The sequence below is a fragment of the Astatotilapia calliptera genome, chromosome 16 (assembly GCF_964374335.1).
Source record: "Astatotilapia calliptera chromosome 16, fAstCal68.1, whole genome shotgun sequence".
NCBI lineage: Eukaryota > Metazoa > Chordata > Actinopteri > Cichliformes > Cichlidae > Astatotilapia > Astatotilapia calliptera.
In genome coordinates, this window is record NC_137437.1 from 14460345 (window position 1) to 14532433 (window position 72089).

Genomic DNA, 72089 nt, shown 5'->3' on the forward strand with positions numbered 1-72089 from the left:
TATGAAATCCCGTTCCTTTTCACCTCAACTTTAAGGTTCGACCTCCTCTGCTGTAACTGGTCAAGCCCAGATTCGATCATGACCAACTGGCCAATCCACCACCATTCATTTATATCGTTAAAAAAAAAAAGAAATAAACCCCCATCGGCCCATAAAAACGAAAAATCACGAGCGCCCCACCGGGCAAATGCCCTGGTCTCAGCCCGCTCAGAACACCGGCGCTACAACACCGCCTGGGAACAAACTGCTCTTCACGCTCTTGTTTTGCTCTGGATGCACTTCCGGGTTTCACCGGATGTTCCTAAGGAATATTGCAGCGCCCGTTGGGTACACTATCGGACTGTGGAAAATGTGTGCCTTCTGTGACTGTAAGGTGCAGGTGTACACGTCCGTGGGAAAGTAGGTTTCCAGTTTCCTGATACTGTGCGTTGCACTTGCGAGCGGCTGTGGCCTGGGGTAAGCTTTAGCTTTCCTGCGTGTTTCTAGCATCATGGGTAAGCCATAGCTTTAACGCTGCTAGCTGTAGCCGAGAGCTAATCAGATTTAGTCTTTCTGGTGTGTTCAGGCAGAGAAAATAAACATAAATAAACACGAGGTCTGCACGGTGACCTCCGAGGTTACAATGTGCCGTGTTACAACCATAATAAAGGTTGGCTGTTTGGATTGGGAGCAGCATGTGCGCTAAACATCAGCTTCAATTACAAAAGAAAGCTGGAGTGTTGCTTGCTGAACTGGCAGTGTCGGTCGCTTATGGTTAGCTGCAAGTCGGTACTGTTACAGTCACAACACTGAGTTTTATATATATTTCTGAGTTTGCATTTCATCATTTTGGCTTATGAGAGTCCACAAAGAAACTGATTTATAATTCATTTAACTTCATAAGATCTGTCGATGGTGGTTGATGCAAAATAGGAAATGCATGTGAGTTTAAACATATAGGAAGTACATTTTCTTTTGATCATGTTTGGCAGCAATTCGTGTGGTCTGCCAAGTGCCTTTTTCCCCTTTTACAGCAACATGTGATGTAGTTTCCTTTTGGAGAGGGTTTATTTACTGAATAATACTTTTTCCAGGGTTTGAAGTCAGTTAACTGACTTCAAACCCTGGAAATACCCTGGAAATACTCATACTTTTGTGATACGCTGGCCAGGATAACAACGTGGGCAATGTATCTGCAATATTCTGCAGTCTGACACACTCTGAGAGACATTTATGTCAGATGCATAATGATATATGCCCATTGACCATTTTATTAGGTACACCCGTTCAACTCAAAACAAATACAGCCAATTACATGGCATCAATTTGAGGCATGTAGATATGGCCAAGAGGACCTGTTCAAACTCTGAGCATCAGAATAAGGAACAAAGGTGCAGCAGAAGACTACAGCGGAGTGGCAGTTAAGAACAGGAAACTGAGGCCACATTGTGCACAGGCTCACCAGAATCGTCCAATCTCTATTGTCCGATTATGGTCTGGTTTCTGCTGCAACATTTTGTTAGTAGCATTATAATTTAAGGTAAACAACATGAAAGCATGTGGTGGAAGTGTAATAGTGTGGGGATATTTTCTTGCACACTTAAGGTCCTTTAGTACCAACTGAGCACCGTTTAAACATCACAGCCTACCTGAGAATTGCTCGCCACGTCCATCCCTTTATGACCAGAGTGTAAACATCATCTCAGGTTTGGTTCTAGCAGGAAAGCGCACTATGTCACACAGGCAGGGCTCTAGACTAACTTTTTGCCATGGTTGCACTGGTGCGCCTAAAAATAAAATTTAGGCGCACCAGCACAAAAGTTAGGCGTACCCAAATTTTTTAACTGCATTACTTAACACCGCAGTTTTACATGTTCACGTTTTTTTTTTATTTGTAAATGATTAACTAACAACCTTTCAAAATGATTAACTTGACACCCCCTTTGCTGCCCAAATTAACAGCAGCTCCATCAGCCCCCATAGCAATGATTTTATCCAACCAGTTACTGCACTGGTCCCCAAGAGCAGCAAATGCTTTCTTTGAGGCAGCATAAATTCCTAAACAAATTAAAAAAAAACCCATTTACCTCTCAGATCAAGAGTTTACAATGCAGTCTTTTTCAGTTTGAGTTTCTATATTCATGTATTATTGCTATGTTTAATTTTCAATGATAAGAACATGCTAGATATGGTTAATTCAGTAACACGACGTAATATTATTAATCATATACATAGGCTACGTGACATGACATGGCTTACCTTGGGCATGGGCATGCTGGACCTCAATGTGTCCAATCAGTATATTCGCTGGTCTTCCTTTTTGCAAGATACGAGCGTACACAATGACACATTCTTTTGTAGCGATGTCTGTGTCTCCATCGATCAGGAAGGCCATGTATGTACTGTTCGCAATTTCCACTGACGTCTTTTTTTTCAGTGTGTCAGCGATTACGCCTATAAACTGGGCGCACGCAACATCATTGCTGTATGTGGGGTTTATGTCCAAGCCATTTTTCCTGTGAAGAGTTATTTCTGACTTGAAGTTAGTAAACGGAACTTCTTCTTTTGCAATATTGTAGGCGATGTTAAACTTAATGATCATCTCGGCCTCCTCCGATGACCTGTTTACTCCTGCCTGCCGCTGAAAGGCAGTGAGGAGCGGGGACATTTTGGCAGAGCATTTATCGCGGCATATAATGTGTCTTCTCGATGCTGTATGCTTTTTCAGCGTTTCAATTCGAAACGTATTAGCACCAGTGACAAATGCTGTGTTGCCGGCCATGGTCTTTCCACACTCGCGACAATAAATGCAGTGCATCATATTGTCAGCTTGGCTGTATCTTAGCCAGGGAAACTGGTCAAGCCACTCGATTCGAAATCTATACATTTTCTCACTTTTACTTTCAGTGGACTCCGGCTGGGAGTCGATCGTATGTGGCTCATTTTCTGATGCCGTCTCCGGACCAGTGTTTGACAAAAACGGAGAGGTTGATGGCTCCGTGTCAGAGCGCTGGCTCAGAATTTTGGACTGATCAGGCCTTAACTTAACGAAAAAGTTATCAATTTTTCTTTTCATATTTTCTCAATACCAACTTCATACACTTCTGACCTGGGCTACTCACCCTTCTCTATCTGCCCGCACTTTCAAACGTAAACACAAGTAGGTCTGCAGGAATATCTGGACCACGGCCAATCACAGAGGTCCCCGCCTCTGAGTATCTCTGATTGGTTTAGAACACGACATGGGCATAATGTGTGTCTGTTGTTGAACACACGGAGACTTTCAGGGTTGCTGAAACTTTTTTTTCCGAGAAAATACTTGGTCGCACCGGTGCAACCAAGTATTTTTTATTAGTCGCACCATGGAGAAATTTGGTCGCACTCTAGAGCCCTGCACACAGGTCAAATCTTCTCCAGCTGGTTTCTTGAACTTGACAATGAGTTTATCAGATCTCAGTCGATAGACCACCTGTGGGTTGTGGATGCGAAGTTATTAAATTTGCAGCAACTGTGTGAGGCTTTTATGTCAATGTGGACCAAAATCTCTGAGGAATATTTCCAGCAACTTGTTGAATCTATGCCATGGAGAATTAATACAGTTCTGACGTGGGGGTCCAACCTGATAGTAACAAAGTGTATCTAATAAAGTGTCCGGGGAATGAATGTATTACTCAATTTATTTATTTATTTTTAAAGAAAGCTTATTGTGGTAATGTTCTGGGGTTATTATTCAGTTTTAATAATGTTTGAGTGTTTAGCTGAATGTGTGGTTTGCCATGTTCCCCCTCATTTTTCTTTTCTTTTTTCTTTTTTTTTAAACACAAGCTGATTAACTGCTGTTTATTTAACCATGTGTGCGTGACCACAACAAGTCATGAAGTACTGATGTTTTTGCCTGAGCAAATAAAAAAAAACACAGTGTTATGTCACGTTTCATTAAATCAGGCTCAGTCATTTTTGTTCATAAAATATTCCATAAAAACTGGAAAATGTGTTTTGTTTCAATGTTCAGAAAACATATCCCAAGAGGAAGCAGTTATGTTGTATTCCTGTGTTAATATTTGTCTCACAGCTAACTATAGGTCATAAAACTATATGTCAGCAAGTATTTCCTGTTTTAGGAAGTCATTAGTCTTCCCATTACGCACATTTTTCTCTGTTTTATCACATTTGTCTAAATTTTATTAACATTTGGCAGGAATCTGTTAGCATGTCCATCTTTTGGAAGTTATTTGACTGAGCCACCCAGTTGGAGTTTTTCTTCCAACAAAACTTGTTGTTTGTTAGATTTATACCATTTTCACATTCACATGCAGGCCATTTTACATGCTACTGTTCTTGATGATGATAATAATAATAATAATGATGGCACACTATATGGCTTTTTTCACATTTGTCTTTTTGTTTGCTTCTTGCAGTCTTGTTGCTGTGCCTTACCCGTGGACCATGATGGAGCAAAGGAGAGCCTTAACTATTCCATTTACAGTGGGCAAGGATAACCTGGTATATATATCACCTATGTTTTATGAAATACCCACTTTCCATTTCATCCATTCATTCTTGTGAGCTTGTGTGAGTGTGCCGTTTTAATTGTATTTCCTCTTGGCCCAATCCTGTGGTGCTGATGGCTTCATTGCTGCATTCATATCCTTTGCTGATCACAAGCACGTTGCAAATTGGGATTCTTTTACTTTCTCACATGTTTGCTCTTGTCAGTCTGATAATCAGTGAGCCCACTCTCTTCCTAGTAAGGGCTGGAGACCTGACTGATTGAGGATAGGGAGCTGTACTTAGTGGATTTCCTTGCATAATCAACGCTTAAAAGCTGTTACAAGGATTGCAACTAAGAGTTACTTTGACTCCCACTGAAGCTGCTGATTATGTCTTCGGTGAACTTATTCATTGCTGGTGTTTGTAAAATATCAGAAAACTAGCAAAAATAACACCTCTTAAGATACCACAATGCTAAGTTCTCCTAACAGAAGTCTAGATTTAGTTTACAATGACAAAACGAGAAGCAACAGATGCTTCTTGAGAAACAGCTGAAAGTGGACAATGCAGGTCTTTTTGCCCGAGAGTCAACATTTTTAAATAGGTGTCAGCTGACTCGTCCAACAATTCATGGGTTAGGGAGCTTTGACTGCTACCCATCATTGTATTTGAACTGGAATTATAGACGCTAGCTTATACACACCGCTTTAACAGCAGCTGGTCTGACAGTTGCAACTGCATGCAACAAGCTTAGCATATTTCCTTAGTTGTGTGAAAGAAATCTTGCGCTTTTGTTTATTGCATTGCAATGTGTTTTATACAAGCATGGTCACTAATAACCATATTAATTTTAGATGGAAAATCCACTCAGAATTCCCATGACATGTCTTTCATCAGAGTATGGAAAATTAGAAAGACAGGTACAGCGTTATCTTTATGCTAACATGGTTATTCTGGGTTATTCTTATAACTAACAGTGTCTGCCTCCTCTTTGAAAGGTTTCCTGGACTGCGTTTGCAGATTGCAAATTCAGAAATCGCAAGTCACCGCATAAAAACGGATCCACGAAGTTTGATCACAGCCATGCAGCTATGATCGCACTGGACATGGACAGGTAAGGAGGCAAGAAGTGTCGTGTGATGATTTGACTTTTTTAAACTGCGGACTAAAATATCTGCTTATGATTTAAAACTCATAAATATGTGCTGTTGTCTACACTGAAGCGTACTGCGCTTATGTTCTCTGTAAAAAAATAAAAAATAAAAAATAAAAATTTTTTTTGCAGTCTTAAGCATTCACAAAATGGGGCGCTCACAATTAATAATGAAGTTCTCCAAGGTCTCTCTTAATCTAACCTTCATTACTCCAGGACAACAAAAATAAAAAAGTGTCACTGCAGTATTTCTTCAAAATTAGAGTACGGTAATATCATTTCTCTGCAGAGCACTTGCAGGAGCAACAGAAATGGGAGAAGAAGGGTAAAGAGTGCTGATAAATGAAATAGATGGAGGTGGTCATTGTTCTTTAAGACAGGTGCTGCACAGTTAGTATACGTCCATTAAAATGCCTGTTTGGGCCACCCAGGCATATTTGCCTTTTCTGTATATATTTTATAAATTTTGCACAGTGGTCAGAGTTGCGGTCCATAAAGGAAACATTGCAAACACCATGACTCAAAGCCAAGCTTATCATTTCTGCACATGTGACTTATCTACACCATTAGACCGCACCCTGTTGATCAGCTGGCACACATAAAGTCTCACGTGCAGAGATAGATGAGTTTTAAGCCTGAATACCTCAGTGGGCTTGATGGGAACAATATGCGGAGAAGACGTCGTTCGAGGAAGGTTGTGAATCAACGATTCTCTGCTTTCTCCCACAGGAGGAAGCCTCTTCTGATCCTGACAGATGTCCTGAAGACAAAATTCGGCATGGAGTATATGGAAAGGACAAAAAAGACTCATAGTGCGAAGAACAGAGGACAAACGCCAAGCAGGCGGAGGGAGAGCGGTCAGTGTAGAGAGGAAACACCGACCTACAGAGACACTAGATCCAGTCAGAGGGAAGCCAGGAATAACAGGAGCAAGAGTGTGACACCCAAGCGCAACCAGAGGACTGTCACTCCAACCTCCCAAAGGTGGGATAGCATTGTAAAAGAAGTAATGTGAAGGACTATTAGTTAGATGAAGCAGTCGGTCTCTCTCAAATATCCTTACGAGCAGTAAGTTCTGGTAAACACCGACCAACCCAATAAGACGAAGGGGGGGGAAAGTAAGTTAAAAAGTGTGTGTCTTTCTGGCCACTTTCATTAATTTTACATCTTTAGAGGCTTGTAGAATCTGCAGTAGCTCATTTTAATTGGGGAAACATATTTACATACAACACACTTTACACTAAAGCCAGCATACTTTTTTTTTCAACCCAGACCTGAATGGAAACGCCCAATTTTTAACAGTTTGCTAAAAATAGGAATAAACTGTACAGCATAATCAGAACATCTTTTCCCGTCTTTTTCTCCACAGGTTGAGCCTTAGAAGAAGACCACAAAATGTTGACAACCAAGAGGACAAAGAAGAAAGCAAAGATATCGAGGAGGTGATAATAGGCAAGGACAACACAGAAGATGACAGATTTGCTGAAGTTGTAGGTGGGTAAACATGAAGAGTTGATGCAGTTGTTGGTTTAATGCTGCTGGCGCTCTTTTGTGACTGACTTTGTTGTCATAAAGACAATGTTGGATTTAACTGTGAATAAATCGTGTACTCGAGACATTACCGTTCCATCCACCGCTGGTCTTATTTCCAGAGTAGCTTTAAAAAAAACAAAAGTTATATAGAGCAAAGGACATCACATGTTACTCTGTTTACTTATCAGTGTTTAAAGTTTAGTAATCGTTTTCCTGTTTTTGACCTGCTTTGAGGACAGGGAATTCCATTCATAGGTTGTCAGTGGTGTATGAGTGTATTTTAACTTTATATGTTTGTCATGCAGACTGTGGGTTGTCTTTGAGCTGGGAGCCTGCTGAGGATATAGTGTCCTGTGACATCAAAGACAGGTGGACTGATTCAGAAAAAGATGCACAGCCTAGTCTGGTGAGTACCACTTTTAAAACTCAAAATGAAACCAGGAACAATCAACCTTGATTAAACTTAACCAATCCCCGGAGAGCTCAGCAGGTGTGCACCAGACTATGCAAACATGGTAGCAAATTTTCTTGTCAGCCTTGTGCTTTGAATAAGGCTTTGAGTCCTTTCCACGCAAGCAGTCAGAGTCTGAAACACTGGAAAAACAGAAACTGAAAGCCAAAGTTGATTGGCATACTTCCTGGCCATAACAATTGAGATCATGTGTGGGGAGATTCTGGCTCTAAAGTTAGAGATAAAAAGTAGAGACGCGTCCTAACCAACTGCAGGCTCAGTGATCAAGAACTGGCAGGTGACAAGAGAAAAGGTGTTGGCAAACCAATAGAAAATGTGACTGTTGGACAGATTAGGTTGAGACAGAAGCTCACTTCCTCTTTGAATTTAAGAGATTCAGTGATATAAGGAACTTTTTCAGGAGATAAAGTGACGGGGCACATCTTACTTCCCAGTACATGTTAGCATGTTGTGACCTGAGCCTAAGAGTTACTGCATGAATTCCACCCCTGTATCGTTTTAGTGAATTTAGTGCTACAGTTAACTAGATTAGAACAAAAGCTGGGAAACGAGTAACCTGCCTCAACACAGACAGCATAGACAGAAGGAAGAGCGCAGGGCACCTCCCCCACCCTCATTCAGATCTCGCGTTTGGAATTATTTTGGTTTTCATGTCACGTATGACCCTGAAGGTAAGCGAGTCATGGACTAAAGTAAAACAGTATGTTGGATGTGCCATGCAATGCTCAATTACATGGGTGGGAACTAGTGTGTTAGCGCAGTTAGCTCGTTAACGTGTTGGCCGTCTAGCCCCATGCACGGGGCGATCGGCGGTAGCTCGTTAACGGAGATTTGCCGTGTTGTGGCGTTAAGGTCATTTCAACGAGATTAACCTGAAAGCACTAGTGGGAACACAACGAATATGACTGCACATTTACGCCGACATCATCCTAGTGCAAAGACAAAAACAACAAGCATGCTACTAACTTTAGCCGAGTCATTTAGACAGTTGTTAGCACATGATTCTCCTTATGCTGCTGAGAATATAGCCCAGAAGAAGCGGATAGTATAGCTTTTATTTTGGAAAGAGACATTTCTCTGTAGTAAACTCTCTTTTCCAAAGATGAGTGATTCCTCAATCAGATACAGGGCTCGCAATATCGCTAGCCCGACGTCCCGGAGCTAGCGATTTTTTTCAGTCGGGCTACCAAAATCTATCTCTGCCCTGCCCGTCTGGCTATTGTAGGAAGGAAAAATATATGTCAATGCTTTTGCATTCTTTCAGAAATGTAGCTGGGTAATTATGTCATTGGCATCGGTGAGCCACTGTCAATATGTGACATATTGAAATCGCGTTTGAATTTGCGCTTGTTTTTTTGCTTTCACTTTGCAATCGTGCGAACTGTGTATAGAGAGCGACAGCACTGATCTGTGAGTGATGATCATTTGCGCACCAATTCCTCTGACATCGTCTTATTAATCGTTAGCTTACTATGCAAACATGACAAGTGAAATCTCCCGCAGCTTAAACATGTGAGAGGTTGATCGCGCAGAGAATCGCTGAGCTTATGTGAGTGCGTGTGTAAAAGCAGCAGGATTTATATTTGACTACGATGACCTGGATGACTGAGAACCTTCACAGACAGATATATATTTTAGTTCTTCTGAGCCAAATAAGACAGGTCAGGGTGAAGAAGTGACAGCCAAAGAAAAGCTTACCACAAAACGGAGAAGTTATGACAAATCAGACTATAAGGCAAAAAGAAAGTGCAGCTTTATGGTTTCATGGACAAAAGAATTTCTGTGGCTGCAATATGACGAGCTAAATAACCAGGGCTGCACATAAGTGGTCCGCAGGTGCGTATTCGCTGTCAAAATAAAAAACACGCACAAGGGTTAGGGTTAAATTTAAAAACTGTACTTTTGAGTTAAAATATATATTTATAATTTTAATAAATGACAAATTAAAAAGGCATGAACATTTTTTTGTATCGAAAAAATATCGAACCGTGACACCAAAGTATCGAACCGAACCGTGAATTTTGTGTATCGTTGCACCCCTACTCAGCAGTTGTTATTCCGTGTCTAAAAAGTGAGATTAAACATTTATTTTGTTTTACTGTATTCTAAAAATGGCTCTGTGATCTTTCAGTTTATGCTGTGTGCTCAGTAAACAGCAGAAGTGATACATTATACTTTATGTTGTGTGATAGAAGAGGAAAAGAAGGGATTCGGCGTCCCAATGCAATGGAACGGAGAGCCCCAAACGCAACCGCGAGAGCGTTCTTCAGCTCACAGAAGAAGATGGAAGAGATGGAGGAGCATTCTCTGCACCCATTTGTCACGAGGACAGTAGAGAGGATGGTGATTTGGAGAGCTTGGAGCATTGCATAGTGCAGTTCACGGTGGGTGAAGACAATGGAACAGAAGTTCTTGTCCCAGTCATCAACCCTGATTTGGAACGCGAAGATTTTACTGGCAGCCCAAGACAAAGCCTATCATCCACACAGGACAACGGGAATCAGATCAGTCCCTCTGAGCCCAGTGAGTACACCCAACAAACGTGTGGCTTCAGTCCACTGCTGAGTGTGTCTGAGCAGGCCAGAACCTGGCAAATGAATGTGTGTGTGTGTGTGTGTGTGTGTGTGTGTGTGTGTGTGTGTGTGAGGGCCTCATTTAAACAAAACTTCAGTAATTAATTGTGCTGCATCTGCTCAGTGACTTTGAAATTGACTCACCTTGAAATAGCGGCCATCAAAATAAAGTGTGTTACTAAGTCATACATGTTATAAGCGGCTCTTAGTCAGAAAAGTTGCACAACCAATATTCCCGATTATGAGAGAGAAAGCTACTGCCTATTTACAGCATGTGATGGAGAAATAGGCTTTTGCTGATTGTTTTAACAGATTAAAAGACCTGCATTTGTGGTGACGAACCGTTTCACTCTAACAAAGTACAGCTATACTTTTGAGCGTTTAATTCTCTCAGCCCTCTTCACAAAGACCAGGATTTGTGTGTGCGTATGTGTGACACAGGGCGCTATCTGTTGGACTAGTTAAATGCATCTTAAACTAATCTCTTAATCAGTAATGGTGGTCAGATAAAATGTAAATGATAACTTTGTTTATGTAGCAATAAATACATGTAATTTCTTTCTTTTTTATTTCTCCACGGCTGAAAGCAGTACTGATAATTTTGGTGCTTATTGATTCTCCAGTTTTTTTAATAATTTTTTTCCCAGGGTTCATTCAAAACCAGGTTTTGGGGTCCATCCCTACTAGGAGGCATCCTAGGAGTCTGATGCCTGAACCAATTCAGCTGATTCTTTTGAGTGTGAAGCAGGATGTTATTAGGTTGTAACCATTAGTTGCTTTTTGCATACATTCACCAAAATTAGTTTGAAAAGTTACTAAAAATGTCAAAGATGTCAGCTACCCTGAGGACTTACTTATTTATCAAGTTAACAAGCTGTTATTTTAATGCCTTAAACACTAAAATACAACTTCTCTGTAGCATCCATGTTCTTTCTATGTTTATGAGGCACATGAACACACTGAAGACTGACGCAGGAAAAGGGGCCATCCGGGAGCACGTGAAAATACAATTAGCAGCTACAATGTTTTCACTGTTTAGCTTACCCACGTGCCTTTTCCTGGATTACTACTGTCCTCACTGTGGCTTTAAAGCCCATTACATTTCCATTATACAGTATCAGATAGGGGCTTATGTGTCCTCAAGCGTTTTGTACTTTTAGAGAATTCCAAAGAAAAGGTTCACTCTGGCCTCATGTTGTCTTAATGGTTGTGTTTCAGTTGTGCTGTCCAGTGACGATGAGGAGGGTGGAGACGTTTCTCGGGGCTGCAGCCAAGTCCGCACACTGGTCGCTGTGGAAGACGCAGTAATAAAGGGTCAGTCGTCACAGGAAGCTGAGGCCAAACAGCAACACACTGCTGACATGCAGGTTGGTAGAGTGTGTTCAGTCCAGCACAAACACATTTCATATGTGATCTCAGTTTTTATAATCCCCTTATATATGTTCTTTTCCTTTTTTATATTGTGCAGACAACAGCCTCGCACATGCCTCTAAACTGAGCTGAGCTAATGCCCAGATTAACATGACATCACAAAGGGTGTTTTACAGACATGATCCGGGGGCCTAAGGTTTTACTTCACCCCAGGGTGTCCAAGTCACCAACTGCTAATTAAAAGACAATACTTTGCCTGTGCGGCAGCCACTTAGTCTTGTATCTGACCCAATGACATGAAGGGAGAGAGGAGCCATGCACGTGGATGTCTGGATATAATAAAAGGAAGAACTTGTTCTTTTCTAAACCATTATGTTATCGATTTCACAGTCACGTGAACTAAGATCACTCTACAGCTGCTTTCAAAAACTGCCACCATTGTAAGATCGTGGCATTATAAGGAGAACATCGAGTTTCAAACCTGGTACATTAACAATGGTTTATAGTCAATGCATTTAACACATGCATCAAATTTTGGCAGGAAGAGTCACTGAATTCAGCTTTAAATAGCTTTGCAGTGCATGCAGTGAGTAAGAATATTTGTGTGTGTGTGTTCTTTAGCTGTAGCACAGTATCACAGATCAGTTTCATTTAGTGCCACAAAAAGGTTGAACAAACTCCTGCAGAATAGACCACCAGGTGACCTCCTGCGTCTTCTCTTTCTTTCTCATTTGAGCAACATATCAAGACAAATATCTCGATATGCTATTTTTCAATAGACAGCGGAATACCTGCAAACTGCCATGTCATTCTTTTAACCACCACCAGATGGTGCCAAAGCAACAATTTTATATAGCCTCTGCATGCTGCCCTTTAATCATGCCACTAGTTATCTTTGTAGTCTGTTATTATCCTGACATTACCGTGTATTAATCTGTTTGCATCGTTGTGCGGCTTCGCAGCCTGCTCTATTTCCTGTAAACTTTGCATGTGTGTGTCTGTTTGTGTTTTGCAGGTGTTTGTTGTGCACAACACTACTCTTCCAGTGACTTCAGCTCCCAGTTTCAATATAGACTATTCCTGCATGGAGTTGCCCTTCTGTGGTCTGCACTGTGGAGTTTATCATGGAAAAGCAAATGGACCCATCGCGGTAACCCTAATAAAATGCAAAGATGGGCTTTTTGCCGTAAGCATGCACAGAATTTGAAAATCTAATGCATCTTTCTCTCTGTTCACAGATAGAGGAGGAAGAAATCATCATCCCACTCAAAGGTAATATTTATAAATATGTTTTGATCTTAAGTAATTCCTTTTCCTAATAACTTTTAAAGAGAACCTCTCTCCATCAGCTTTTCTGATCATTTTTTGTGCCTTTGGGCAGGGTTGTATAAGCTTTGACACAAAAACAAGTCACCTCATTTTGTTTTGGCACAGTATCCTCTCCTAGCTTTTCACTTATTTCGCTTAGCTTCTTTGTGCTAATGCGTCAAACCCTCAAGATCCCAGTAGACTTTCACCTCTGAATCTGTAAAACTCAGTCAATTTATGGGTTCATTTAATGACATTTTAGCCTGCCTTTGTGTGCGTAACCCTTGTTTCTATTAAAGAAGAGTGGTTGAACATTATTTTCCAAAGCATTAAAAACAAAAGTATTACTTAGCTAGAAAAAGATTTATAAAAGGCAAGAACAAAATTGTTACCTTATACTTTAAAAATACTTGCACAAAATATACAAGCTGTTTGTCAATTTAACAAGACAAACATTGTAAAATACCAGAAACAAGAATAAAGTGTAAAGCTGTTTGTAAAAATGTATTGTCCTTACGACCGCATCTTGTGTTCAGACACCAGTGAGGAGCTGGAGGTGAAGTTGACCTTTGAGCGTTTGGAGCTGAGGAGGTACAGTGTTTGGGAGCGACAGGAACTGGAAGAACGACAGCTGCACTTTAAGGGTGATGAGGAGCCCACACCTGCTGCTGTGCTGCTATTTTGTGTGTCAGAAACTGCTGCCGCTTCGGTACAGCAGGACCTCCGCCTGCTGTCGGCCAAAAAAGATGGAGCTGTGAACACTGGTGAGACTGCTGGATGACAAGTTCAGGGTTTTGGTCATTTAAACTTAAAAATGCTGAAGGTTTCTGTTATATAGTGCCAGCATTCAGCATTATTTCATATTGCGCTCTGTTTTAATAGGGAAAGCCAGCCCTTTCATCCTGCTGACTCTGAGAGAACCTCTGGAGGGAATGGAGGGAGCTTTTTTGCGCTCTCTCCTGGACATTGTCTGTCTCAAGACTCTGGCAAATGAACAAACCAATTTAAGGCACAGTACAGACAGATTTAGTGAGTTGGGAGACGTTCTGTCTCCTGTTCTTTCTCTGGATGATAGCATAGAGCTGATTAGAAGAACTGGACTAGACTCTTTCCTGCTCTCCATGCTGGGTGTGACAAACACGGACACAGAACCTGAAGAAGACAAAAAGCCCACAGCACAAAAGACAGACTCAGTTTTAGAGACAGAGATTGCACCAGAGCCAGACACAGAAGCACCTTTGCTCAAACCAAAGCCTGATCAGGAAGAACAAAGGGTTGAATGTCCCTCTGATGTAAGTGTCTACTGGGTGGTTCAGTAAGAGTATACCCCCCCCCCCCCCAAAACCGTTTTTTCTTTACTGGTACTCAGCTTGCAAGCCTGCACATTTAGCTTGTGCCCACTTCACAATCACCTGACAGCCACTGGTCTGTGATGTGCATTTCCCTCCACAGAAGGAGAAAGAGGAACCGACTCCTGTGTATACAATGTGCCATCGTAGAACCAGAGGATCCTACTCTGTGTCACTGTGTAAACCAGGCTCCAGCTGGACTAAATATAAACATCAGGGTCTGGCTCACAGGCAAGTAGCCTAAGCTAAGATGCTTATGAGATTCATCAGTGGAGGTTTGAGATCTGTTCATACAGACCACCAGTATATTTAAAATATTTGTACAGACAGGTCCTTAAGTATTTGGACAGTGGCACAAATTTTATAATTTCTGCTTCTTTACGCCAACACAGAGGATTTGAACTACAGCAATTAAGCTGTGATTAAAGGTGTATGTCAGGTACTTTGATTTTAAGTTGCCCGGACAAGTGAGACTAAATGTTAAAAAGTTACAGGAAAAGTTTGGGTAGTTCCTTATACAGGCTGTCCTATTATTATAATAGATTTTATCATTTGAGTTGATTAATTCATAGAAATGTTTTTTTTTATATTTTTAAACTGGACCCAGTATAAATAGTGGAAAACCAGGAACTTTTGTGTTATTTAACTGTTTATCTGTTCATTACTTTGGTGTACTATGAATGAAGTCTTCAATGGGCTGATGTAGGTGTTAATTCAGGGAGGTTGGAGCAGTTTTGTGGATAGTTGTGGCCTGCTACTTGTTATTTTTTGAGGAAAACCAAAAACTCATGGTTGACCATGAAAAACAGGTTAAGTGGATGATCGTAAAGCTCTCATAGGTGAGGAAAACCCTTTCACAACACATCTAGCAAATTCGGGAATATTTATAAAGAAGTAGCTGTATCACCATCAAGGGCTATAATCAAAAGATGCCTTTGTGACAGTAAATACAGAGGGGCTACAGCAAGATTCAAACAGCTAGTATTGGTCAAGAACAGAACAAACTGGTTAGACTTTGCTAAGAAACATCTAAAAAACATCTGGTCCAGCTGTGGAGTAGGATTCTGCAGAAAGATTAAGTCCAGATGAGCGTGAACCAGAGTGATGGGAAGAGAAGAGTATGAAGAACAAAAGGAAGGGCTCGTGATCTGAAGCATACCACATCATCTGTCAAACACAGTAGAGACAATCTGATGGCATGGAAATGTATGGCTGCGAGTGGAACTGGGTCATTGTTGCTGATTGATGATGTGACTGCTGATAGAAGTAGCAGCATGAATTCTTTGCAAAATGCTTTACTACTTGGATGCAGTCAAAATCCGGAAACCTGGATGACCTTTATTAAAGAGGATAATGACCCCAAACACAAAGCTAAAACTACCTGAAAACAAGGAACAGAAAGTTCTCAAGTGGCCAAGTCAGTCTACTGATCTCAGCCCAAGCTTATTTTCCACTTGGTGAAAGCAGAGAGCTCCACAAACAAACAGCTGAACACAGCTGCAGTAAATGCTGTCAGAGCTTCTCAAAGGAGGAACCTCTGGGGATGCCTATTGACTGCAAAGTATAATTCTTAGTTAATTCTGAGCCTTTTAAAATTGTGCTATGTTGTAATATCCTAAATTGCTAAAATAATATTTTATTGAGCTCCTCGAATAAATTTTAAGCCTCCACTTTGATCACATTGTGATTGCTTAATTTCGGATCCACTGTGGTGATGTCCAGAGGCAAAATGATTAAAATGTTCAAGCTGTAACACACTGCGAGGAACTTATTGGGATTATATTTATGAACGACAAGAGGAGAGCAGGGAATATTTTGACTGGACTAACTTAATTCTTAGATTAATCACTAATCAATCACAAAAGTGAATGAATAAACAAACTGCAAATTATTTGGGGTGTTAATACTACTATGAGGTCCCCATTTATCGTAATACTAATCTGACTTATGAGATCAGTGCATCCTCATAAAAACACTTTGAATAATATGTATAACCTAAAAGTTCTGATGATCTAAATAACGGCTCATTCTTATCTCCTGCTTCCTTACTTAGGTTGATCCAGTTTCCTCCTCCGCCAATGAAAGGAGGAATCACTGTTACAATGGAGGACCTGCAGTGCCTTGACAGTGGGAAATACCTTAACGATGTTATCATTGATTTTTACCTCAAGTATGAACTTTTATTTTTTTTATTTATTAAACAAAAGGCATTAATTGATTCTGAGTCTTGGGATAGAGATGCTTCTAAATTGATCGTTTTTGATTTTTGTGTTTTTAAAACCAGATACCTCCTCCAGAACGCATCTGCTTCAGTGGTCGAGCGCTCCCACATTTTCAGCAGCTTCTTCTACAAGCAGCTGACGCGGCGGGACAATGCCAGTGAAGGTGGCAACAGCGACTCGTAAGTAACCCTGATAGAGTTTGCAGTCTGCTTTGGGGTGTACTGATTGTGTGAAATGTCTTCACTTAAAGTGTTCTTACCTTCTTACGCTTTACTGGATTTAACAAGATAGCACAATAACTGCCAGCCGTTTAAGATACACTACATCCTCCTTAAACAGTATTATAACCTGCAGTACCTTTTGAGTTGGATGCATTGGTCATTAGTGTAGATGTCCACATCTACACCATCTAAGCTTCAAAGACCAAAATGCAATGCTTAATAGATTGCATGTTTAATGTATTTAGACCTGATATGTCCTGTAATCAAGATTCATGTTACAGGCACGACTCCAAAAATGTTTTTATTGTTTTTATTTTTGTTTGTATTCAGCTGTCAGAGACAGAGGCGGCACCAACGCGTGAAGACATGGACACGACACGTCGACATCTTCAAAAAGGACTTCTTGTTTGTACCTGTCAATCAGGAGTAAGTTCAGCACAGGAGGTGTTATTTGCACAGTTTTCTTCTCTTTTTAATTTTCAGTAAATCTGTTAAACACATCACATGACTCTCTCCATTTAGAGCTCACTGGTATTTAGTTGTCATTTGCTTTCCCGGACTGGGTGAGCCTAAAATCGAGGGCTGGACAGGAAAGAGCAGCGACGTGACGGAGGAGTCTGAGAGTCAAGATGATGCGCAAGGAAGTAAAAGCTTTAATGATGATGTGGAGAAATCACATATGCGCAGTGACAATATAGACACAGACACAGGTATTTTTGACTCATGCCTTCTTTGTCTTTGGTGTTTATATGTGGTGTTTATACCAGTGACGACAGAAAGGTGAAGGTAATCATTGTGTGTCGTTTCGTGTCTTTTAGAAAATACCCAGGAAGAATTCACCAAAGATTCACCACCTAATCCAGTAGTAAGATATAATTCAGTTACATATAAGAATATTTAAAAGTGTCTGTTTGTTCCTGCAAACCAGCTCAGTCTATTTTTGTCTTTGTAGAGTTGTACAGAGCTGACGTGGCAAAAGAAGACAGTTTGCAAAAGGTGAGTTTTTACACCTTTTTAGTCCATATTCTAAAAAGAAACTCCTTTTGTCCTCTGATCATCTGTTTTCTGACCTCTTAACACCATTTATGTTCATGCACTGATAATGGTTTAGTAGGGTGGGTCTAGATGGGGTGTTTTATTAGGAAAAGCAGCCCAATGCTCTAAATTGTGGCTGTGTGTGACTTCCTGCCAGGCTCATCTGCTTTGTGTAGCTTGACATGACTTCTATCCAAAATGTATTAGGCGCATATGTTTAAGCAGAAAGCTGCTTCCAACATACGTCTAATGAAGTCATAAGCATCGTCGACAGTTACTGGTCAGCCACCACTGGCTGATTTAACCCGTTGAGTTCAGTTCAACATGCCGCTCAATGTGTTGGTTTCCCTTGTTGCTGGGCTTCAAAAATGGTGGTTTAGATTTTTGTGAAGGAGTTGGTCTCATGAGTCATCGAGTGATGCCTTTGACCGACCAATCGGTGGCATGCAGTATGATGTCACATCTTTGGAGCGACTCGGCTTGTTTGGAGCCCCGGCTGAGCAGGTACTAATAAATACCTGCTACCAGGTAGATGGTTGGATACTTTTTGATCCCACAAGGGAAATTTTTGTGCTACAGCAGCATGATAAAGAGTAAAAATAGTACAGTGTTCAATCCAGAATAATAAACAACACAGTTAAATAATAGGGATATGGCTCTTATACTATGAGATGGTGCAGGAATTTATGTATTTACAACAGTGGTTAAAAAGGCACTACAACTTAATGTAAAACCCCTAACAGCTGAGCTGAGCCAAGTAGGCACTTGCGGAAAAGAGGCAATGGTCTTTGTGTGTTTTGGAAGTTTATGTGGTTTCCCCCCTGGTCTCTGGGTATTTAAACACATCTGAACAAAAAGACTTTACAAATGAAAGCTTGATATAAAAGTAAACACTGACTTGCAGCTGTCTGTCCTCTCTGTAGGCCGTGTATTCTTATCATGGATTCCCTTAAACTTTCTCTTCATGAACGAGTCTTCAAACTGTTGCGGGAGTAAGTATGACACCTTAAACCCACAATTCTGAAGCTGGGTATGCATGGGTATGGGTCTGTGTGAAATGTTATTGTATTTTTATTTTTTTTTAATGACACATTTGTCTGCCAGATACTTGCAGTCAGAATGGGAGGTGCGTCGTGGGTCACCGAGGGACTTTGGTCCTGATCAGATGAAAAGCTCACACTGCCACGTCCCCCTTCAGGATAACAGCAGCGACTGTGGCCTCTACCTGCTACAATACGTTGAGTGCTTTTTGAAGGTAAAGCACTTTTTTAACGTCACATTTAGTTTAGCTAATAATGCGTTCAAGGACAGCATAAATAATTCTGCTTCTGCTTTCAGGACCCCGTGGTGCACTTTGACCTCCCACTACACCTAGAACAATGGTTTTCACGGCAGCAGGTGCGAAGGAAGCGAGATGAAATCCGAGATCTTGTACTTAACCTTTACCGACATCAGAATCTGGATAATAGACTAGGAAAGCAGCTGAGCGGTTGAGCACATCACATTCCTGTAGCCATTAAAAATCACTGCTCATACTGAGCAACGGTCATTTCAGCGTGAACTGAAAATATTTCTTTTAAAGCAGATTCTTTTATTTTATGCATTAACTTGAAAATGTAAACCTTTGACTACCTGGGGGTCCTATTAGTGAATATAAAAGAATTGGCTAATTAAAAATAAAGGGCAGAAAAAAAATAAAAGCATATCTAGACACACAAATCAATCCAGACTTTTTACTGTTTGTTTTTATACTGATAACTATTTTATAAAGAAATATTAAAATTCAATTTTCTATGTAGTATGCCCAAGCAGATAATGTGTGAAAGCATAACAGTGGTAAAACTTAGTTTGCAAAGTGATATATTTAAAAAAAAAATTTTTTTTTAAGTTCTATTAGGATCCCCCTTGCTTTGATCTTTGGTTTCTTTTAAGCTTTTGTAGTTTGAATTCAGCTTGCTGGCATCTGGTAGACATTTCGTGTATTATCCGACTGACAGTTCAGTTCAGCTCAGATCTCAGTTGTGTGTTTTTTCTTATCCAGGTTGTCCCTGATGTTGCCTTCTTTTGTATCAAAGTTTTATTAGATGAGATTTACTTTAGACAAAATGTAAGAAGCGTCGGTGTGGTATTTAATAGACAGGAGTTTTCTTACTGAATTTCATTAGAAAAATATATGATTTGAAACCACAGGACTGTGCCTCTCCCTCCCAGCTACAGACAGACCCGGCAGTCACCCACTTCTCTAATTAAGTTAAAGTGTGTATAACAGTGTGTGTCTGTGACTCTCTGTAGAGCCCGACCAATACTTCATTTGAAAAAAGTCTGCTAATCTGATATATCGGCCAATTTTTTTTTTTCTTTTCTTTGTGAAAAATAAACAGATGTTCTTGTTTGAAACACAGTAGGAAAGGAATTAAGTGCAAAATTGCCATTGCTTTCATATCAAATTGCTTCACTGGCCTGTGCTGTTATCCTGCCTGGGTTTGTCCTGCAAAATGACTTTCAAGTCCTGGTTAATAGATAACTTTATGAATTTAACATGAATACACCTCGCAAAAAAAAGTTTAAGGGCACACACGCAGCATGTGTAATGACCTGCTGAAGACCCATTCAGTCCTTTATTAATGTTCTCAGTTTTCCCTTTTTGCCAGATTGTTCAGTTGTCGTTTTCTTGTGTAACACCTTTATGGTGTTCTCTTTGGGATTTTTTTTTAAATTTTTTATTTTGTCAGATGAATGTACAGAAACTGATTCCAAAATACATTTGGTTTCATTTGTATATTAAAACTTGTAGAAAAAATGATGCTTGTTCTGATGTGTCTTTTTTTTGTTGCTGTTTATATTTGAAACTAAATTGCTTAAGTTAATAAGCCCAGTCTGGTCCTTGTGAAGAATGATTTACAAACTGGTGCATTGTGAAGCGTTTTATTTTGACTGGTGAGTTGGTACACACGCTATGTTATTGTCAGTAGTGGATTCTTGTTACCCCACAGCCATTAAAGGGTGATGGGATATTGTTGTCACCCAACAAGGCAACGTAAGAGTTTTCAAACTGAAAACTCTGAAAATCTTCAGAGAGGTTTTCTGAAGGTGTTAAGAAAGACGTCACCTAGGAATTGTGATATGAAATTCTGGAAACTCCAACATTCTGTTCTGTTTGAGTTAAACTATCTGCTGCACATATTTTCTCAATCCAGTATGATCTTAGTTTGTGACTAAGAATTTCATGTTTTTTCTTTTTTCAAATTATTCTGAGATTTACCTGCGTCCCAGAAAGTATCACTAAATGTCCTTAGCAATGTGAGTTTTTTAAAGATTGTTTATTATTCATTTTTTGTTTGCTTGTTTGTTTTGATGATGCCTCAGATTTTAAAATGTAAAAAAAACAAACCCCAAAGCATTTTGGTATATGAAGCTAAAATTTCACATTTTTAGGCAAATCTAAGATTATATGAGAGATTACATGACCCACGTTTTAAATATCACAATAATTAACAATATACTTACTTTTGCTTAAGGATCATATTATTTTAATTTCAACCTCCAAATGTGTGTTCAAACACTCTTTGTAAATGCTACAAAAAGTTGGTCTACTCAAAGGCAAGAAGAAGCAGATTTCCAGTTTGAAAACTGTTTAAACCCCATCGAAATAGCAAGTGGCTAAATGTCATCTCTTGAGCTCATGAGTCTGAGTGCACATTTAACTGGGTGACTGCCAGTTAAAGGGACTCTTTTTTTTTTTTTTTTCCCCCAAAATGACCTTAATGGCCAACTCAATCCTTGACCTGCCTCACATTCCTCTACATACATAGAGTACATGTGGCTGCTCTTTGGCCTTTATGTAGCCATTGTTACCTCCTCTCTGACCACGTTTCCTCCACACTAAGTACCCTCCCCTCCCAGTGTTGCTCCAGTAACTTCTTGGTGAGCTCTCCTAAAAGACTTACTGTAAACAGGATTAGAGAGCATTAAAAAATCCTCCTCTCTCTCAAGTGCCATCTGCCTATCTACCTGAGCCAGGAGCTGTCCTCTCAGCACCATGGGAAACACCTCTCCCCGGGCACAGAGGAAAGCGCGAGCCCACAGTGTGACTGTGTCAGCAAATGGTTTGTGATTGGGCTTCTCTTATTCTTTGGGGTCTTCTTTGGAGAATTCTGAAATATGCAAACTCGTACTCAGTTTGTCCTACTGCTGTTGCGTGACTTGAGACGAAACACGTATCTCCTTGATCCTTTCCCAAGGCCACGGATCTAAGCACAATCACGGATTTAACATGAGCATCCTCTCGTGGAAATGTGTTTTCTACCCTGCTGTGTTTGGTTTAATGGTCATATTTCTGGACCTAAAGACAGGTACGTGGCATTAGTTGACTTAAAAATCAAGCGTTCACTACTTACCTAAATGCACACACAAACTCTATATTTTAAACTTTGTTGTTGTTGTGCACCCCAGATGCAATGATGGAAGGTTCCTCTATGGGATACCTTGATCTGCCTTATACTCAGGAGCCTGTGGTGTTTCCACGCATCACTCACATATCTGAGGTGAAGCCATCGCGTGAGAGCCACGCGGTTATCTCTCGACAGAAAAGGAACATCCTTTTTCCAAGTGGAGTCAAACTGTGCGCGCAAGAGACCGCCGAGCAAGTCATTGCAAACCATCTGAGCTACTTTCATCTCAGAGGTAAGACCCAGTGTGAATCGGTGTTAAAAATGAATATTGTAAATGGAGTTTCATTGTCACTGTCACACCAAGGTGTGAAGATGGCACCAAAAAGAACAAACAAACTGATTTTGAGAGATTGCCCCCTCTGTATCTTCCCCTTTGCGTGTCTACAGTGTGAAAAGATTTAATTCTCCAGTGGACGAGAGAGTTAACCTTTGCTGTGTTTACGCAATAAGATCCATCAGACTCAATTAGACTTCATTAGATTTGTATCAAAACAGATTGCTCCACTTATTGGGCTCATTTACTGAAATAACATTACACCACACACACTGGTAGCATCTACACAACATCAGGTCTCCATTAAAAGAAGCCGTTGTTACCTACACTGCATCTTACCAGCCCTGCCGACGAGTTCTGGTGTGCTTTTAAAGGATTATTGCACAATTTAGCACTGCATTATATATTTTTATATTATCTACCAATAACCCACAATGCAATTTGACAGCCAAGTTGCATATTAGTAGGTAATGCTGCTTTAAAGTACTTCGCTTGGAATAGTTCATGAAATTAGCAATTCACGCAGACAAAAAATACAAATATTACACAAACAACAACAACAACAAAAAAGATTTTTTCTAAAAAGCCAAAAGTTACAGTAAAAACAGACATTTAGCTCTTTCTTATATGTGTGCATGGGCAGGTTTGTTATGCAAGTTAGATATGGATTTAGAAGTGATCACTGCAGCCTTGTGGACACTGTTAATTAGAGAAGAAGATTGGAGCATATGTCTGTGCACTGATTTTGGATCAGCGCCCAGTATGAGAGTTATATCACGACATCAACGTGGAAATGGATAGATTTATGATTTAGCTTGGGCCCCCAGAAACTCTAACTAATGATATCAAGATTGTAAATGAGTCAAACTCATAAAATATGATCTTATTTCTCAGCTAATGAACGTGTGTCGTGGTTTCCTTGTCAAACAAGCATACATTTAAGTTAGGGTTCAAGTTTCACCCCAATAAAAATAACTTGGAAAACATTACTATGAAAGAAAGTTCTCCAGATAAATTTTTTAAGAGGGTGCTGTCTTTCTCTGGTCTAACCAGTGTGCCAGGAGACCATATGGGAGGCATTTAAGATCTTCTGGGACCGCCTCCCAGAGCAAGAAGAGTACCAAAGCTGGATGAGTCGATGTCAGGAGGGCATAGTCTCTGCACGGGATATTGGCAGCTACTTTAGTACGTCAGAGGAGCATCAGACTCTGGCTAAAAAGGTAACTAAATAACAATAAAATGATATGCGATTAGTACAAAACATGATTTTCTCTGGAGCTGGCTCATGAAACTGTTTTCCACTTCCAGAGAATGTCGCTGCCCAGTTTGAAGAGGTAAAAGAAACTCTCTGCTTTGTTTTCCCCAAAGTGACCTTTTAATGATGCGTTCATGATCTCATTATTAAGTCTGTGTTTTGTAAATGTGTCACTTTTACCACTATCTGTAGTGAGCCCACCAGGTCCTGGCAACATATGTGCAGGTAAGGTTGTCAAAGCTCTTCAACCTTACCTGTTCATATTCCCACTCATCACTTATCAAACATGATTTTTCACATTTATTTGTTTTGGCTTCTTTTTTTTTTTTTTCATTTATGTGTCATAGATTTAGGTATGTGTCTTTATGCTCACTGTCTGTTTGAGTTCTCTCTTTAAATGATAATATTAACAGGGGTCCAAGCAAAGAAGCTGTTGAGATACAACCGTACCTGTTATAATTCTCATCGTTTTTTATTATTCATGTCATGTGGAAACATGAAGTTTGACTCAGACTCTGAAACTCCAGTTTGTCTTTGCAGTGTTCTGTAAAATGGCTTGGCCTGAGGTCAGCTGTCTTCCATCATTTTATTTTTTCTTACTCCAGCTACATCTTTGCTGTCTGATGTTTAAAGAATATGAGATTTTTATTAAAAAAACCCATTTTGTTTCACCATGTTCATAAAAACATTTTTTTTGACGCTTTAAACAGAAACCACTAAACCAGCCGTCCTAAAACTGACTCAGGATTATCTTGGGAATTAAAAAAAAAAAAAATCGTTGACGTATCTGCTGAAGGCTTTGAGAAATCAACCTGAAATTACTGAACGTGGAACATGTTTACCTTTTCTTGGTTAGTGAGTTTGAGTTGGTACAAAATTTGGTTTTGAAAGTTAGGACCTCGTAATACATGCATCTCCCCTAGTCCTCAATCAAATGTTAGCAACATGCACATGATTTGGATATCACATGTTTCCCATCGTGCCCAGAAATGCCAAACAATGTGTCTGCAGTAACATTCACAGTTGTATAAACAGCATCGATTTCACCAAATGTTTGAAGGTATTTGGTAAACACATGAATCACATGTTTTTTCCCCCCAGAATAATATAATTATTATCTTTTACAGCTCATTTGAACAGCACACTTAAAAAAATATTTTTTTTTACCCCCCAATAAACACAAAGTCAAATTCATGTGAAATATATAAAATCAAAGGTTTATTTATTCAGATGCTCTAAATTTATGCAAATCCAGTACATTTCATTTGACAAGATTCCACAAATTTAACATTTTACTCTGTACTTCTGTAACAAAATTGCATACAAAATATACAAGTAATTAAATTAGTTGAAAGGAAGTTAAGAAATAATTTTTTTATTTATTTTTTTAGTGTAGTGATTATATATCGATATGGTTGAGTCCTGTTAGCCAATGGTGCAACAGTTTATCTAATTTAAATAAACAATTACAAATAGCTTGACTGCTTCTGACTTGCTTGGATCTCAGTCTTTGCCTCTTTTTTAAAATCTTTTTTAACAAACTAAATTAATAGACAAAAATCTAACCTTCAATAATTTTCAGACACTGGGAAACTGGATTTGCTTCCATTAACTTCTTATTCCGACCCTACATGCAGTGTGCATAAGCCATTAATAGTTGTGCTTATTGCCTTTTTATTATATCATAATTGTGTAACGTTGTATCGGCGTCGCTAACATGATCCTCCTGTGTTTCACAGCACTCCAACACCAGACATACCAGAATCCGTTGAAGCTCCTGAGCTAGGTCAGTGTTTTACCTGATTATACTGGCATCTGTAGCAAAAATCCCCCTTTTATTTAACCACCCTGATATAGATTTGCTGTTTTTGTGTCTGGCCCGTGTCTAGTGTGCAGTTTTGTATTTTGGAGTGTGCATCCTTAAGTGCTCGGTATGTGAACTTGGCTTTAGGTCAGCTGACCCTTAGATTTAGCAAGAAGTCAGGGTAAGGACAGTCTAATCCATATAACTATCACTAATCATGGCACTTGCCAAACGTTTAAGCTGACATCCACCTCAAATAAACCGACAATCCCTTTTTCTTTTGCATATGAACTTAACCACCTAGAAGACACAGCTGAAAACAAGGAGGAGGATTCCCCTGCCATTTCACCAGGAGTAGAGGAGAGTCCTGTGAGTGTAAACACAGATTGCTTGCAGACTGGGATTGATCATTTGCCCTTAACTAAAGTGCATCTTTATCTCTTTCTCACTACTCAGCTTTACAATGATATAACCGTACAACCGCCTACTCCTGCTCCGCTGGAGCAGGTTGTGGAGCTAAGCATCCTCTTGTCAGGAGAAATGTACAACGAGAGCCTTGCTGATCCGGCCAGCCTCCAGTACCAAACACTCAGCAGACAGCTCGCTGAAAAGGTTTGCCTCTAGCTCTGGCTCCTCATGTCTGTTTCCCTTTATATCTCCCATCTGAGCCTTGGCGCTGGCCTGGACTCTCTATATCTACTGGTTTATGGTCTGTGATTGAAGCACTGTTAGTTTTAATAACTCGCACTTTAGCAGTAGTTAAACTCAAACTGTTAGGCAAGGGCTCAAAACACACTGACTTTATGATACACAGTTGGTTAGGGTGAAATAATAATGTGCTGAAAATCCAGCTTCATGACTCATGTCTTGGGAATACATAAACTTCCGCACATGCACGCCGCTGCACAGGTATCCAGTGGTTTTACAGGTACTTGGAAGATTCAGTAAACATGCCTACAGGCCTTTTCCCTGGCAGCGGATGCACAAAACCTTGCAAATGAAAACATTAAACAGACAATTTGGTGCATTTTTTTGTGCACACACGTGTATGTGTTTTGCATTTGATGAATGCTTTCAGTATTTTTTTTCTTTTGATTTCTGAGCTGCTTTTATTCTCTGCGGGGATTTCCTGGACAGCTAACATCTGCACACACCTTGACATACTGTAGTCTATAGCAAGAAACGTCATGCATACAAGCAAGTTTGCGTGCCTTGAAGAGATAAAGAAGAAAAGTGGAGTGGAGGGTAAGATAGGGACTGATGGTAAATGAGTGTAAAGAAAGAGGAAGTGGAGGAGAAGTCAGCAGACGAAAGACCCTGGAGACCTGTACGCATACTTCTTCATCTCTGGAAGATTTAATAAACTGGGTCAGTGAGTCTGCAGGACGACACGACTATATCTATTTCTTTTTTCATGTTAGTGTGGTGAAGCAAGGCCTTGAAAACCACTACAAGCTGTTTTCTATGAGCAGTTTGTCTTTTAAGGAAAATAATCCGGGGACGACATTTCGAGTACTTTGAACGAAACAAGTCCTTTTGGAACAATAAATGAGATTTATTTTGGCAAGCAAGTTCATTGTAAACCACTCGAAATAAGAAACAAATTAACTGCGGTTTCCACTCTGATGCCTGGTCAACTTTGTCTTTGCAGATAGAAGACGCTCTGGAGGGGCTTCCTGGATTTAAAAGTGTGTCTGTAACTGACTTCAGGTCAGCTTCTCTCCAATGATTATGGCTGTCAGAACAAATGGCCTTTTAAAGCCGCCTCTTTTTGTAATACTTGTATCGTGATTTGAGCTCTCGGCAGAAGTTTAACAGATCTCGCTTGTTTCACACAGGCCGCAAGATGACGCAGAGGGGTGAGTCATCAGTAGTTGCTCTGGTACTTCGACCTTGAATAGCTCTCCCCATCCTGTGTTGTGTTTAAGCCCACAGATCCCTATCAACCTTAACTAGAGCTGTGTATGTGTGTGACCCCAGCTTCATCTCACACTGTGTTTACCTGTGAGCGTGGGCACGTGTTAAGCTGTGTCACTAGTTGCCTGTGTTAATGGACTTAACGCAGTCACTCACCTGTTAAGTGGGATCAGGGTGGGTCGAACCAAGTGAGCAGGTGCTCCTGTATAGAGACGATAATCTGAGCTTTACCTGGAAGGATGGAAATGAGTGGAGTTATCGGCAAAAATAACCTGTTTGTGTGGTGAAATGGAGAAAAATAAGGGAATTACAAAAGGCAAGTGAATGGACAACAAACAGAATGCAGGGTCAAACAATCTGCTTGTACGTTCCCTCATGGGGATTTAGATGAGAGGTCTCATGCTTATGTGGGACTGGTACAAAAGCTTCAGCCAGCACCATGTTAGTTTAGCTTAACAAAAATTGGAAACAGAGGGAAATGGCTATTTGGAAAGCTAAACTGAACTGGTTTGTTTGAGCTGAACAAAAGCAGAAGGGGATAAATGACAGTTTAAGAATTTAGTTTGCAATATGCTGTGCTGGATCGTTGACTGGAACGAGGAACTTCCAGGAATCGTTAAATCCAGCAGCGCCTAGAAGCTTTGATATAACTTTTCATAAAATGCAACTTTGTTAGACATTTTTATTGTGTGTGCAGAATAAACACATTGGCTATTATGCACTGATTACTGAGCTTTAGGTGTGCTGGTATTTTATCGTTGGACATATAAACCCAATTCCACAACATTTATGATGCTGTGTAAAGGGTTGGGACACAAAAATCCATAAATCCATATTTAAGTCATGGCAGAACACAGGAGACATATCAAATACTTAAAGTGAGGCTATTTCATGACAAATATTAAATAATTTTGAATTTGATGGAATAATACCACCAAAAGATAAAAAGACTGGCAGTGCACAAGGGACAAGGCCAAAAATCTGTATTGGAAGCTCCTGGTCTTCAGGCCCTTAAATGCCACTGCATGAAAATAGCCCATTTCTTTCATGGAAATTAATGCAAGAGCTCGGGAACGTTTCCAGAACATTTCCTCAGCACCATCCACAAATGCAGGTTAAAGCTCTGCCATCCACAAAAGAAGCCATACGTGGACATGATCTCAGTTCACAGGCATTTTAAAGATTGTTTACACAGCGGTGAATTTGTGTTTATGAAATCCGCAAATCATTGCATTCTGTTTTTAATTTACATTTTACGCAGCGCCAAAACATTTTTTGCAAAGGGGTTGTATAAAAACAGTCTTCCCTGCTGTTTACAGCTAAGCTACGCTAACTGGTCAGGGCTTCATATTTAACAGTAAGATTTGAGAGTAATGTGTTTCTCACAACCTCTGGAAAACAAGAGAAAACAACACATGTCGTCTGTTTGAAGTATTCATTTATTATTCAATGTATGAATCTGTGTAGAAAATTGTAAATACAAAAGGCCTGATAAATGTTGTAGGGTACAAAGTTTGTTGTTGAGGTGCAATGAAATCAACGTTTATATACCTTGTATGTTTGCTCACATTCAATACCTGAATAAACATAGTTATAATAGTTAGAAGCAGTCATTAGTTTTTTTGGTAACTGTACTCTGAATATTATTTATTCATGAAATTATGGCTATACATTAAATAGGTGAGTAAGAAATGAATTTATTGCTGTAATCAACCTTGCATGCAACTTCTAACTCCAACTTACAAGGCACAGCAGGAGCAGAGCGCTGCCTGACTGCCCTTTTGTGAACTGGATCTCCTTCTAAATGGGGCTGACTTTGGGTCAGCACATGCTCAGCTGTCTGCCAGTAACCCAACAAACTAGGTCAGCATGGACATGGAGGGCTCCCAGTAGTCAAATGAAGCCTGATAGATGGCTTTTTCCAGGCTCTGGAATCTCTTGTGAGGTTTCCATGTTTATTATGATGATATTGATCATTCTGCTGACTCGGCTCCTTTAGCGCTATACAGTCACACTCCTGCGTTCCAAGCAAGAATAAATCACACGATTCATCAGTTATATGTTAGCGTTCTACAATTTTTAAAAAAAGGTTTATCATTAAATCAAGCTAATGCCTGAACAATTTTCTTCCTCTTTCCCTCTAATACCTTTAGTGTAATTGTGTGCAAAGGATAAATGTAAACTATTGAATGGGATAATAATATACTGGTCATGAAAATGCATGAGAAACCCTCTCTGCTTATTTTAAATTAAATATTTAAACTCGCTGCTGTAGTGGAGCGGTAATGGGAGCTTTAAAGGAGAGAGATTAGAGGTGGGGATTATCAATAATGTAATATATTTATAGTGAAGAATTCAATCATAATTAGCATAACATAAGTACAATATGAGAGTGCAGTTGCCCAAAATATAGGAAAATTATATTAAAATTGTCCCTAGGCCTAACCTGGATCACTATATGAACTTGATATAATATAACAACAGCATACTTGTGTCAGCAGGTTTGGTGGTTTGGTGGTGGACTATGCCGTCACAGTGGTGGTGAATGGAGCAGGAGTGACCGCTGAACAACTGAACTACCTGACCCTACAGTCGAACCAAGTGGAGAACTCCTATCGGGAGTTCAAGGAGCACCCCACTGTGGTCCTCACCATCAGTGAGGACAACAAAATTTTCATTGAAGACCTAGATGACAAAAAGCTGGAGAGTGGTAAGATGATGTGCATTACTGCCAGTCTTCTTAAAGATATTCCCTAAACTGATACGCTCATATTTCCACTATACTGCAGAGATTTATTTTGCCAGCATGGCAGTGGAGTCACTGGGAATGCACTGGAAAAGGTGGTGCGTGCATCGCAGGGCAAACCTACATGTGTCATGTCAAATAGAGACGCTGTTGACATTGCACTGATATTAAAACACACCGTTCGTCACTTGAGAAAACATTCCAGGCTTTTAATAGTCTCATCTGTTTTTTATTTGACTCTCTTTCTGTCAAATGGACAGAGACAAGTTTCAGTCCCACAACTGGGCCATTTTTAATGGACAAATAACAGTCATCAGTTATAGGAACTGTGTATTTATTCAGTGTGTCAGTTAAATCCTCGTCATTAAATGGTCAGCAAAGGAGAACTCAGCAGAAAGGATGTTTGAAATCTGAGCTTTAGATTTTTAGGCTTTACTGTAATCCTTTCTTTTTTTGGGCATACATATTTTGGATTTCACAGTGAACTCTTAAAAATTGACTTCACCTACTTAGCATTGCTCTCCTTTAAAGATGGTCAGACTGGAAGCAGGCATATTCAAAGCAAAGATATGGTTTATTTTATTCCCTATGTTTTTTTGAAGTGTCGATATGTGATAATAACATTGCCCACAGTGCACCATGATGCTGAAAATACAATAAGAGAATACAAACATACAGTCATTGTTAATCAGTGCGTTTGCAATAATGTCATTGCTGTTTTGTTCTCCACATGGACTGTTTACCTGCTTTCCTCTAAAGTTTATCATAGATATTGATCAATAGCATTCACACTACTTTACGTATCCCCCCAAATCCTGTCCCTTGCCTACAGATTCTACATATTTATGCAGATGTCTGAGTTTTGAGAGACTGAAGCGGGGATTATTTTAACCTTGTGAGTCTGTGAATGTGTTATCCATGCAAGATATGCTCCTGGAGACACCTTCTGTGGCAAGAACTATCTCAAAGACTGTTTGAGTACTTTTGCAATTTTTTATGTTCTCTGTAGACTTTGCCAAGATGTGACAACAGCGCAAAACTGGGTCACAAACTTTGGTTGGTCCAACTGAAACTATAAGCCAGTCCTGTGAGACTACAGTGGGATATAAAAACTGCATATACAGAATCACAGGTCAGGTCTGATTAAAAACAAAAGAAAACAAAACAATACATACTGTATTTCAATAATAGGCTGTTTGAATCCCTTGTGTCTGTCTTTAATGTCTCTTTCCAATCCATGAGTACATATACAACTACAGTCCGTCTTGCAAAGGAGTTGATCCAGCTGTGCAGCCAGCTTTGTGGTAGTTTCTGCTGCAGTAAGTGTTTTGAGCTGTTCATTTTCCCCAAATGATCTCAACATAGAGATGCAAACAGACTCACAAAGTGAAAACAAAGTTGCAGATGGTAATATTGCAGTAACTACTACTGAGTAGTCAACATGTCTAAATGTTGGCGACACTGCAATGGAGAAATCTTTGTCTTTAGCCAAACAGACGTTGCCTCACCTGTGACCTCATCCCATTCACCCAATCACAGACACCTTTACACAATGATTTTTTTTTTTTAAATATGCCACCTAAAAACTCAGGCAGTCAATATCCTACCTACCTTTTACTTTGGTCATTTAATTATACGTTAACATATAATTAAAGAAATCTCCTGTGAGATTTCTTCAGCCTTGTGTTTTTAAAGACTGCAGGTCATTAGTTTACTGCAAAGGCAAGCACTTTTAAAGATGGATGCCCTCTCATTTCCATATTAGTTATTGGCTGTGACATCTAAAATGATGGCTAAACATTCTCATATGGCTGACACATGTGGCTTGGGGACTTAAAGACACAGCTTTGGCTTTGTTTTTTTTTGCCTTGGTGGTGATGCAATAATAGCCTTGGACCACAGTGGCTGATATTTATTCCAGATTTTAGCACTGATTTGTAGATATTTACCCCTGGAGGTGACGCCGTCAAAAAGCAGGCAGTCTGTGCTGAAACACTAACAGTTAACAGAATTTTGAATACGCCGGCAGGCAGAAATATTTAGGCTATTTGGCACGTTTGTGTGTTGTATGTCAGTTTTTGTTAATGTTTGTTTCTTCTGTGGTTCCACAGTGTCTGAGATTCCTCACTCTATCAACACTGAAGACGGAGCCATGGTGAGTAACAAGTTACCTCCACAGCTATCATGAAAACAATCTCTCTCCAGGCGATCCAGCTGCTTGGAATTTGTACATCGCTTTTGTTAAAAGACACCGTGGTGAAGACCCGTAACTGCCTTGAGATGTTATCCAGACTACACCAGCGCAGGTAGGGGATGAGCTCACTAGCAAGGATGAAGTGAAGCTTTGAGGATTAGTTTGGTTCTTGCTGTAATAATCCACTGCTATTCTTGGGCAGAGACTGCAGTGCACCACAGCGCCATGAGTCAACAGAGACTGCACTTGAGAATTTATCTAGACAAGCAATACCATCTAAAGTATGTCTCTGTTCGTGCTCTCTTGTGTTTGAGTGTGCTTTTAATGATAATCACAGTTCGGTTTGCTTTGGTCACATTTTCAGCATAGCCTGATAATTTGACACATGGTATGAGGTTGGAGAGTTTCTACCCTGATTTGAAGTTGGAACGGTTTAAATAAAGATTTCATTTGGTTGTTATGAGAAATATGAATCTTATGATAAGCCATCAAACTAAATAGATACAATAGCAAAAGTAGTATAGTAGAAATTCTTTAACTATAAAAAGGAATTAGGGAATTAGCTTAATGCACTACAAAAACACAAGGTCCATGAGCAAAACTAAGACTTGGACCACTAAGACTTAATGTGAAAGCACAGGAACAAGAACATATAATTATATATCTATATGAAATATAGATTGATACAGTTATTGAAATAAAAACTCTGCAGTTATTCAGAAAGACTTGGGTGGTTTAGCAGCAGTTAATAGAAAGAGTACACACACACACACGCACTCAAAAACTCACAAAAACTGTATGCAATTCTCTAAAAAAATATATTAATGATAGCTGTATGTGTGACTATGTCTGTGCACATTTTCATTGAGATATGCCAACCTATAAGGAGGTGATAGGACACATAGATGTACAGACATATACATACATACATATATATATATATATATATATATATATATATATATATATATATATATATATATATATATATATATACGGTACAATCATTATTGTAAGGTAGCTCAAGTTTCAGCTGTGCAGTCTTCAATCATCACACACTTCACCAAAGTAACGTGATTTAACCAGGCACCAACATTTCCTCTTGGTTAACAAGTATATGCAACACAAAGACACATTCATTAGAATACATATTGAAAGCTCCAACTATCCACTTTCTTCCTGTTACTCAATTCAGAGTTGCAAGAGGGCTTGAGCTTGTCTTACCTGTCACAGCACAGGCTGTCAATCTGTTGCAGGGCTAACACAGAATGACAGACGGCCACTTACTTTTGCGTTCACACCTAAGGTTGGTTTACAATCACCATGTAACCTAAGCCAGAGTACCTGGAGAGAACCCACACAGACACAGAGAAAACCCACATAGAAAAGCCCCAGAATGGATTCAAACCCAGGACTTTCTTGATGTGAGGCAACAGTGTTAAACACCGCAACACCATCAACTAACTCTCAACTAACTTTGTTCAGTCTTTAATTACACACACAGTGTTTACCTCAACACTAGATGTGGTTCTAATAAAAGATGATTAAGCAGTATTTCACAACAAAGCTTGGTTAACATACCAGCAGTGTCCTTAAAGTTGGCATTAAGCAATCACTCCATTCTCTGCCATGGCTCACACATAATCCTCCTGATGTGTCTGGCTTTGCATTAAGTCAGGCATTTACTATAATTAACTTTCATGATATATCTAGGTGTCTTCCTGTTGAAAGGGAGTTTTTCCTTCCCACTGTCACCAAAGTAAAAAGGGTGTTTGGGGATAAGATTAAAAATCTCTGCCTCTGGTGACTGGCCAATCAGAGCTCCTGTTTGTGATGCAGATCAGTGCTGTTGATAAGCCGCCAGAGGTCCTGACGCTGGAAGAGGACATCAAAAGTGAATCTTCAGAAACCAACACAGTGGCAACAATAGAAAATAATGTTATTGTTCTAGAGGAGAGTGAAGTTGCATCTCCTGCTCTTGATCTGACCTTCCGTATACCTGAAGCTGCCGGTAAGTGTTATTTGGGCAATTTTACATATGATGCTTTATTTTTCCACATAGCATTCCAGCTATACAAGACTACCTTTTTCATTAGTTCTTATATCATAATATCATAAGATATCATATGTCAGATATCTTCTATAATAGAGAGTGAGTTTCTTCTTATCTTTGTTTTTTCAGGGATTGAGAAGGAGGGTTTGTTGCTGGAGGATACTGTGCAGATTTTCTCTGTAGAACCTCCTCCACCTGAAGACCTTCCAGCTGAACTGCCAGGAAGCGTCACACTGCCTGAACCCCCAGTAGAAATTGAAGCCTCTGGTTCAGTCCCAGATGTTTTGGAGGGGCTAATTGAACCATCTACAATCACTCCAGAAGAGGAGGAAATGTCCCTTGGGGAAACTGCTTCAGAGGAAGAGGTGAAAACAGAAGAAATCACCATAAATGCAGATGTTACATCTGGAGCTGAGGAAGAGACATTTGGACCTACAGCTGTACCTATGGAAGAGGAGAATCCAGATGATGTTGTTGAGATTATAGAGGAACTTGAAATCTTTACTGTCATAACTGAAACCAAGGAAGAAAAGGGTTTACCTGCCCAAATACCAATTCCAGATGCTGTAGATATAACTAGTGAAGCATCACAGCCAGAGCCAACGAAGATGAGTCTTCTTCCTGTTGGCGATAACTCCATTGAGGGGACATCAGAAGAGTCTAACCCTGCAGATATTCCACCTGATAATGAGGAGGCTAACACCCTAAGACCAGAAAATTCAGCCATTAATGTGCTGTCGGCCAGCCCTGAGGAACCTGTATTTGAAGAGAATGGCTTGGAAGAATCAGTAGAAAATCAGGATCACGAAAGAAATGAAGAGGCTCTGTCTGAAGCTCCAGTTGTAGTAGAAGAGCCTCCAGAAACTCCAGAGATCTCTAGAGAAGATCTTACAGATGATGAAATCTTACTGGTTAACAAAGATGTTCCTGAACCACCAGTGACAGATTCTCTGGGCCCTGCCCAACCAACTGCTCTGTCTCCAGAGAGGGAGTCACCCTTTACCCGTATCTCTTATGTAAACCCTGATTTTGATGATGAGCCTGACACAGACATGCCTTTACTGGTGGAGGTAAAGCAATAGAATCAAACAAGATTTGTTTTGAACAAAAAATGTATGCTGTCTGCATCTGATAATCAAATCATTTTACTTTCTTATCGCCTAGATCCAGACTACTGATGATGGCTTGGACGATACCACCACTGGAGACCATGGTTATAATGTGGTTCAGTATGGTTATGGTTTGATTAACCACACAGAGGAGGGCAGCACCGGATTCCCAATAGGTGTGGGCCACGGCACAGACCAGGCTAGTATTGCCATGCCTGTAAACCCTGGACGAGCACTAATGGTTTTCTTTAGTCTGAGGGTGACCAACATGATCTTCTCAGAGGATCTCTTTAACAAGAGTTCCCCAGAGTACAAAGCTCTGGAGCAACGCTTCCTCGAGCTGGTAAATGCCTGCGTCTTGCAGTATTTGTTATTTTCATTATTCACAATCCTGTGTAAAATCCTTTTGCTTGTAACATCAAACTGCACATTTTTCAACTGTTCCCTAGCTTGTGCCCTACCTACAATCCAACCTCAGTCACTTTGAGAACCTGGAGATCTTGAACTTCCGAAATGGGAGCATTGTAGTCAACAGCCGGATGAAATTCGGGAAGCCTGTGGCTCGTGGCGTCACAACAACTGTCTACTTAATCTTGGAGGACTTTTGTAACACAGCCTACCAGACCATGAACCTGGCCATTGACAAGTATTCACTGGATGTTGAATCAGGTATGCTCTCACTGACAACCAGTGCTGTCATAAGGACAGCACTTCTTCTTGAGATCCCTGTCAAAGGTCTCCTAAAGAAATCACTATTTCTGTTCTTGTTGCCAAGAACCACTGTTCTATGAGAAAGTCTCACCTGTCACCAGCTATCTTTAGCTACTTCCTTGCATGTATTTGGGGATCTAAATTAGCCTTTTTAAATGCTTTCATGCTAGCATTGTATAACAAACTCATGAAAAGAAGGCAATTGGCTTATTTCCATAAATTTTAAACACTTACTTCATTGTCACCTTAGAATATTGCTTTGCAAAGTATTCTAAGGTATTCTAAGGCAAAGTATAGCACAGTGCGCAAAAGCCTACAAAACCTTGCCAACCCCTTTTCCCCCTTGCTGAGTTTGCTTCTGCTGAAGGTTTCTTCCTGTTTAAAATTAGCTCTCCGTAAATAAAACTGAATTGAATTGAACTGAATTGAATTATTGTGACTTGTGGCAGAGCTGAGCGTCACAAACAGATAAGCTGGAATGAGATAATCAGGCTTCCTTGGACTGCAGCCATGTTGACACATATCATTATCTACTGTTCACTCTGACCAACCGGTTAGTGTGAGTAGAATGACATATCCCGGTATAGTAACTAACTCCAGGGTTCAGCTGGATTACATAAGCCAACTAGTACGTGTCCGTTTGTTGTTAGCTATTTCAATTTGTAGTTCATTTGTAGTCTGAGTTCTCTTGACCATGCACATTTGAGAAGGTTATTTTATTTTACAGGTGACCAGGCCGATCCCTGTAAGTTCCAGGCGTGTAACGAGTACGCTGAGTGTAAAGTGAACAAGTGGTCTGGGGAGGCAGAGTGCGTCTGCAATGCTGGGTATTTCAGCGTGGATGGCTTGCCCTGTCAGAGCATCTGTGAGCTGCAGACTGACTTTTGTCTCAATGACGGCAAATGCGACGTCATCCCTGGCCAGGGAGCCATCTGCAGGTGGGTGACAGGCGGGGATTAGGGGAAGTGATCTGAGATTGTGTGCTGGATAGTGTGTCTGAGTTTGCAGATTTGTGAGGCTAGTACTCCATCACATAAACAGATTTTCAAGTGCTAGCTGGGTCTCCCCATAAATCTAGCTGGCCTTGCAAATTATAAATAAGTAAATAAAATGAAGATTATGTTTTATATCTTTGTTGGGTACAAAATATAATTAGACCAGCCCAGATTTATTTTCTGACCTTACCCTCTCCCATACTCCGCTTCAGCTTCTCTTTTGTTTATTCCATCTGCTCTTCTGACGACTTAGTGACTCAGAGCCTTTTGTTGCCCTGCCCCATGACTTTGGTGTGCACTTCCACCATAAATTCTCTTTCTATTATTAAATCATGGGTCAAAACCCATCTGTTCAGAAATGCATACCATTCATTGTAACATAGTCTTAGTCAATTGTTACTTTGATCACTGTTGTGTATATGTCTTTAATTTGCTGTACTAATGTAATTTGTCCTTGAGGGTTTTTAAAGGTGCCTAAAAATAAAATGTATTAGATTTTAGTAAATCTGCAAAGGCTCAAAACTTTGCCAGTTAATATTCAGTTATCTACACCAGAAGACATTTATTTTTGTTGCCCTGTACATACTTGAAAACAGTAACGCTAAGATGTGATTAACATGGTGATTAATTTTCTCTGCTCCAGGATAAAAGATTTCAGTTTAATGTGATATGGTCCAAACCCTTTCTTAAATTTTATACTACCTTAGATGCTTTTACATATTTTCCAAGACATTCCTGATGATCACAGGCTTTGTTTTGTGTGACTAAAGATCTGTGCATATGCATCTATATCCAAACATGCAAATTTGTATGTGGTGTGTAAGTTGTGCACAAGATGACGTGCCAAGAACAATCCAACATCAGTGACAGAAATATGTCCAGTGGCTATGTTCACGATTTTGTATGTGGTGTGCTTAACTTGAGTGATTATGAACAAACAAGGACGGGCCTTTGTTCCAAGATGAGTGCTTAACATTTGTTTCACACCCACTACCACATCGTAAAACACACAGGCAGCTCCAGATGCTGTTGGATCGTTGTTTACCTCACACCGTCCAACAAAAGTGTTGTGGTGCTCCAAACGAGTGGTGTGAATTGTTGATTCTTTATTCCAAAAGTATTAATGATTTAATGACTTGTTGTCGTCAGTGATGACTTTTTAAAGATTTTTGTTATTCAGTGAAAGAAAGAGACGTTACAACATGACGCATGACGTGTATGTATGAATCATGATGTGGGATGCAGCATTTTCATCTTCTGCTGTTTCCAATGCTTCTCGTCTTTTTCGTTTTTTGAACACTGGAAAAAAATGTTATCGCGGTTTTGAAAAATTTCCAACGTCATCCCCAGGTGTCGCGTCGGGGAGAACTGGTGGTACAGAGGAGAACATTGCGAGGAGTATGTGTCCGAGCCGCTGGTTGTTGGCATAGCGATTGCCTCTGTAGCTGGCTTCCTCTTGGTGGCCTCTGGAGTCATCTTCTTCCTGGCCAGGACTTTACGGGATCAGTATGACAAGGATGAGTCAGAGGACCCCATACGGTAAGGAGTGCACGTCAAATGCTGTTAGTACCCAAAGAGTCATTTCAACACCACAGAGCACATGGGGATGGTTTAATAATGAAAGAATTTGGATTTCTGTTGCAGTTAAGAGTTTACAGGATATTTGTAATGTTGTTTGACTTTAGTAATTATGACTGTGCTTTTAATCTCGCTGCCTCTCTGTAAAGCTGTTGGATTTAGATTTCTACAGTGGGCAAACCATTCAGAAGGCTCAAGGGCATGTTCACGACTGAGAAACCAGCTTTTCAGTGCACTCCACACCTGAGTATCAATATAATGCATATTTCACAGAACTTCAGTTTTTCATTTACAGATTCATCCACTGAAGCCACATTTAACAGTTTAAATAGTTTCAGTTAAGATTTGGAGCTGTATTTAGTGCGTATGGTGCATGCTACAGTGGAAAATGTTAACACCTGGTCTATCGTATTTGATACCTGAGTTTTGTGTGATACCAATTAAAAATCATATATGCAAATCATTATTTATTTATTCAAAAAAATTGCCAGAAATTTTTTTTCTGACAATTATTTCATGGTTCAGTCTTTAAATGGATATTAAATTTGATTAAAATAGGAAAATTAACACTAAATCCTTTTGTCAGTCAGTCTTAAATGGAAAGAAACCATACTTTATGGTTTGATAGTGAAGAGAAATACTTAAATTTAGTCTGTTTGATGACCAACCCTCTTCCATGCAATCAGCGTGGTTATTTTCTTGAGGGGACAGACTAAGTTGAGAAATCCCAGGCCAGTCGCCACAGTCAAAGTTTCCACTGTACCATCTCTTTATCCTTCTAAACTTACAGTGGTACAGCCATCGTCTCCTGCTGCCTGGATGTTTGGAGTGTCCTGCTTTGCTCCTTTCCTGAATTCCTCTGACACACACACACACACACACACACACACACACACACACACACACACACACACACACACACACACAAAGATCTGTCTGGCATGGATCCCGGACCTGTCTGTGGAGAATGACTGTGCTGACCTCAGCCAATTAACTGATCAGATATGGTGCTGATCTATTGCTGAAAAGCCTTAAACACATAACACATTAGGCTTTCTACTAGTCTGGAATCTGACTTTCTGGCACAAGCAGGCTGGCTTATCTAAGCCTAATAAAGGCTATTCCACAATAACATCTTATTTACTGAGACCCACAGTGTTACGGAGGATGTAAATCATTGTGTAGCTGATGAATAAAAATGTGTGTGTGTGTGTGTGTGTGTGTTAATAATGCGTGGCCTCAAGATAACTAGTCTGTTGTTTACTGGCCACACTATGTGAACTCTATAATGCTATTATTACGCATGAAGCATGGATAAATTAGTTTTAATTCCATTATATTTTGATTTTGAGAGGCTTTATTGTTGAATTCATTTTACCCTATCACATGTCAAGGCAGTCGCTTGAATTTGGCACACACTGGATCCTATACAGAGCAATCAGAACACCCTCATTAGAGAGTGTGTGCTAGTTCAGCGAGCGAGGAGTAGACAAGGTTCATTTCTCCTTTGTAAAACTGCAGCATATTGCATGCAATATTTTCATATCTGGTCCACATCTGTTTTTGTCATTATTTAAAGCTTCTGCTAAACAACATTTGTCAAATTCATCCATGCCTTACGTGTTATAATAGCCCTATGGAGCTTGGCTGCTATAGTGAGTCAACAACAGACTGCATTTCTCATAGCCACTCATCAATAAGTGCTACAACTTCTTATTCCCATGTACTACTTTCTAATGGGCACAAGTTATTGATGAAACGTACAATAACATTTTTCATGGCCGCGGAGCTCTTTTCCTGACTTCTTCCTCCTGGATGTGTGACTCTGTTTCCCACCCTTTCTCTACCATGCGACTGACTTCACTGTTTGTGTCATTTTGCAGGCGAGCAGAGAGTCTCCCATCTTTAGAGAGGGCGACCAAGTACAACCCCATGTATGAGAGTGAAGCGACCACAGGCTACAGTCACTACTACCGCCGCTACCCTGAAGCTCCCGTGTACAGCAGTGCCAGCGCTGAGGCCTCCACTGACTTCAGCAGCGAGGAGATACGACACATCTATGAGAACAGCGAACTGACTAGGGAGGTTCGTGAGAGAACTACAGTCCAGTGGTTGAATTAGAAGAGAGGGTTGTCTTTTCTTTACCTCATTATTTCTTTTAACTCTTGGATTAGTAAGCAGAAGTAATTCCCAAGTCACCCTGTCTACTCTGTACACATAAAACACCAGGCTTAAGTTTATACAACACTCAGAAGACTGTTTGGCTCGAATTTTGTGAGAAAATTGCTGTTGCTGTTTGGGCCAAAAAACAAAAAAAGAGTGCAGTGCAGCTGGGAATTTTGAGGAAGTTACACACCAAGAGCAATACATATTAATTACACGTTTTACCTGTCTATGATGAAAAATAATTAATATCGGGTTTTTATTGCCATCTGCCTTTTGTTGACTTAAAATTCTTTGTGGCTTTTTTCTGATGTCATGTTTTCACTAAGCTGCAGCCTGTTGAGTTTACTGTTTATCTGCCTGTGATGTAATGTTCCTTCTGGACATATATCCTGTTTTTCTGTAGGAAATCCAAGACAGGATACGCATCATTGAGCTCTACGCTAAGGACCGGCAGTTTGCAGACTTTGTACGGCAGCACCAAGCGTAAGCGGCTCACTTGTTATCCTCTTTTTGGACTATGATCAGATAAAGAAACGGGCCAAACAAACCAGGCTGTGAGGAGAAGGGGAAGCGAGTTTGAGATACAGGAGGCCAACAGGACACATTTATCATTCCTAAATTGTCACCAGCCAGACCTGGAACTGATACAGTGAGGTTGAAACCATTACAAGATGCAGACATGTATTCCACTGCCAGCTTGCCTGGCGATAGCAGTTTCCCCGTGGTACTGATTGTTTTTAAGCCGTATCTGGTAATAGATCACCTCCAAACCAAGCTGAGTGAAATTGTAGTTCCATGTTGAATGTAATAAAGTAACTTATCAACCTCAGAAGTATCTAATGATATTATCTAATGTTACAGCATGGTGGCTCAGTGATTAGCACTGTTTTCTCACAGCAAAGGAGTCCTGGATTTGAACCCAAGCTGGGCACTTCTGTGTGGAGTGTGTGTGCTCTCTCCCATGTAATCCTGCCCATCCAAGCCCAAGACTTTCCCAAAAATAAGAGTTTCACTTCTTGCATAAATAAAGGTTAATATATGCTTTTTCTATGCCTCTGCATGTACTACAGTGTCCTGGATACCCAGAGAGAGAGCTCCTCTACACAGATATGAAGCCGTCCTGTGAACAGTGAGGTATTTTGCCTTAATCTGAACGCTTGTTCTTTTTTAGATTAGATTAGATAGAACTTTATTAATCCCTCGGGTGGGTTCCTCTGGGAAATTCGATTTCCAAAAAAGCACAGCACCGACAGAAGTTACAGAGTTACAGAATATTATATATATAAATACACACACACACACACACACACACACACACACACACACACACACACACACACACACACACACACACACACACACACATATATATAAATACAGAGACAATATAAATAAAATATACGAAGGGGATAAATAGAATAAATAGGAATAAAAAATAAAAATACAAGTGAATTGCACATTTCAAGTATTGAGGTCTATTGCACTGTTGACTATTTACAAAAGTATTGCACAAAAGGTATTGCACAGTGAGGTGAAGAGGCACTACAGCTTAGTTGTTCCCCCCTCCTTTGTCCTCCTGTTTCCCCTCCCTCTCCCCTCCAGAGAGGAGTTAAACAGTCTGATGGCGTGTGGGACAAAGGAGTTTTTAAGTCTGTTAGTTCTTGTCTTTGGGAGAAGCAACCTGTCACTGAACAGACTCTTCTGGTTGTTAATGGCTGTGTGCAGAGGATGCCTGGCATTGTCCATAATGTCCATCAGTTTCTTTAATGTCCTTTTCTCTGCCACTGTCACCAGAGTGTCCAGCTTCATGCCGACCACAGAGCTAGCCCTCCTGATCAGTTTCTCCAGCCTGGATGAGTCCCTCTTTGCTGTGCTGCTCCCCCAGCACACCACAGCATAGAAAAGTACTCCAGCAACCACCGACTGGTAAAACATCCTCAGGAGCTTCCTGCAGATGTTAAAAGACCTCAGCCTCCTGAGGAAGTACAGTCGGCTTTGGGCTTTTTTATACAGGTGCTCTGTGTTGCATGACCAGTCCAGTTTATTGTCCACCCACAGCCCGAGGTACTTGTACTTGTTGACCACCTCCACCTCCTCCCCCTCTATCTGAACCGGCAGTGGACCTGCTCTAGACCTCCCGAAGTCCACAACCAGTTCCTTAGTCTTTGAGGTGTTGAGTTGCAGGTGGTTTGTGTGACTCCATGCGACAAAGTTCCTCACCAGACTTCTCTTCCTGATCATCCCAGATACACCCCATGATGGCTGTGTCGTCTGCAAACTTCTGAATATGGCATAATTCAGAGTTGTAGCAGAAGTCAGAGGTGTACAGGGTGAAGAGAAGAGGGGACAGCACAGTTCCCTGTGGTGCTCCTGTGCTGCTGACCACTGTGTCAGACGTGATGTCCTTCAGCCTGACGTACTGTGGTCTGTCGGTGAGGTAGTCGGAGATCCAAGCCACCAGGCAGGGGTCCACCTCCATCCTGTTCAGTTTTTCCTGAAGCATACAGGGCCGGATGGTATTAAAGGCACTGGAAAAGTCCAGAAACAGGATCCTGACCGTGCCTTTTCCCCCATCCAGGTGTGAGTGGGCTCTGTGTAGGAGGTACAGGATGGCATCCTCCACTCCGACACCCACCTTGTATGCAAACTGTAGTGGGTCCTGGGCATGTTGTACCTGTGGTTGAGGAAGAGCCGCTCTAGAGTCTTCATAAGATGTGACGTCAGTGCCACCGGTCGGAAGTCATTCAGCTCATTGGGCCGGTTCCTTTTGGGGACCGGGACGATGCAGGATGTCTTCCATAGGGCGGGCACTCTCCCCAGTCGCAGACTGAGGTTGAAGACTCGTTGTAGCGGCTCCCCAAGTTCAGCAGCACACGCCTTTAGCATCCTAGGACACACCTTGTCTGGGCCTGCTGCCTTTCTGGGGCGAAGCTTCCTCAGTTGTCTCCTGACCTGATCCACTGTGACACTGGGAGATGTTTGGGAGGAGGGGAGGGGGGGAGATGTCTTGCTGCTGAGAGAGGGATTGGAGGAGGGGGGTGTCATGGTGTCAGGAAGGGGGGGAAGCGAGGGAGGTAGGAGAGTGGGGATTGGACTCTGTAGTGAAGGTGAGGGTGAGGGTGGGGGGGTTGTGGGCTGGTCAAACCTGTTGAAGAAGTTGTTGAGTTCGTTTGCCTTCTCCACAGTCCCCCCCACTGTGCTTTTCTTGGTGTTGTGGCCTGTGATGGTTTTCACACCATTCCAGACCTCCCTCATATTGTTCCTCTCCAACTTCTGCTCCACCTTCCTCCTGTAGGTGTCCTTTGCTTCCCTCAGGCAGCGTTTCACCTCCCGCTGTGCTGCTTTCATCTCCTCCTTCACTTTGCTCCTGAAAGCAAACAATACTCCTTTTAACAATACTCCTCGATATAGTTCTTAAGAATGGTGATCAAGTAAGAAAAGAAATGTAATTTCTCATACATTTAAGAACAGCAACAGTTAATTCTTAACTTATTGTAATTTATCTTTTTCAGTAAAGAAAATTTAGATAACGAGAATTCAGGAAGCTGATTATTATCTATTTTGTACATAAGAGCAGGAAAACAAAAGATAAAAAAGATAAAGGGCAAGTAAATGACAAGGGGGGTTTAATACTCCAAACGAATTGATTGATTACCAGAGCAGATTGCCTAGGTTGGTGTAAACCGCACCGTAGATGGGAAGAAACTGAGCGTGCAGTAGATAAAGTACAGTAGATAATGATAAATGACGTCATACTTTTCCATTTTGCTTTTCCATTTTCAATGACCCATGGGTTACTGGCTCTCTGCAGATGTGGAAGAAATTAAAATCACTCAGGATTTAAATGATTTTCAACAACTTGTTCAGCATTTTTTAATGTATGCTTTTTATATTCTTTTTAAATTAGTGCAGACTAAAACAAAATGTAAAACATCGGACTGTTTTCTTTGTTTTTATGAGTGGTTGAGTACAGCACTATTACTAGTATAGGAGCAGTTAAGTGGCTGCTGGATTCAGCTTCATATGGTGAAATAAGATCGATATCAGTCTTTTCATCTGTCCCCAAAAACCAAATTTACATATTTCCAACAATTCCAAACTATTAAAGCCTGGCTCACCAGTGCACTCACAGCATATTGCACATGAATCACAGAGAAATAAGACATTTCCTAAAACTTAATGTTAAATTCATTTTGCTGAATCAAGAGCATGTGCTCAATCATTAGAGATAATACATTCAAAGGCAAAATATAGTAACTATATAGTTTTGAGTGTGTACCATACTGTATATTTTGTTTTGTTTGTAACTTTCATACAGACACTCCTCTCACCCTTCACAGAAACGCACCTGTGTTTCTCAACGTCAAGCTCCCCGTCAAGACTGTCATCTTTTCTTTGCCACAATTCTCAGAGCCTGGATTGCACTGCTTAAACTGGACTGTCTCACAGCATACGTCTCTCCACAAAAAGTCTGCGTCCGTCTCTGCCTGTGCGAGGGCAGAGGTGCTGATGCTTCTTCCTCCGCCCTCAGTGCCTTCTCTTGACAGGGTGAGCTTGTTGTGACATCAGGGGATGCGTCTGCTGCTTATTCATCGGACATTTCCCTGCAAGGAAAAGTAGACCGCATCCTGTTACTTGAAATTTTGACAGATGAACTGCATCAAGTAGTATTTTTATTTAGTATGGGCTCTTTTCATCATGCCTACCTGTCCATTCTTAAAAGGGAAGAACATAAATACATGTGAATATGTATGTATTGTATGTATATAGCTAAACTGATGTCTGGTAGGGAAGATTTTTCTCTTTACAGTAGGGATTCTCAGAGAGATACTGAGAAAGCAACTTTTTTAGTAAATGGTGCTATTTTAATATTAAATGCTCTTTGAAATGTAGGTCTGCAATGATTCGCTTTTACAATTTAAAAGCAACACCAATAAACCAATTATGTATATTTGGATATTATCCTACATTAAAAGGATAGTTCAGCATTTTCAGATGTACGCTTCTCAGTTTCTGACAGAGTCTGTCAGGTTGGCTTTAACATATTAACTCAAGACGAGCGTGTTTTTATGTAGATTTTTTTTAGTTTTATTTGGGAAATTTACTTGTCAAAGTGAAACCAGAAAGCTGGCAGTGGAATTCTGATCAGTAATTCCTGAAAAAAAGCTAAAAGGCCACAACTACAACTATGTGTAAAGAGAACAGTATTAATCTTTGAATTCATTTGTCTTCAGTCCAATTGCGACAGGTGAAATAGCTGAAAAATAGCCACACAGTCTGCCTTCACAAGCATTTGTGAAAGAATGGGTCTTTGTAATGAGTTCTCTGATTTTGAGGATATGATGCCACCGTACAACAAATCACTTCATAAAATTTCTTCCCACTACAATCAACTGAAATTGGTGTAACAAAAACTCCAAACCTCCTCTGTTGTTAACATCAGCACCGTAACTGTGCGCCAAGAGCTTCGTGTCATAGGTCTCATTGGCTGAGCAGGTCGTCCAGATGTAATGTGTAGGTGGGCAAGTACTTTTCTACATATAGTGTTATATAAATATTGAAGATTTGTTACATCTTTATAGCCGTCTGTACAAAAATATGCTTCACTATGTGCGTCAAAGAACAAAAACATAAAAAGAGGGTTTTCGCCACTTGAAAAACTTTATATGTGGATTTGCCTTTAGCGGTGCTCCAGACAGAGCCAGGCAATAAAGTTTCTGCTTATATTCAGTTTTTGTACGTTTGGATGTGCAGATATCGAAGAGGTATTCATCTTCCTCTAAACATACTCCAGGAACAATGTATGTGACAAAATCAAACTATTCCTTTAAGGTGGCCAAAAGCAGCGAACTTGTTAAGTGTTAGACTGTTTCTGTTTCTCTTCATAAATGACAAACTTTGGTGTTTGTTTATAGTGTATGACAAAGCAGACAAGAGTGAAAAAAATGCTGGTGAGGGAAGAAAGGCAGAGAGCATGAACCTTCTACAGCTCAGAAATAAGTGAAAACACGTTTCAGTGGAAAAATGCTCCAAGGCAAGCGGCCCAGGGATTTGACCAAATGATGTGCTTTCAGATGTAAAATGCAATGCAAACTGGAAGAACAGGAAAAACTAGGATGAGCGAACTGATAAACAACATATGCTCTTTGGAAAGATGACCTCAAGCTATGTCTTCTGCTGAGAGAAGCTGTACGGTTACCAGCGATTTTTTAAAAAAGTGATCTGTCCTTTGTCTGCTTATCTGGCCACGATACTCTTCTTTAATCTGAAACCTTCTGACAGACTAAACCCAGTGCTTTCTTTGGCATTCCCATCCATTCCTCCCTGGATTTGTTGGACTTGACCCTTTTGGTCCTTTTAGAGGACCCTAATAGCTACAACCCAGTTAGTTTTTATCGTCATCCAGTTTATCCGCTGATTCTGTTATAGGAGGCCACAATATTATAATGTTGGATATAAATAATGTCCTAGCTTCTTGTTTACATAGCACATATCCCATCCTTTGGTCTTCTGTTAGAGCTCTACACAAGTGAGAAAAACAACACTGGTGGAACGGACTCTTATGATATTGTCATGCCTTTTGCAACTTATTTTCAATTTGTATATGTATGCTTTTTTTTGTCTGCATACAGTTTTTACCACCACCATTTATAACATCCGCTACCTGGACAAACAAGCCAATCATCACATACAGTGTCCTGCCATTAAAATAGCAGTTGTCCTGTAGGATGTAAATTGTGTGTGTTTGCAGTGTTTCAACATTTTCTTTTTATACTGATGACACCATGTTAACAGTGTTATCATGCTGTGCAGCTGTGTAAAGGACTAATAAGGTGTAACAAGTACAAAAATAAAATATTTTATTATAAAATGAAGAATCCACTCCTGTGTGAAGAATCACGAAGCACATTTACGTTAAAATTTTACTTTCCATTTACCACCATGGTACTGGACATTATTTACACACTGTCTGCAAATTACGATGTCATGTTGGCAACTGCTAAGCATAAACCTAGCAGCAAATATTACATTTCAGTCAGCAGGAATCTTGTTAAAAGAACATTGCTATTTATATTCATCAGCCACATTGTTAGGTACACCTATTCAACTGCTGCAGTTAATGAAAATGTGTATCAGCCAGTCACATGGCAGCAATTCAGTACATTTAGCTAAGCAGAGATGGCCAAGATGACCTGCTGAATTTCAAACCAAACATCAGGAAGGAAAGTGATTTCAGTGACTTTGAACGTGACATGATTGTCAGATTGTCATGGTGTCAGATGGTCTGGTCCATAGGTCCATACCAGGAACTGCTGATCTACTAGGATTTTCCCACACAACCATCTTAGGGTTTACAATGAATGCTCTAAAAGGGAATACTTATCTGACATGTTCTTTGGTTGAAAATGTTTTAATTTCAGAAGTAAGAGAAGAACGCCCTGACTGCTTTGAGCTGATTGGAAGGTAACAGTAAGTCAAATAACCACTCGTTACAAGTATGCAGAAGAGCATCACTGTATCAAAACACATCAAATCTTTAAGCAGATGGGCTACAGCTGCAGAGCACGCCTGGTATCACTCCTGTCAGCTAAAAACAGGAAAGTAAGGATTTTCACCAACTCATCAAAATTGGTCAAAGAAGACGTTGGCTGGTCTGATGAGTCAAAAAGCATGGATCTATGCAGTTCAAGCTGCTGCTTGTGGGGCTGACACATCTATCTACTGCTATCATACCACTAAGGAAAAATTGTTTCCAGCACCCTGTTACATCTATTCTATGAAGAATTAAGGTAGTTATGAAAGCAAAAGGGGGTCCAACCCAGTACTAGCAAAATGTACCTTTTCAAGTGGGCAGTGAGTAAATATCTGCTTTCATTTATATTTGGTGGCATTGCTCTGTCGTTAGACAGAACAGCAGCTGATGCAAGATCCAAACATACTGAGCTCAGCGGACCTTGCAGGTGTCAGACATGACATCAAAAGGAGGAGGTGGGTTGCAAAGTGGCTTGCATATGTGCAGCGACTGCTGGCAGGCAGTCTAAGGCAGCTGAAGTTGTGTGCCTTAAATAGCATTTGCCAGTTGGATATGAAGAAGGAATGTAGAAGAAGCTGAATGACTACATGATGTGTGCTGGCACTGAGACCAGCTTTTATTAGTTGATCTGCCAGGACTGAGAGGTGAGTTTGATGTTGTCTGTCTGGAGTATGTTTAAAAAATGCTGCTTGCATGTTGACACAGCTGAAATAGCAACAGTCCTATAACAGACTCAATAATTCTCCGACATTCTGAACACCATACTTTAGTCTCTTTCGACTCTGAGAAAAATGAGATAGAACTTGAATATATTAGTACAGTTCTGAACAGACACTTAAATATTAATACTCCCATTGCTGCTTGTACAAAGATTTTGCTAATAATTTTACTTTCTCCTGTAGAGTATGAGGCTATCCCACATAATCTGAAGAGCAGACAAACCTCAGCACTGCAGGTTTGTCTACTACATGACAGTTTCTAAATTAGTATGTATGAGTAATCAGTCTGTGACATACACATATATGCAGATCCAGGATCTGGCTGCGTAATTTAACGCCTATGCACAAGCCTGGGACACTGTGTAAACATACCATTAGTCTGGTGAAACAATACAGATCTGAACAGTGTGTCAATGTGCTGCATACATAGAAAATTGGATGCAGCTGCCCTCTTTTTGTTATGTTTTTGGTATGAGCTATTGTTCCAGAGGTTTGGATTGTATTTGGTGTGGTTTGGTGAGGTCAGTGGGTGTTCCAGCTGTCAGCAATAACATCACTTAATTTTAATATTAGAAAAGCTGAATCACCATGGTAATCAAGCAGGAGGGTGTGCCTACTTTTGGTCTCAGAGTGTTAAATATTAATAAAAATGGGAAGGAGCACTGAATGAATCTTGATCATTTCCAGTTTGGACTGTTTATCAGGTTGACATTGATTCATAGCTGGGCAACATGAGCGAAAAAGGGAAAACACCAAGTAATTTCATTAGAAGATTGACAAACACATATGAAGTTCCAGCAGTGAGGGGAAACTCCTGAACTGCTGTGGCTGACGTCTGTTCAACCTACTGCCAATTATGCGGGTGTCTCTAATTTATGACAAACCAATTTCTTCAGAAAAAGGTTTGGATTTTCGTAAACCTTGTAACCCTGCTGTATGAGTAATCACAGTAAAATAAGGAGTAATAAATTATCATTTTCGGACCATTTGGTGGCTTTGGGTGAAGATCAGTGGGTGTCAATGCCTATAAAATGTGAAAACAGGAAAATATAAGATTCAGTCTTTAGCCTAGATGGCCTTTTTGTGTATTTTATCTGTTTCATAGTTTCTCTGAGCTCACTTAAACATGACATCAGTTTTGAAATAATTTGCATGTATGTTTCTATTGTACATGTATTATATTGTTTGGGCACATGCCAGAAAGTTGATTTTGTTCATCTGGACGCAGTGATTTTAGTGGGAGAAAAGCTTCATCAGTCAAAGAACTGACTTTTTCAGTCTCGGTTTACTGAAGGTTTTCCCAGCCATATGAACACTACAGTTTCACAATGACTCAAACTAGCACCCCTGCCTAACAACGAACAACGAGCTCAGCTTCGTTATTGTCAATATGCAAATTGCCTAACTGACTATGAGTACTATTCACAGAGATTTGTGGAATGGCAGCAATCACAGCACCGTAAAGTCAGGAAAGATGTACTCTTAGGCCCTCTCCCTGCTTCAGAGATGATTGTTCCCTTTTCACATAGATAGCTTCCCTGACTCTGCTCAAAGCAGCCTTTCTCCCTGTCCAAGAGGAAATGCACATCCTCATCATTGAAAGACTGGCTCTGATGAGGCAGCTTTTCTGTGTTGTGATATCTGCTTAGCCAGAAGTTGTTTGGTTTCCCCAGTTTATATCTTAGGCTGGAGTTGCCCTTTTTCTCTCCTGGATTGCCTGGAGAATTCTTTAGGCATTTTCTCAGTTTTGACAAATGGCCACCTGGGATAACCACATTTACTCAGGGCCTTTTGGACAGGATATTCTGCTTCCCTTGCCACTGTGTCTCTGTGTTGTTGTGTCCAGATGACACCCAGTTTGTGCTCCAATGGATTATAAGAGTCAAATTTCAAATACTGTACGCATTGGTTTATGGTAATGGTAAATGGTAATTTCACACTCTAGTCATGCAAGTCTGTCTTTTTTTTATATCCTCTCTGGTGAACTTGATATGTTTGTCCACTGAGTTAATGTGTTCAGTGATTTGTGGCATGTCCAATGACTTGTTTTTCACATAAGTGTCATCCGCATGCCTGGAACAGTGGCTCGGTGGTGTTCTGTGGTCAGTGTTGGGAAGGTTACTTTTAAAATGTATTCCACTACAGATTACAGAATACATGCCCCAAAATGTATTTTGTATCGTATTCTGTTACGTTACTCAATGAGAGTAACGTATTCTGAATACTTTGAATTACTTAATATATTATCATGCTTTTTACAACTACATGAATGTGAGTTATTACTATTACTGAAGGTCCGCAGCTCCGAACCATAGTAAAGGGACCTCTGGTCAATACGTCGTTCCGTGTTGGGCTCTTAGCCAAAAAATAGCTTGTTGTCTGGGTCAACTTTGCTAGTGAGAGACAGAGAGAGGCGTTGAAAGGCTGCTCCAACGGAACTTATTGTTTTCGGAGGAAAACACGAACACAGTGTACAGTCGAGTCTTAATAGCTTACTTACAACTGGGCTCGTCAGGCACTCTTCTTGGCTGCAGTGGTTATTATTATACTTACATGCTTCCAGCTCCTGTTTCAGCTCGATGACAACTCGTACTTTTCCACTCTCCCTTTTCTCCCTCCTCACGCTCACAGACACATAACGTGTATGGCAGTCCATTCTCCCTGCAGCACGGACTATACTGCCCATGAGGCTACATTCTTTAGGGATATGCCTGTAGCATTCTGCCTATTAGCTTAGCACAACAACAACAACAACAACAACAAAAAGGCGCTCTCTCACCCAGGAAACACACAGTCACCCTGTAACCGTGGTAACCGTAACGCTGCCGCCTGCAACAACAGAACATAGCTGTCAAACAAAACCCAAAGAGTCCTGACCCGTGACAATATGAAACAGGAAAATACCGCCGTGTAATCCATTTATTTCAACAAAGTAACTGTTAACGTTAAAACGTTAAATGTGAAATAAGTCAGTCTGTGGCCATACATTATTACCAAAGGAAAACTAACAAAAACAGAAACGGGCAGCTATTAGCTTCGGTTTTTTGTTTTGTATTTTAGCTAGCAGTGTTGGGATGCTGTCACCTAAATAACAAACAACCAGGGCAGCAGGGCCATCAACGACAGAAGAAAACGGACTTTAACATCAAACAGTGAGTTACATCTTTCTTTCCCAATGAACTAGTGTGTCTTAAAATCATTACATAGTTAAGTTAGATTTCCTATTTTCTGTACTTATTTGTAGTTTAACCTCCTAAGACAGGAACTCTTCCACGACATGCATTTGTAATTTCTCTTTGATATTTGGGCATATTGGGGCCCGATGAATGTAAAAACAAAGAATTACCAGATTTTTTTAACCTTATTTTTGTTTTTAAGAAAAATAAGAGCCACATATGAGGATATTCGTTTAAATTTTTGATAGAACAGTAGCAGTATTATGTCCTCGTAAGTGGATATCAGGCCCATGTAGAGCAAAATTTAGTATTTTAGTCTAAATAACCCAAAATGTGATGTTCACATATGTGGAAGCCAGGTCCTAGGAGGTTAAGGAGCCTGCTGCTGAAAGTTTTTCTATTTGACTGGTGTGCTGTGACAGGTGTTGTCCAGTATGTTCAGCGGTTTTTGAAACATCCTTCTCTCAAGTGTTGTAGGGGCTACACAACACTGAGCCAGGCTTTCTAATCAGCTTGTTTAGCCTCCTGGTGTCACTGGCTCTTGTGATGCTACCACAACTGCAAAGTTGCACTGGCAACACCGAGAAAATATGCAACATTTTACATTTTGCTGCACACATTAAAAGACCTGAACTTTGTCAAGTAGAGCCTGCTCTGTCCTTTTTTGTACACAGCCTCAGTGTTACACTTCTAGTCCACTCTGTTGCAGCTCTTCACCACCTCTACCTTTTCTAGAGTGGTGTTCAAATTAAGCCTCCTTCTAAAATCCAACAATTTCCTTTGTGTTGGCCTCTTTTAGTACCGCAGGAGGAAGCCTGCTAATGTACTGTGCTGTATGTTATACTTCAAAGTGGCTGGCCTTCAGAGCAGCTGGACTCCAGAGCAGTTTTAACTACTTGCAGGACCTCTTTTCAATTTCTATTATCTTTGGATCAGTAATTTCACACACATCAAACAGGGACAGCGCATGAGCATCCATCGTGTCGAACCATAATTCACAGCATTCCTTGAAGTATAAACAGGTGTTTTGCATCAATTTGTTTAGGTATTAGCAGCTTGTCAGTGAAGTACTACAGTCAGGTCAGGGGTGTCAAACATAAGGCCCCGGGGCCAGAATTAGCCCAGCAAAGACTCCAAATGAGCCCCACTAGAAACTTTGGAAAACATGAACAACCTTGTTATGAAACATGTTGCATTTTGTCTCCTGTAGATGTGAAAAAGAGTTTCCTCCTAGCTGAAGTTGTTTCCTACATGCAGGCTGGTGGTGGACACTTATATTCCTGTCAGTCTGCGATCCTGCTGTGCGAAAATCTCTGGAGCCAAAGAAATGGTGTTCGGGTCAGCCCTAGACATTTATGATCAAGTTGTATTAGAACTTTATCACTTTTAATAGCATTGTCTTTCTTATTATTCATTCTCTCCTGCTCCTTTCACCAGGTCCCTCCTTGTCATTACTTTTTTTTCTCTGTATGCCTGATCAAGACCCATAATTGTTTCCAGTGTATCTCTTGTGGGAGCGAGTTTGAGGGATGGAAGGCGAGAGCAAATCAGATCAAGGAAAGAGTCAGAAAAGGCACATGGCTTTAGTACTTCTCTGTTTCAGTCCACGTGCTTCACCAGCAGTGTATTGCATGTAATGGGTTCATATGCATCTATGTCACCTTTAGCTGTCTCACTGAGTTGATGGACATTGCCACAGGCCACAGCCTTCTCAGTTTTAAAACTAGACCAAGCGGCTCAGTTTCAACAGATGGTTGTGTGAATTGGCATTGTTTAGCTCACTGTTTCACGTCTCTGTAATCACTGTGAAAGCATACAAACTTTACGTGTGGCTGAACTTTGGGAAACGATTGGCCTTTTATTTCTGCAGTATTTAAAAAAAGAAAAAGAGAAAAAATATATCCAGTGGCGCTCTGGAGTCAAGTTTCCATGAGCGCTTCTTTATTTTGTTTGTATCTTAGCTATATGTTGTTGACATGAGGCAGTGTCCTACTGGTGGTACCATGAGTTGGAGTTAATGTGCCAAGAAAGGCAGGAAAAGAGAGAAGATTGCTCACTAATAGACATGGACAGTATCTGAAATTAACATGCTGCAGAATTGTTTGGTCTGTTTGTGCTGTTGGCAAAGTGATCAGTCATCTTGGAAAAATAGCTGTTGCAGTCGTTTAATATTTATATTTCTCCTATTTATTTATACAAATAAGTAGGAGATAAATATGGGACTGATTTTATACATATTATTTTTATGTGTCCCCTGCGATGCATAGGTCCTGCTCTACTATAAAAATATCATTTTAGTCCATTGACAAACAACATGATGGTGTCATATTTGAATGGTAATCTTTTTAATGAAGTACATTTGTTAAAGAAGTAGATGATGTTGTTCTGAGCATGATACAATGCTTTTAAAATGTGCTTTGCATAAATGCTAAAAATGTGCCAGTTTTCCTGGTTTGCTTGCTAACGGGACTGGTCAAGTTTTTGTTTAACAAACAATAATAAGAGTAATAATATCATAATAATAATATTGTAAGCCATCATCAGACTCTTCACTCTTTTCTGTATTGCCCCTCTGCTCTGTGGCCCATGAAATCACATAAATGTGTGTCATTCTGCATTTGGTTTTCCATAAAAACTTTTTTGGATCATAATGCTGACACCAAATCTTAGGCAGTAGATGGGCTTCATCCAGGTATCAGTCAGGTAGAATATTTGCTTGATATAATTCATTATAGAGTTTAGCCTTGGATGTCTCTGCACTAGAGTCTGGAGATACATTTTAGCACAACAGCGTGTTGATTTCATTTTGTTGTTGCATCCCTCATTTTTCAGCCTGAATCTATCCACAAATCCCTCTCTGAGCATAATTCCAGTATTTTGGCGATTAAAATGATGTATTGCATTTTGCGTGTTAGATTCCTTTTCTTGCTTGGCAGTCACAGCCTAGGGCTTCTCTCGCTCTCACTCTGTCACCCTGAGACCTGGTGTTTTGTGAGGTAACTTCTCTGCGAGTGATTTATACGACACAGATGTTCAGGGATGAGCTCTTGGGAAGTAGTTCAGTGTCTGTGTGATGAGTGTAATGCCTTTAGCTGTGAAACAGAGGTGTCTAAAGAAGTCGGAAAGGAAAACAGTTAGGATACTGTTTTCTACTCTTTTTTTTTTTCTTCTTCAGAGGAATGCGATTCCATTCTAAAAGCATCCAGACAAAGCAAATTTGTGCGGTTGTGCATTGTTAGAGTCAAAGATTTTATCACAAATGTATAGCATTGTCAGATGAACTCAAGCTACACTCTGAGTGAGGTGTGTCCCCACAGAAAATACTTGACTTGTAGTTTTGCGCTTTCCTCACCTGTGCTTGACCTTTCACAAGTCCGATGCTCCAGTGCAGCTGCCCACACAGGTGGTGTGGAGCTTGCAGGAAGTCATTTTTCCTCGCTAACACTGATTGGTGTTATTAATTTTCATGTAGTAACTGATTTTTTTTAAGATTATCCGCTATACCTTCTCTACAGAAGCACAGGCTTATCTTAGGTCACAAGTCTTTCTGTCACAAACAGCTTTGATTCTCATCCTTCTTTAATCAGGGTTAGGCTCGGAGCAGGATTTTTGGCAGCAACACTAACCAGCTGAGTATTTTTCAGTATCAGTTTGATTTGTTGGCACCATTTGTTCCTTTGTTTTGGTGATTGTTGGTATGTTGTTCAAACACTAAAGGTTCAGTCATAGGCTGGAATAGTCACAGGTTTAAAAAAACAACAACAAACCTTTGATGTAGTGAGGGATTTGTCCCCAGTGACATAAAAAATGCAAAGTGAATACTTTTTTCCAACACTTTTTCCAATTATGATCCTTTTCAGTTACATGTGTGTAATGGAGACTGCATTATTTATAACTGAACTGGAAATACAAGAGTGTGAAAAACATGATCTCAGCTATCTTGTTCCAGACTTTCTGTCAGCAGAGTCCTCCTCGGGGTGAGTGGGAACAAATGGTTCATAGGGAAAAGGATGCCGCAGGGAAACCTCTGGCGCATCAGCTTATAGAGGGAGACATGTATTGCTTGTTTGCATTAGGAAGAAGCTGCTTGAATGGCCTTTGAGCTCACTGTATTACCCTATTTAGATTTCAGTAGCAACACTGTTAAATCCTAAAAATAGGGGAAAAATCCCTAATAACAAAGTAACAAAGTTCCTTAATAATGTCTGAATGTGAGGTTATAGTTTTTTAAAGCAATGGCTTTATGACATCTGGATCTTTGTTGTTTTTGGTTGGAACGGTCTGCTCCGTACTGTTAATGAGGGAAGACGGTCACTCAAAGTGAGATCAAAGTTTCAAACATTCCTCCTTTTTTAGTCAGCTTTCTGAGTGAAATTACAAAACTCTGGCTTCCATGGACTCACAAGTTTTAAGTAGTGACTGAAAGAAAGAGAATGCCAATACAAGCAGCTATAAGGTGAGAGGCTCAGTCACTGTGGAGAGCTGGTATTTCTCCACATTGAAAGGACCCAATTTGGGTGGTTGGGGCATCTTATTTAGATGTCTTCTGGGTATTTCTTGGTTGAGGTGTTTCAAACATGTCCATAAAGGGAGAGGGCCTGTAGAAGACTCAGGATATTCTGCAGAGATGATATCTTTTGGCAGCCTTGGGAACTGCTTGATGTCCCCCTGGATGAGATAGAGGAGGTGGCCAGGGAGAGAGAGAACTGGGGTATTCTGCTTAGACTGCTGCCCTCATGACCCAGCCTAGGATAAGTAGCAGAAAGTGGATCAGTGGATGAATGTCTGTCCTGAGTATAGTTTATCTGTGAGAAAACTGTGTTTAAAATTAAAGTCAAACAATGATCAAAGCCAAAGCTGAGCCTCTGTTTGCTGTAACAGATTTTTAACGTTGACTACTCACGCAAAACCATCGAGAGCCAAATTTATTTCAGGGTCAAATGGGTTCATTAATTCCATTCACTTCTTCTCTTTTTAAAACCATTATTTCTGAAAGGATAAAGTTTCTCCCTATAGTTTATTATCAGTATTTTCTTTTTTTTTTCACATTGAGTTCTTATTCACGTCCACCAAAAGTGCATAAGGAATTAATCTTTTATTGGCCAGTGTTACAATGAACAATAGTTATAGAAAGCAGATCTCTTTGTTTTTGTATAGGCACCTAACACTTAAAATTATGAATTTATTCTTAGTCTGAAAAACTGAACTATATTCATTATTAGAAAACTGCACTCACACTCCTTTACTACTGTGTGTTCTTACTCTGAACACAAAATAAGCATGCATGTCACATTACAGTCAGTTTTTAGTGTTTCGTGCTTCTTTTGTTCTAGACATGCATAGACCAGCCAATCATGGTTCTTTACTAGGCACTTTCCACTATTTGTAATTGCCATATTCCCTCGATCTGTACCATGAGGCATGGTTGCAAAAGTGAAAAATAGTTCAAAAAAAGAAAAAGTTGTGCTGATGTGTTTTTCAGTTACCTGGACACCTCTGTTTGCTTCCTAGCAAGAACTGTGGTCAAGACTTGTTCTTTTAATGAAAAAATTAGGAAATGACTGATGGCTGATGGTTGGAACAGTCCTGACATATTAAGTTCACTAATCAACAAATTGGTGATAACATCAGTGTTTCTAATACCACAAACCTCAGAACAAAAACCTGTGTATTACAAAATGAATCCTTTTGCCAGGAGTATTTGGAAAGTGAATTCTTGGGAAGAAATGGTTTGACAGGAAGTTACTTCACATAATTAGCCCTGCATATAGATATAAAGTGAGCTCTTGAGTGTCTCCTAGTCAGACGTTACCTCTAGATAAAACCAAGCTGGCTGTTTTTCCTCTGTTTCCAGTTGTTATGCTAAGCTAAGGTAGCTGAGTGCAGGCTCTGTCTTAATAAATAAGAGCAGAGGCATTAAGGAAGACATGCGATCTCACTTACGGAGCGCTTCAGAGGGGAGGTGAAGGAAAGCAGATTCTGTACCACTGCTCTGTTTCAGACCCTTAGTTTTTTTTGCTTGGCCCTTCTGTTAAGGTACGTCTTATCATATCTGGGGTCAAGAGTGATAATGTTTTAGATACATTGTGCTTTGTGGAGGAAACCATAGCTTACCTACAAATCTAACACATAAAAAGACATTCTGGGCTCAACAGGAGGGGATGTTTTACATTAGCAGTGATTACAATAACCGTTTGAAAGAGTATCATGGTTCATGTAGCTTTTTCCTCACAGATCTGCTTTTCCCTCTAACTTTTGCCCTTTTTTCTGCCTCCTGTAATTGCCCAAGTCTCTTTTGTCTTTTATTGTCTACACCCCCTTGTGAAAAAGGACATGATAAAAGGATGTGATAAAGGCATGGTGGCTTGGTGGCACATAAAGTGTCTGCAGAATATATCTGATCTTAACCTTAGACAATTTAACCTTAAGCGAGGCAGAATTACTTTCAGGTGTGTTTTAACAGATGTTCAACTGTCATAACAATTAGATACCATTCATCTGCTTTAACAGTACATGTTAACGTCCAGGCTGAGGGTTTTGCATTTAAAAAAAAATAAAAATAAAGTCTCTCCACTGAAGTTGACACATTGTGGTTTTACTGGGGATTATGTGTCTGATTGGGTTTTGGTTGAGTGCACTGACTTCCTGCTGGCTTGGTAGATAACCAGGAGAAGTGCCAGAACATAACACATAATTAAACAGAAGCCAGCACGTGGTTTATGTGGTGGATTATGTTTTTAAAAAAATATTGTGTCTTTTATTATTTCACACAGATTTAGATTTTGGTAGGAAGTCAGGGAGTGGTGTATGTATATATTTTTATTTGTGCTGTACATGCTTTCTTGAATAAATTATCAAATAATTAAATTAAAGTTTCTTTTTTGCTTTTATTTTAACAGCTTCACTGTCTTGGACTGCAGCGGATGACGTTAGGGCGGCTTTCCAGCTCTCAGCACATCTCCAGAGAAGAAGGTGAACGACTGCTGCCTCCAGCTGCTGTCCAAGGCAGCTGAGTTGGAGTGCATCTGATGGTGGGATGAGATGCTCTCTGGGGAAGCAGCTGATTTTAAGGATATGAACAATAACAACATAGCCAGCGAGGCAGCCAGTAGGGAAAGCACAAGATGAGAAGGGCCAGGGGTAAGCGACTGAACATTCAAAATTCGAGTGAAAGGATAGAAAACAAGTAAATCGGCGACAAATACCATTGTTCGCTGACATATTAAAATGAAAAATCTAATATTGATCCACAATATACATGGGTGGTCAATACTATAGATGCATGGCCTACTGAAATAAGAGAAAAACTGAAAAAATATTGATGGATTTTACTAGCATCATAGAAATCAAATCATTCTTGTTTATTCCAAATCAGCAGTAACTGGAATGATGCGCCATCAGAAATGAGAGTTGAAGCGTCTTCATATCTTACTAAGAGTTAAAAAAAGCTTGAATGTATAATAAGTACCTGAAGCTAATACACATTTTTATTTGATATGATACATGTGCTGTTATGCGGAATGAATAAAGGCATATATTTCTATTTTCTCTGCTCGGTTTAGGAAGTGATGAGCTCTTTGGCCAACTGCTGATCTTAGCAGTGCTAAAAAATCTTTTTGCTATCTGGCCAATATTAAGAGTTGTTTGTGACAGACATATTGAAACCAGATGATCCTGTGCCCAAATACATTTTCCAAGTCTTCAACCAATGTGTGTGTGTGTGTGTGTGTGTGTGAAATCAAGACATTGCAGCTTGCACACCAACCTGTCAGCTGGAGATAAACAACTCACTTGTGTGATGTATCATGTATAATGTAACACAATATATTTATGTGTGCGACCTCTTCGTGTCCTCATTGTCCTTCATTCACTGATTGCTGAAGGATCTTTCTCTATGGTCTGTTGACACTGCGAGGTCATGGATCCATCTACTGGGAATACAGTGCAAACTTACTGTAAGTAATTGCGTCTGTGTGTGTGTGCGTACATATGTTTGCATGTGTCTGGATATGCTGTGTGCGTAGTCGGCCAGGTGGATTAAAGAATGTTATGAAAAATGTAAGAGACCTGCGAGAGAGAGAAGGGCCAGCTGGGGTGATTGTGGCACTTGGAAGCAGAGACACTTTTTCCAGTCTGCACATTAATCGCCTGCTTACAATTAGACCTAGATGTATTTGCTCTTCTATTCTTCTTCTGTGTGTTCAGAAACTACTAACCATACTAACTCAAAGAATTAAACTTTTATATTAAGTCATTTAGCGACATACCAGGCGAGTACCAAGTTGGAGCCCCTTTTGCCTTTAAAACTGCCTTAATTATTCATGGTACAGATTCAACAAGGTGCTGAAACATTCCTCACAGATTTTGGTCCATATTGATGTAATAGCATCAGACAGTTGCTGCAGATTCATCAGCTGCACATCCGTGATGTGAATCTCCTGTTCCATTAAATCAGTACAGTGACCTCACTGTCATTGTCAACTACTAAATGTACTTTTAGACAGACAATGGACATATTCGGTTTAAAATTGTTTATTCTCTGAAACTTTTCACAGAGACTTTAATATTTTATTTACTAGGACAAAATGCATGCTGCAAATGTAGTTTAAGAATATTCCAAAGCTGAGTTCACTAAAATAGCTCTGTACTCTGACTCTTTAACTTGTGAAAAGAAGTAGGGAAATTTCAGTTGACGGTAAAGCTGTCATAAAATTTGTCTGGTTCTCTTTCAGCTGCTTCACTCCTTTTTACCTCTCAGCCCTAAATAGCCGGTGGGTGGCGTGGACCCACTTTGTAAATGCGACAACTGGAAAAAGAGGTGACGTTAGGAGCTTCAATTTTTTAAAATTTATTTATGTATTTTTTATTAACCTGTCCTGTCCTGCTTTGTTGTTCGAAACATATTTTCTTTCCCAAGAGGAACACCGAAGACTTTCTGTAGCCTCCTCGTTATTGAAATAAAAAAAGTAAAGGGTGAGAAAAAAGAATGGGGGTGGGGGAAAAAGTCGAGGATGAAGTAAACGGACACACTGGGTCTCCAACTGCTGCTTCTGTAACAAAGTAAACTAAGATGATACACAGAGGTACACTAACAAATATGCAATTTTGCTGTGTGTGTGTGTGTGTGTGTGTGTGTGTGTGTGTGTGTGTGTGTGTGTGTGTGTGTGTGTGTGTGTGTGTGTGTGAAAGAGCGAAAGAGGAATCCCTCAAACTTCAAATTGATAATTTAGGTGTATCTACCAAAAATCTGGGACGAGTTTGAATCTCATTGATCTCGACTTATTAAAGGTCAGACGTTAAGTTTGCTGAAAATCTTGTGAATGCGATAACTCAAGAAGGAAGTCACCTAGGATTTTGAAATTGCTACCATAGGTGTGTCTGCAAGGGGCTGAGGGGTAACATGTATGTTTTACCCTTATGTCCTGCTTGCTACCACACTAGAGACTCTCGCAGTGAGCTGAAATGAAACAGATGTCTACACATTAAGAGAATAAAAGGTCCGTGGTTCCTTACTTTTGTGAGGGACAGGATATTACCTGAACATTTTAGACTGAAATCTATCACTTTTACTTTCTAATTTTATTTTACTTTTCATTTTTCCTACAGTTATTGTTTATTTGCATTTCTAATGTGCTGATTCAAATTAGTGAAAAAATGGCCCCATAAACATAATTTTCTTCTGACAGCTGGATCAAAATCATGAGCCACCCCACAACTGGAACCATTTACTGTACATTCTTTCCTTTGTCAAATGTCCTATTTTCACACACAACACATTTTCCACATGACTATCAACGGCACTAAGACTAATTCAGATACGATGAGACGCGTTCTGTTTAACGTTTAAACATCTGTTGCTAGTCTAACTTAGATTTAGATTTACTGAAGCGTTATGTTTAGACCTCTAAGTGACAGAACAGATAATAAAAGTAAGACTTTTGTGTTGTCTATTGTTATTGTTTATATCATATATTATGCTCTCTGATTTTGAAGATAATCACTATATATTTTCTAAAAAAATGTGCGCTTTCAGTGTGTGGTGGCCTAAAAAATAGTGGTTGAATGTGCATGGATTTTTTTTTTTTTAATTTAAGGTTTTAAATGTTATTGGAAAGAGTTAAACGTCAGAACCAGGTCTAGAGTTCATCCCAATGGTCTGGCAAATGCTCTAGCAGGTACTACCTGAGGCTGGCTGTTTCAAATCCTTTTTTCAGTGGCTGGAAACTATTTTAATGGGAAACACAGGGATGAATAAAAAAAAGAGTTAAGAGCTAGAATTCTCCTCTTCTCCAGGCCCAATTAGATGTTGGCCTGTTTCTGTCAGAAATCTTTCAGCAGTTTTTCAGGGAAGCATACTTTATGACACCGGCACCACATCTCTCGAGTACAGTCCCCTGAGAGAGCGGGAAAGAAAAAGGTTTAAAGAAATTCACAGTTCAGTTTTCACATATGTTACAGATGACCTGCCAGTCATATTATCCCGTTTGGTAATGAAGTGAAATATTGTGTAGAACTTGCTCCTGGTAAATTGCTGGATAATGTCCTCATTTGTATCAAATTAAACACAATCAAGCATTAGCATGGTCGTTACAGACCTGGATCTGAATGCTGCCATGGAGAATATCTCCCACATGCTGCACATGCTGTCAGGTTGTCTGCAGTTCATTGCAATCTACTGTACTTCACTTTACGTAGGGGCCTTTCTGGTGTGTATTTATTCACAGTTCGTTTTGCTGGATACAGTTGTTCATTTTTAGGTGATGTTAGGGTTTGTGCCAGAACTCTCTAATGGTTTTCACTTGTGTTTTTTACAGCAGAAAGTTTTTCTCAAAGGCAAGTGCAAGGACATATGGGAATCTAAATGTTAAAGCTCACTGATTTAGAAGTGCTCATTTAATTTATCCTTATGCTTTAACCTTTATGGATGTTTGATATGGTTTTCAGTGTTTGTGTGACTGAGAATAATGTTTATGTTTCTGTGGCAGGAACATAGACTAAATGGACTGGAATTTTATAGTGCTTTTCTACTATTAGTGACATTCAAAATTTCACACTGTACTTTACAAAAGTCAGTATCTGGTATGACTTCCCTTATTCTTCAACACAATCTCTCTTAGGGAAGTGTTCTTACAATTTCTTTAAGTAGTCTTCAGGAATAGTTCTCGAGACGTCTTGAAGGAGATTCAAAGATGGATGTTTCTGCCTTTTGTTCTGTTCTCTATCAAGATGATCCCACAGTGCTTCAACAATGTTGAGGTCTTGGTTCTGGGGATGCCAATCCATAACCGATGGTGTTCCATTATGTTTATCTATCTTTCTACACTCTCATTGTCACCCTGAAAAATGAAGCCTTTGCCAATCAGATGATTTCCAGATGGGTGAAGTCTGATGGTTCTGCATCCATACCATCAGTTTTGGACAAGATCTCTAGCATCACTAACTGAAATGCATTACCTCCATCACGTTTTATAGATGGCTGTAGACGCTCATTGTTGTACCTTTCTTCTGACCTCCTTCATTCATATTGATGACAATTTCACCCAAAAGTTCAAATTTTGATCCATAAGACCTATTGCTGCTGATTTTCATTCCAGTTCTTGCGTAATTTGGCGTTCTTCATCTTTTTCTCACTGTTTCCCTTTAGAATAGCTTCTTGACAGCCACCCTTCCACTGAGACCATGTGTGATGAGTATTCAGTGATCAGCAGATAGTAGATCCAATGAAGGTCCAGCTGTATCTCCAAGGTCCCATGTCAAGTCCTTGCTGATTTTTTTGTCCTATTTCCCAAGGACAGGGCTTTTAGATACTGTTCGTCTGTTGTAGATAGTTTTGCCACTTCTTCCTTTGTCCTCCTTTTGTCCAGCTTCCCCAGTTTTTTAAGGACACACTGCACACCCAACTTTTTGACTAAAAGCTCTTGTTTTATCTAAGGAATTGTTCAATTATTACTAAAGAAATGGGAATAAATGAATTCAGTGAATGTGCTGCTAGTAACAAAGTGCCTAAAAATACAATTTAAAAATGTTGAGTTGTCTGCTGTAAGTAGACAGAACACTGGTTCATCTCTTGAGTTAGGTGCCTTTTCTATGAATGATTCATAGGTCTGTGTTGGTTTATCCTGTCTTTCTCCTCTCTCCCAAACCAGTCACAGCAGATGTCCCCCCAAAACCAAGTGCTCTCTCATTTAGGGGTTTTTTTTTTTTTTTTGATGGTCGAGGTTTTCCTCTGAAAATGATCAGGTTCAGAGACTTGACTGAAAATGAGTGAAAAACTACCCAATGACCAAAGAAAACCTCTTCAGAAAAACCAGAGAAATTGTGAACATGTTTTAAAAAATTATATGAAAGTCTGGAAGTTTTGGAAGAAAAATAACAAATAAACGAGGCATCTCCGTGTTTCCTGTTTTATTTTGAAAGAGTCTGTTCTTTGTTCACTGCATCTAGTTTACTCTCCCCTGTGTTGTCATTATGTTTCATTGTAGTCAGCTGTATCCCCATGTGTCTCCACTTTCCCTGATCACCTCATGTGTGTATTTAGTCCTCAGCCTTGCTGTGTTCAGTGTCGCGTCGTCTGTGTTCTCACCCACCATGTTTGTATTCATAGTTTTCTGTGGCATCATAGTACCAGTTTCCCAGTTTAGTTATAGTTTAGTTTCGTCACTGTGCTTCTGCCTTGTTTGACCTCCATGTCATCAGCCAAAATAAAGGCTCGCTTTTCGTTTGAACTCAGTTTCGTGTCTTCGCCTGTGTCTGCACCTGAGTCCTCCACACACTTTCCACTCGGTCTGCCACTGTGGATCGTGACAATACTTCAGTTTTAATTACATGTTAAACATATTTTCAAATGCCAAATCTCTTTTCTTTTATATAAGAGTATGCTTTATAATCCTCCCCTTCAGAGCAGAAAACTGACACTGTGAGTCAATGTGAATTTTTTACCATTGGAGAAGATTGAAAACATAGTAAACAACACAGACCACTGGCTCATGAGTTTCTCTCTGGCAATTTAAGGATATCCCTCTTCACCAGGAATTCTGCTTCAAGCAACAACTTTGCTTTACTGGCCCATCTTCAGCTGTCTCTTAGATTCACTTCAGATGCTGCTCCTGAGGAAAAACAGAGTGTTTTACTTAGATGCACCACTCTGTACTGATTGGGTTCATCATGGCCAGACCTCTGTGTGCTATGTGTTCTAAACAGTTTAAAGAAGTTGTCCTAATCTGATAGTGTTCACCAAAACTGTGAGGAAAAGCTAATGTGATCATAGAAAGTGGCTATAATTAATATTCTTTATGATAAACAAATGATAATGCTGCTTTTTGATTATTGGGTGTACATAGGAAAGCGTTTTCACTTTCTCTTGCATGGTCATGTGTGACTGTGGTTTTTATCTTTATAAAGGTTTCTGGACAAGAATGTGTAGATTATGTAGGTGAAGGCCAAGATTTTTAAAACAGAAACAAGGAGCTTAGCCTGTTTAGCCTGCCAATAGTACTCTGACTGCTCTCGCGTTTGAGCAAGCTTTGGTAATATGCAGGTAAAAGGTTTATGTAATGTGCAAAAGTGGGCTTGCATTTGCTAAAATCTAATCATAAAAGCTTTGGTTGTCATTAGACAACCTACCCAGCAATTCATGTTTTCTTCTGCTTATCTTTTCCAGGGTTGGGGTGGGAGCTCAGCTTGTAGGGCGAGAGTTGGGGTAATCTTTGGACAAGTCTGCCGCAGGGCTCATTGGAAACCCGCAGCACAGAATTGCCTGAAATCTGTCGCACTTGGTTTAAATATCTGCTGGCTAAACTGGAAGTCCTGGCATCAGATAATAGATGATAGATTTTCTAGATTCAGGTATTGCAACTTGATATTTTGCTTCATTAGTTTTTCAGGGTGTACTTAGATGATCGTTTTCTGTGTATCTTTTGTGTATTATATTATTTCACATCCTCACAACTGATCACTTTTGGGGACAAGATATGGTGCTCTGATTGGCTGATATTTTTCTCTGTGAGTTAACTGCTGTACAGACTTTCTGGCTAATTCTGACCTTTTGCAATTGCAGTTTCACTTTTGTTGTGTGATTACGTTTCCAATGTGCTCACCTTATATATAATGACGACTTAATGGCCGTCATTATGTATAAGGACAAAGCTGTACATCTAAATTTCGAGAAACGGAGCATGCCAGTTTGAAGTTAGCCTCAATACTATGACTAAAATGCATTTTTGTGTTTCATTTTTGTTGCCTCACATTTGGTAATATTAACATCCACAGACGTTTTTACAAGGTTGGCATTTACTGTTGATTGGCTGATTAAGAAGCAGTAATGTTTTTCCCGTCTCACTCTTCCGTGGTGATTGGGACCAGAAGACTTGTTTTTCAGTCCAAGATTGCCCATTCCGCCCTCACAGCTGCAGAGTTGACAATGACTGAACTGGGAACATTTTTTCAGGTGGAAACATAAAAATAAACTTAGGTCTTATCTATCATGTGACCTCTTGTTTCTTTATTTCTTTCAAATATACAATTCATGTTTCCCATCTGCCACATGGACAGCCTAAACAAGGGCAGTTAGAATAAACTGTGGGAAAAGAGTTTGAAAAGAGAAAACTGGACTTTCAGATCTGATTGTTTTCCTTCATATTCCATGCATTCCAAGACAAAATATGCCTTTGCCTTTGTTTCAACCTGGGCACAGAATCAGTTTTGTCTATTAACTATTGTTTTCTGTGGCTTAAACAATCCAATTCTTTCTATCTTTCTCTCTTCCTTTCCCTCGATCTATCATTCTGTGAATAAATTATAACCTTAACCCTGCCAGTGAACGATGCCGTAACCAGCACTGCTCCTGCGCCAACCCTCAACCCTTTGACATGAAGACAAATGGATTAAACCCTACAGGGACACCTGTGGTAAGTTATATGCATCTCCTGTGAGGTTGAACAAGTACTACTGTGTATCCATTTAGTGTGTCTTACTTCATCATCTGCCGTATGTTGATTTACTCTGGGTTGTATCCAGCTAAATTCTTTATTGGAAGAGCCTCTCTTATTTTTCTGCTTTGCAGTCCAGACAGTTTAGCAGATAAATGGACAGAAAAATGGAAAGAGGGTGCATTTGGTTGTTTGTTTTTTTCCTTAAGGTGTCACAGGCTTTAGTGTAAACTGTGGTTTTCATGTTCTGTTCAGCAATGATTTGATGATGTGGTGTGGAGTGGATAATTATTTTCCACTTCCCCAACCAAAGGCATTTGCTAAAGCTTCCCTTAGTTTGATCCTGTGATTTATTTCTCCTAACTCAAAGCAGCAAAAACAGCACAGAGACAAAAGACGGCTTTAGTATAGTCTTATCACCAAACCCGGAAAAAAAAACTTACTTCAGTTAGAAATTATGTCTCCTTCATCCTTCTCTTTTAAAATTTTTATATATTTTTTATTTGTATTTTGTATCTGTTTCTCTGGTGGCTCAAGCTCTTTTTAGTTCTTTTTTCCCCCCTTTTCCTTTTGATGGCAAGTGAGAGGCTGTAAAATATTTCAAGGTGTCTCCTAACACAGATCATGGTGATGATGTGACTTTGTGATCAAAAAGAACCATTAAAGAACCATTATAACAAAGTCTGCAGAAAGAAAACAATTTCCTGGTTGAGATAGTGGATGCTGAGGATGTTTGAGTCTCTGGCAAAGGTTATCACACAGTGGAGGTCATAAGGATGAAGTGACAATGACACAAGTTTAATCTAAGTTAAATACTTTCACAAATGTAAAGATGGCGTTTTATCAAAGAAATGTCAAACCGAATCCAAGTTCAACAAAATAAGATTAAGTCATAAGGACAATATACTCAACTCAATATACTCAAGTGCTGAGCCAAGCTAAAAGGCCACCTCATCTCAGCAAACATTTTTTGTAAGCTTTATTGTATAGATGCATAGGTCTTTGCTGAATCTTTGCAGTAGAAACCCCTGAAACAATAAAAATGAAGTATTTTCAGTTAGAAAAACAACAGCTGAGCAGTTAAAGAACAATGGCTGACAAAGCAACCCGGCCATGTTTAATTTACCCAGAATTCAAAGCAAATTTGTTTTGTGAAACATAATCAAATACATCTGAATTGAGACGTCTGTTTGAACTCTTCACATTTGTTCTAAGCCACAGTCTCATCTTTGTGAAATTTATGACTATTTGCAACACAAAAATGCAGTGTTAACTTTCACAAACAATGAAAGATGCAATGAAGCTGTGCAGCCGTGTACTGTGTATAAACACATCTAAACAGTTTATTTGTTGATTTCTGAAGGCCTTCTGTTATTGCTCCACTGTGTGCACACCGACCTACTCTGCAGGACTTGTGTATTGTACAGGACCCTCATAGCCCGCCAATGTTCCACCATAAAACATTATTTCATCATGTGTCTTAACTTTAAAACAAAATGTGATGCTGGATTTTTACTCAAAAGATGGCAGCCTGAAAATGATTTTACCATCGTGCACATCTGTTTTGTGATTTTTAAGTCATTTATGTTTTACATAAAGTACAACAATTGTCAAAGATGCATCTTGTATGTATAAGTGGGTTGTATTTAAAATTTGGATGGTTAAGAACTGGTGGGGTGATGGAGAACGTCTTGTTATAACACATCTCACTGACTTAAGTTGGATTTTTGTTAATGCATAATTATTACTGTTATATATACAAAGGACAATGTGTTTGTTACTGTCTGCTCTAGTCCCTGATAACTATTAGGAAAATACACTTATTTACAAATCAAGATCAGTACTGTACCACATATGTGCCACATATCGAACACACAGGTTAATGAAAGTAGCTTTGCTTAGCACAAAAACAGCATGCTAGCACCAGCAGCTATGATGATCCAAATTATCCTGGAAAAACCATCACCTGTAAGTGAAAGATTTTTGAGAGAAGTCATTATACTCAATGTCTAATGTGATGCCCTACAGAAGATTGAAATTGCTTTGTAGCATCTCATATTGAAATATGATAACTATTTTTTAAAGCTGTAGAGTGATTAGAAAATTTGCTGAAATTGTTGGTCACCGTTGACCATGCTACAGTTGCGTACTGATATTGACTTATCTTGGAAAGCTCTACAGTCATGGCCAAAAGGCAGGTACATCAGTGCCAAAATTAAATTTCATTTATTTGCTAACAAAAGTTTTTGAAACATAAAAAAATCCTCACAAATGTTCTTCATTATATCACAGAAATATGTTAAAAAAAACCCAAAACAAATAAAAACGAAAGCAGCAAAATGCACAAAAAGGAAACTTTCTGTCACTGTAAGTTGATTTTCAAAGTACAGCTACAGTCAGGGCCATGACTGTGTCTGTTATATAAATATATTCAATATAGGATTGTTGGGGAGAACAATGAAATTGAATTTACATTAACTATAATTCTGTTAAAGTGTTGTTTTGCTTTTTGCCGTGTTTAAATTTAGTCGAAGTCGTCTTGCACTTTTAATGTAATGCATCTTCACCCTATTTAAGACTGCTCAAAGAATGCCCTGTTCTCACTTACAGGTGCTTCCTTCAAAGTTATAAATAAATAAACACATACATCATAAAGTAATTGTGATGTGGGATTACGAAATTTCTAGATGCTCTGGTACTTTGCAGGCAGTGGGCAGGAGCTATGAACGTAACACTAAGGTAACATTTGCTTATTGAATGATAAACAGTTTACATTTCAGGCGATAGGAAGCATTATTAGCGCTTATTTCATTTTCTTCAATAAATTTCTTCTGCTTTTCATAACAAATCCTGAAACAATTCACATTGTTCCATCATTAATTATGTGAAACCAATAAAATCAATAATGGTCTTTTATGTAGTTGAACCCCTTTACATGCAAATACTGATTATAACATTTGAGAGTTAAGCGATTACACAGTGTCCGTAGTGTCTTTAAATGAAAAGAAACTATTTGTATGGAGGTCACTGTTGATTGTTGGGAGCGAAAAAACTGTGCAGTAGCGGAGTAGAGAGTGTGTAAAAAGTCAGACTTTTCTGATGCCGACATGTGTGTGTTTGTGATTCTGTGTCAGAGCCAGATTCTCTCTTTAAGACTGTGGATTTTTCTAGTATCCTATCTGCTGTCAGCTCTAAGCTGCAGGCCTGATCCTCCCATGTAATGTGGTTATTTATCTTTCAGATGGAGGATCCATCCTGACAAGCTCTCTCACATACATAAAATACGTGCATGCCTGCACACACACACACAGGCAAAGGCACACAAAATGAGAACCACATTGAGCTTTTGATCGCTCTCTTCTGCTCTCTGAGACAAATTTAAAAGTGGATGAATTATGTCTCTTTCTTTTCTCTGTCCTCTAGTTCCTCTAAATCCTTTTGCTTCATCATCTACATCGCTGCTGTCCCCCTTGGCTTTCCAGAAGAAGAAAAAAAGATTTGCTAATTGCCACATGGCAGTTGGCAGCTACTCTTCCTGTCTGTCAAAAATCATAATGCGGCTGTGCGTCTCATTTTCAAAAATGGAATTTTTAGTCCCAGGTCTGCAGTATAAATGTGAACATTTTAAACATACCACACAAAAACCCTCCTCGTAGATTTCTTTTTATAACTTTAAAAATCTTTTGCAGATGTAGAAGGATGTGTGTTTGCATTTCATCTCTTATGCTGTTTGTTGGTTTACGTCACTTTTTAACATTGAATAGCACAATATTGTTAACAGTCCCTCGTTTCCTATGCATAGACTACACTTTGATGGGCAATACAAATATATTAATTAAACTAATCCTGAGGAAAACACTGCAGCCTCATGGCAGTGGGCATGCAGTACAATATGGTGATTTTTACACATGAAAAAGATATTTGTGTGCACACTGTGGGTGTGTGCGTGAAACTTCAGATGGTTATCCCATAGATTTTTCCGCTTTGCTGTAGAATGCAGAGCCCATTTATTTGCCTGGAAAAGTGGACTTCATGCACGACCGCACATCCTGACTGGCACATAATAAGTTTACAAAAATGTAACAAGGTCCGCAGTTGGAGAGGTTCGATAAAAGTATCATTATAGATTTCATATTATAGCAACTTGGTGAGACAGTGATGACAGAAATATCTGATCTTTGTGGGGTGGCAAGAAGTGGAGTCATCTGGAAGAATGAGCGTGTCCTTTAATGTGTGCAGTATTTTCATCCTTGAAATGCTCTGACCTGGTATGGGAGTCTGTAACTTAATAAGCCATTCTACTCATGGCATCAACAGGTTGGAAAAAGTGAGTGGAAAAGAAAAAATCTAAATTCTTGTCTTATTCCATACTCAAAATCACAACCAGTCCAAGCGAGGAAGCTTGCACACACTTGACTGAGCTGTGAAAGACCTACTCTTGGCCACGGCAGCAAACATTTTCCGACCGCCTGCACCTACTGGAGGCACAGAACTCGTGGAGGGTGCACAAAAAAGTCAAGATTTTGAAATTTTAATGTGTCACTTTGATATTGGGAAGAATTTGGTGAGGACTTCTGTGAGTGGTTTTCCACCAGTTTAAATGTGATCTGTTTTCATGGAGTATGGTGACCAATGTCCTGTGGATAAGAAATTTGAATTTTTTTCCCAAGTGTAATCAAGCTTGTGTAAACTGACAGACAAAAACTGATCTTTGCTTTGTACAACTGCTGTTTTGTTTTCTTTTTTTGCACCCATTACTGATACAGGTTTTCC

General features: G+C 39.8%; 2 protein-coding genes across 5 annotated transcripts; both read left to right on the forward strand.

Annotated features, from left to right (window-relative positions):
• Positions 1-277: 277 nt before the first annotated feature.
• Positions 278-20104, forward strand: LOC113007854 (sentrin-specific protease 7). Of its 4 annotated transcripts, none has more exons than XM_026144856.2 (23): positions 278-456; positions 4398-4482; positions 5325-5390; positions 5469-5584; positions 6353-6607; positions 6993-7117; positions 7462-7562; positions 9821-10151; positions 11420-11568; positions 12588-12722; positions 12811-12844; positions 13417-13644; positions 13763-14172; positions 14333-14460; positions 16283-16399; positions 16514-16630; positions 17003-17098; positions 17195-17382; positions 17491-17537; positions 17625-17668; positions 18631-18699; positions 18812-18962; positions 19046-20104. In XM_026144856.2, the coding sequence occupies exons 2-23, from the start codon at positions 4426-4428 to the stop codon at positions 19199-19201; spliced, it is 3120 nt and encodes a 1039-aa protein (XP_026000641.2). In that variant the 5' UTR covers positions 278-456; positions 4398-4425; the 3' UTR covers positions 19202-20104. The 4 variants fall into 4 exon arrangements, with proteins under 4 accessions (XP_026000641.2, XP_026000639.2, XP_026000640.2 ...); XM_026144854.2 differs by having other exon boundaries at positions 281-399; XM_026144855.2 differs by lacking the exon at positions 5325-5390 and having other exon boundaries at positions 281-399.
• A 1621-nt stretch (positions 20105-21725) lies between these two features.
• impg2a (interphotoreceptor matrix proteoglycan 2a) lies at positions 21726-47838 on the forward strand. The gene is made up of 22 exons (XM_080291099.1): positions 21726-22059; positions 22160-22390; positions 23486-23652; positions 23741-23766; positions 23880-23912; positions 25427-25473; positions 25655-25860; positions 25948-26103; positions 27143-27201; positions 27330-27350; positions 29910-30118; positions 32266-32309; positions 34188-34359; positions 34531-35471; positions 35566-35853; positions 35960-36179; positions 36949-37159; positions 38567-38755; positions 40678-40879; positions 41364-41443; positions 42031-42094; positions 45301-47838. The coding sequence occupies exons 1-21, from the start codon at positions 21981-21983 to the stop codon at positions 42071-42073; spliced, it is 3624 nt and encodes a 1207-aa protein (XP_080147225.1). The 5' UTR covers positions 21726-21980; the 3' UTR covers positions 42074-42094; positions 45301-47838.
• The last annotated feature ends 24251 nt before the right edge of the window (positions 47839-72089 follow it).

What these genes read in the sequence shown, in the direction of transcription:
- LOC113007854 (XM_026144854.2), top strand. Translation starts at nt 296, where the DNA reads ATGTTCCTAAGGAATATTGCAGCGCCCGTTGGGTACACTATCGGACTG. An exon ending in GATCAGTCCCTCTGAGCCCA is followed by an intron (nt 10,152 to 11,419) that starts GTGAGTACACCC and finishes GTTGTGTTTCAG; the next exon opens with TTGTGCTGTCCAGTGACGAT. An exon ending in AAGAAGACAGTTTGCAAAAG is followed by an intron (nt 17,669 to 18,630) that starts GTGAGTTTTTAC and finishes TCCTCTCTGTAG; the next exon opens with GCCGTGTATTCTTATCATGG.
- impg2a (XM_080291099.1), top strand. Translation starts at nt 21,981, where the DNA reads ATGAGCATCCTCTCGTGGAAATGTGTTTTCTACCCTGCTGTGTTTGGT. An exon ending in TCCTGGCAACATATGTGCAG is followed by an intron (nt 23,913 to 25,426) that starts GTAAGGTTGTCA and finishes TGTGTTTCACAG; the next exon opens with CACTCCAACACCAGACATAC. An exon ending in CCGCAAGATGACGCAGAGGG is followed by an intron (nt 27,351 to 29,909) that starts GTGAGTCATCAG and finishes TTGTGTCAGCAG; the next exon opens with GTTTGGTGGTTTGGTGGTGG.